General features: G+C 45.8%; 1 protein-coding gene across 1 annotated transcript; it reads right to left on the bottom strand.

Moving 5' to 3' along the window:
- Positions 1-23,461: 23,461 nt before the first annotated feature.
- Bambi (BMP and activin membrane bound inhibitor) lies at positions 23,462-28,739 on the bottom strand. Its single transcript, XM_048367811.1, has 3 exons — positions 28,605-28,739; positions 25,404-25,685; positions 23,462-24,263 (listed from the first exon to the last, which is right to left on the bottom strand). Exons 1-3 carry the CDS (start codon positions 28,678-28,680, stop codon positions 23,845-23,847), a joined length of 777 nt encoding a protein of 258 aa, XP_048223768.1. The 5' UTR covers positions 28,681-28,739; the 3' UTR covers positions 23,462-23,844.
- Positions 28,740-71,711: the final 42,972 nt, after the last annotated feature.

Here is a 71,711-nt window from a genome sequence, read left to right as displayed (position 1 = left end):
CAGCAAGAAAGGAGGGAGGGAGGGAGGGAGGGAGGGAGGGAGGGAGGGAGGGAGGAAGGAAGGAAGGAAGGAAGGAAGGAAGGAAGGAAGGAAGGAAGGAAGGAAGGAAGGAAGGAAGGGAAGGAAGGAAGAAAATGTGTTGTTGGAAAAACTCAGCTCCTTCGTAGGGAGTGGTAGACTTTCTGGCCGAGGATGAGCCCTGAGGTCCTTCCAGTACTGTATGTTAGAGACAGAGCGAGGGAAAGATGCCAATATTTAGGGCAGGGCCAGCCAGGGCAGCTCCTTTGAAAGTGGAGGAGCTTTAGAGCACAGGAAAAATTGGGGCACCCCATTAAGAAAAGCTTTGCAAGCCAGTAAGACTTAAAGAGGAAGGATTTGAATATCCATCTGTTTGCCTTAGGGGACTTCACAGAGCAAGCGCAAAGCTTCAAGCTCATAGTCTCAAGACAATAAAACATATTCACGCAACAACAAAGGGTGAAACACATCATTCCATGTTTGGAAGTTGCTCTGACCTCTTATTTATACAGCTCTTAGGAAACTCACTGGATGTAAACCCCCAGCAGGACTTGCTTCTCCCAAGCCATGCTTCAACTTCAATCATTGTTCATTATACAGAGTTCACTAGGCAGCCATGAATCTCTATGCAGATTTGTGGGGAAATAGCCCTACTCTTTCATTACACTGAAAATGTGCTCGCCCAATAGTAAAACACAAAGAGCAGTTGCATTTTAAAGGTGAATTGTGGAGCTAAATTGAGAGTTGACTTAATCCCATTTTTATGGGCTGATTAATGTCCCAAGTAACCAGACTGGTTGGAAAGTTAATGCTTTTTTTTTTTTTCTTTCCTTTGGTCGGGATACACCAGACTTTCTGCCTTCTATGAGAGGAGCGCATCTCGGTCACAGCAGAGCTCAGACCCACTGTCAGGGTTTTCCTCATGCTGCCAATATACTAACTAAAGCCAGGTATACACAGGGGAGAGTTCCAACGGTGTGACTCCGTTGAACAACTAACTTAGGGGTGGAGATGTGGCTCAAGTGGTAGAGTGTCAGTCAGTGAGTGAAAGCATTCAATCAAGAGTTCAAATCCCAGTCTCCGACCAAACGAAGAAAGAACGAAATGAACAAGTAACTTATAGTTTAACACAATGAATACCAGGAACCTGGAACTTGTGTGGTGGGAAAGAAGGAGGTCAAAGGGGAGGGGAGCAGAAGAATGGCGAAAGCTGGGGTGGGCGAAGGCAGGCATCATATTCAATGTACCTGTGTGGCAATGGAAGCAAGTAATGGAAGGAATGTGAAAGAGAAGGGAGAACAACGGAAGGGGGGCATTGATAAAGATGCGTTTACTCATAAATGACGTGTCAACAAAATAAAGAAAGGACCTGTCAAACAAAAACCCTTTGTACAACTACTTCAATATAATGAAGATTAAGAATAAGAGAACTTTTCCTGTGCTAAATGAACTCAAAGTTATTCACTCCTTCAAATTCGTTGTTGTTGGTGGTGGTGGTGGTTGTGGGACTTGAACTCAGGGCCTGGGCACTCTCCCTGGGCTCGTTTTGCTCGAGGCTAGCTCTACCTCTTTAAGCTGCATCTCCAATTCTGGGGTTTTTTTGAGTGGTTACTTGGAAATAAGAGAGTTACCGGGACTTTTCTGCCTGGGCTAGCTTTGAACCATGATCCTCAGATCTCAGTCTCTTGAGCCACCAGTGCCTAGTCCACTCCCTCAATTCTTTCTTTTTTTTGCCAGTGCTGAGGCTTGAACTCAGGGCCTGAGCACTGTCCCTGGCTTCTTTTTGCTCAAGGCTAGCACTCCACTACTTGAGCTACAGCGCCACTTCCACCTTTTTCTGTGTATGTAGTACTAAGGAATTGAACCAAGGGCCTCATGCATGCTAGGTGAGCACTCTACCACTAAGCCACATTCCCAGCCCTACTCCCTCAGTTTCCATCAGAGTTTGCATCCTGAAAAGGAGAGGAGTAAAAGAATCAACGAAAGATGGGTATTCCTTCACAAGAGGAACTATCCTCATAGAAATGTTACATTGACCACAATGTTGATTTGTGGTAGCTTGAAATCTGAGCTGTGTTGAGCTGAGGTATAGAGACAGTCTCAATAGTAATAGAAAGAATAATCACTTCTCTTTGAATAGCTACTTTGTGCAAGGAATTATGCCAGGCACTCTGTCTATTTTTCCTTATATGATCCTTGAGATACTGATGTGAGCCTCTAAGACACTAAACAACCAACGAAGTAGACTTGGGTCATCCAAACCAGTGACTTCTAGATGGTTCTATGTATTCTCCTGTCTACCTTGGTCAGACTAGCCTGCCTTCCCACATGCAGCCAATAAAAGATGTCCTTTCATTCATTCACGACATCATCAGTGAAGAAATTAAATTCGCTTGCTCTAGTGGCTCATACCCATCATCCTAGCTACCCAGGAGGCTGAGATCTGAGAATCAAGGTTCAAAGCCATCAGAGAAGGAAAGTCCATGAGACTCCAATTAACCAGCAAAAAAGCGGCAAGTGAAGCTGTGGTTCAGGTGCAAGAATGCTAGCCTTGAGTGAAAAAAAGCTAAGGAAAAGTAGCCAGGCCCTGAGTTCAACCGCTGGCATAGCATAAAAAGGAATGGCAATAAAAATAAATAATTGAAAAAACTTGCTCTCTGGAAAATTATCATCAAGTTTAAAATAAGGTAAGTGTAAGAAGACTAGAAGGTACCAGCTCTATGGTTGAGGTGGAGAGCTTTCTTAACAGCCATGGCCCTGCCCTGTGAGGTTTAGGCAGTGAGTGCTAACAGTGGAATCAGCATTCTTCTATTTGTCAGCTAATTTGTCCCTTGAGTTTTCATAGAAATAGAGATGCCTTGGGCAGGGTAGGGACCTTTGCCCTTTGCAATTCAAAATTATTAAAATATATCCTTAGGGGCTCAGTGTTAGAGCATCTGCTCAGCATCAATGGAGAGGCCCTGGGTTCCATCCCGAGCACCATAAAACTTAAATAAATAAAATCAATGTTGGACTGGCTCGTGAACACCAAGTCGGAATTACACAGAGTACAGGATAATGTTTCCCGAGGGAGAATTCTTCCTAAAGGTACAAAGAGATGAAACACATAGGCCAATTTCTCTTTTGTGAAGAGCGAAGGAGCAATGATAACAGACCACCACTTTGGTTCAATAGTTAAATCTGTTCTCACTAGGCCACCCTAGTGACCAGACCTAGAGAGGAGGCCTTGTAAGAGAATAGAAAAACGAATAAAGCCTTCTGCTATGCATAAAGTACATCCAAAACAGCATTCAGAGGGAAATGCATAGCCCTAAAATACCTAACAGAATTGAAATAAACACAGTATCTGAATAAGGAATAAGCAGACATAGAAACTATAATATAGACAAAAGAGAAATTAATGGGATAGAAAGAAAATGGTGGAACTAATAAATTTATCAAAGAGCTAGGTATAGGAAAAAAATAATGCTGCTAAGCCAGGTGCCTGTGGCTCACACCTATGATCCTAGCTACTCAGGAAGCTGAACTCTGAAGATCACGGTTCAAAGCCATCCTGGGCAGAAAAGTTCATGAGACTCTTATTTCCAATTAACATCTAGAACTTTTCCTTCCTCTTCAAATGGAAACTCCATGCCCATTAAACACACCCTATCTCCCAATCTCCCTTCCTCCAGTGTCTGGAAAGCACCATTCTACTTCCTGTTTCTATGGATTTGTTTATTCCATGAACTTGTGTCTGACTTATTTTACTAAGGTTCATCTGTGTTGTCGTATATATTAAAATTCTATTTCTTATTATGGTAATATCCAATCACATAGTCCATTTTGTCTATCCATTCATTATTGAGTGGACATGTGGGTTGTTTCCATCTTTTGACTACTACGAACATGATGTCCACATATCCAGCTGAGTCTGATTACAGCTGATTACTAGGTACTGGTTATCTGGTAATGCTAACAGGCATCAAGCCAGCTGTTTAGAAGAATTCACCTGAAATGTTTAATGAATGGCTGAAAGCTCTTGGTTAATATCCATTAGTGTGAGGATCCGAACTTTTGGAACAACACAAAGATCCAGGTACCCACAAGAAAAACTCACACCAGATCAAAAGTCCTGAGAAAAGTCCTTAGTGACACAGGCCTGGTGAAAAGACATAAAGGCTTGGTGCTTCTGTCTTCCCAGTGAGGTAGAAGCCAAAATCAAAGCAAAGAACGACATAAGACTATATTCTTAGGCATTCGTAAAGACCCACTAAAACGAAGACCCAGTGAAAAGTCTCTCCAGCCTTGGGAGAAGTAATAATTTGGATCAAGACTATTAGAGATCTTCTACCATTTTGAGCATGGTCGTGGGAAGAAATCACAGAGAAGGATTTCCCCCGCCACCCACAAGGACTTGAACTCAGAGCCTGGACGTAAGTGTCTCACGGACTTTTCTGCATGGGCTGGCTTTGAACCATGAGCCTCAGATCTCAGTCTCCTGGGTAGCGAGGATAACAGGCATGAGCCACTGGCACCAGGCTTGTAAGACTCTTATCTCCAATATCTCCACCAGAAAAAGCCAAAAATAATGCAGTGGCTCAAGTGGTACAGCGCTAGCCTTGACCACAAGAAGCTTAGGGACTGCACCAAGGCCTTGAGTTCAAGCCTGAGGACCAGCAAAATAACAATAATAATAATATAAAATGAAAAATAGATTAGTAGCAGAAATAAGTTTGAAGCAATGATACACAAAACAAAGCCTCGGATTTGTTGTTGTTGTTGTTGTTTATTTGTTCACTTGATTGTTTTAGCTGCTGGGGTTTGAACCAATGGCTTCATGCTTACTGAGCCCTTGATCTACCAGTGAGCTACATTCCAGCGTCCATTTTGGCTTTTACTATACAGTCAATAGACAATAAATACAGTTGCTCCATCAACCTGTTATGAAAGTGTTTTAGAGGAATCCAAAGGTGCATGTCTCTGGTCCTATAAGATCTCTCCAAATTTCAGACAAGTATTTCAGTGATTACTCCCTCAAGTTTTGGGCTACGTCATCAAGGGCTGATACCAGCTTGCAGACCAGCTCCGATCCCTGGAGCACTCTTCCAGTCACTCATCCTAGAGTTTGGCTGGTAGGGCCAAGGAGAGTGGACAGAGCCATAGTCAGGTGCCAGAGGCCTCCTCCTCACGTTAGTACAGACGCCAAGCAAGCCTCGGCTGGGGACCCGGCTTTTAAAGGTGACCTGAGCTCTCAAGGTTCAAGGAGCAGATTTAACTGCCGTTCGGCCCTCGTGTGACCCTGGAGGCCGATTCCATTACATGTTAACTTGTTCTGTTTGCTTCCCGTTTCTATCATTTCATTCCTCCAACTCTTATAATATTCCTTTATGCTTTCTTTCAGACCCTTCACTCTGTTGTTTTCTCTTCTTCTTCTCCTCTTCCCCCTCCTTTTCTCACTTTCCTTCTCAGTTTCCCTTTTCTTGCTCCCTTTTCCCCACCCCCCCACCTGTCCTTCACTCTTTCACACATTAATTTAAGCAAAACTTACACGGGTTAAACATTGACCCTCTCTTTACATGCTGGTCACTCCAGTGGCCTTTCTCTGCTAGCCTGAAGCAAAGCATTCCACTTGCTGACCTGTTGCTTTTCTGATTCTAGAATTCAAGGACAGACAATTTCCACAGCATTTCTTCGTTGCCTTCCGCAATGTCCAATATCCACTGTTCATTGAGGAGCTGGGGGTCTCTGGTCTGACTGATTATTCTGGAAATAGAAGGCCACTCTTCCATGAATTCCATCATGGAGAAAATTCCCCTGTGCTTGGCTCACTGACTGTTTTCTGAAAGGAAAGTCCTTTGGGATAGAGTTATGAATAATGTGAATGAGTTGTCAAAGCACACAGTGAAAAAAATCTCTGAGTCTTTTTTCTTTTCATAGACACTGGTGGGATAGAATTGCACTTTCTGGGAGCTACTGAAAATTTGGAAATACAATTTACATGAAGGTTAACGTTTTATGGCTTTGCAAACTATATCCTGGTAGGAGGCACTGAAATTGTATCTGGATCTCTTGTATTTGGCTAAGAATTAAATATCAAGCTTATCTGGGCTGAGGATATGGTTTAGTGGTACAGTGCTTGCCTACCAAGGAAGTACAAGGCCTTGGGTTTAATCCTCAGCATTCCAAGTGTGTGTGTGTGTGTGTGTGTGTGTGTGTGTGTGTGTGTGTGTGTGTGTGTGTGCGTGTGTGTGTATGTGTGATGGTGGTGGTGGTATACCAAGGTTATTGGAAGAGTCTACTCAATATATATTACTTTTTCCCTAGAGAGAATTTTAGATGCGTCCAAGAGGAAATTTACATGAGAAAGGAAGGAAGGAAGGAAGGGAGGGAGGGAGGGAGGGAGGGAGGGAGGGAGGGAAGGAGGGAGGGAGGGAGAAGGAAGGAAGGAAGGAAGGAAGGAAGGAAGGAAGGAAGGAAGGAAGGAAGGAAGGAAGGACATCAGTGGCTCAACCTGCAATCCTAGCTACTCAAGAGGCAACTTGAGAATTACAGCTCAAAGCCACCCTAGTCAGGAGTGTCTATGAGACGCTTACCTCCAATTAAGCACTGAAAAAGCTAAAAGTGGAGTTATAGCTCAAGTGTTAGAGACTAGCTTTGAGCAAAAACTGCTCAGGGACAGTACCCCACGCCCTGAATTCAAGCCCAAGGATGGGCACTAAAGAAAAAAAACATCAGAAAAGTTCACTGATATATATATACCACAAAGGTCACAGAATCAACTGACTTCTGTTTCCTTCTATTGGGAAAGTGATTGGGAAGGAAATAAAAGGAAAAAAAATAAAAGAGAGAACATGATTACATCTGCTCTCCTTCCACCCCACCAAGAACCAGGAAAAAAGAATAAATATGAGCTCTCCTTATAGCATAGTACTTGGATCATTGGAAAGTGCCCAATTCTTTCCCCCATAGTTTCCAGAACAGCATAGAAATTTGGTCCCACTGGTAGGATGGGGTGTGACTTTCAGAAGCAATATGGTTTGGGGGTAACCTTTGTGAAAAGTAGAGCCTCTATTTTAAAGAACTTTTATGAAGTTTACATTCAGAAATAAACATTTGTGGAGTCCACGGTCATTTCCCCACCAATTCTCAGAATCCATTCCCAATGAGAAGATAACCCAGCTATAAAGTCACAGCTCACTCTTGGGTAAGTCAATTGGCTAACTATAAGATGGGCAGAACACCCAAATTTGCAATACTGAAGTACCAATTAGAAGGTAAATATTTAGTGAGGCAGAGGATAGATGTAGCTAATGGTAGAGCACATGTTATGTATGAGACCTTGGGTTTAATCCCCCAAACAAACAAATTAATGCACATTTAGGGGTAAGCCATTAGGAAACATAAACCTTTAAAATACTTTCCCTAGGGCTGGGGATATAGCCTAGTGGCAAGAGTGCTTGCCTCATATACATGAAGCCCTGGGTTCAATTCCCCAGCACCACATACATAGAAAATGGCCAGAAGTGGCGCTGTGGCTCAAGTGGCAGAGTGCTAGCCTTGAGCAAAAAGAAGCCAGGGACAGTGCTCAGGCCCTGAGTCCAAGGCCCAGGACTGGCCAAAAAAAATAAAAATACTTTCCCTAACTCGTATATGATCCAGTATTTAGTCATTTAATTAATTTCCCAGTTCTGGGGTTCAAACCCAAAGGCCCCTTATTGCCCCATTGGTCCTCTATCAATTGAGCCTTTTCTCTAAACATAAACTACAAAACATAATATTCCAGCTAATTGTAAAAAACAAAAAGAAGTTCAAAAACAAGAAAACCTTATTATCATATAGTTTATCTTAAATAGTAAAGAAAGTACAAAAGAAAGTTAAAGCTGTTTTTAAGTTGAATTGTTCTAAGCTTTATTTGTTATTTGCTTTTGAGGGTGTTTTTTGTGTGTATGTGTGTGTGTGTCTTTATGTTTTGTTTTCTTCCATTTTTATGCAGCAGAGTCTAAGAAAAATCAGCCTTGCCCTCAACAATGCTGCCACCGCTTTTGTTAATTATAGGGTTTGGCCTTTCTTGTCTTCTCTCTCTCCACACTGGAGTCCAAATGCTGACTCTGAGGTTTATTGTAAATGTAAATTCAATTACCAGCCCTGCTCCAGTGGTTGGTGCTGGGTTGGATGAAAGCGAAGATGGCCTCCAGGTCCAACGGTTGGATTCACCATTTTCCATCTTCTTGAAGCTGGCTTTCTTGGTTCAGTTATAAATATTCGAGAAAGAAGACGTGACTCAAAATCTATACTGAAACACCAGTGAGAACCGGACGTGTACGGAGAACTGCAAATGTGAAAACACAGGAGAGAAAGCTTTTCTTTCTAGTAAAGTGGAAGTGTAATAATACCAATTCCTCTTTGTGATGCCTTTCCCAAGGGTATCCAAGGGCTGCTGGGCAGTAGAACATTCTCATAACACAAACTTGGGGGGGGGGGGACCACTGACTGTGGTCCCATCATTCCCTGCGACTGTAACACATGCCTGAAATACTAGACTTAAAAGGAGGAAAAGTTTCTTTTCGCTGGCAGTTGTGCAGCCGTTTTAGTCTAGGAGGAACCCACTGGCCCTATGGCTTTAGGCCTGTGGAAAGGAAGCAGGGGAGGGAGGGAGGGAGGGAGGGAGGGAGGGAGGGAGGGAAGGAAGGAAGGGAAGGAAGGAAGGGAAGCAGTACTCGGGGAGCAACTTGCCTATCCTTCGGCATCCAGGAAGCAAATCTCTTCGGAAGGAAGGAGAAGTAACCAGGGTCTCCTGATTCCCTTTCAGGTCATGGCCTCTCAGGCTGGGTGCAGTATCTCGTAGCTGCAGTCTCCGTATAAGAAAGATTACAAAGAGTGAGGTAGGAGTGAGATTCCATCTTCAGCAGCAAGTTCAGCATGGGCGAAGACACCCAGCGGCTTGGGAAGCACACTCTAAGGAAGATGGTAGCCTAGGCCACCATGGCGGGGGCAGGGGGTGGGGGGGGGGAGTTAAATGCAAGACCTTACCTGGAAATAATTAAAAACACAAAAAGAGGACATGGCTTAAGTGGTAGAACACCTGTGTCGCGATCACAAGGCCTTGAGAGTTCAAACACCAGTAATGCCATAAACAGAGAAGGGCAGGGACATGATCCCGGTCACCTAAATCCGTCACCTCCTCTTTTTCCTTTTCCTGGTCCTGGGGGTCAAACTCTGGGCACTGTCCCTGAACTCTTTTTGGCTCAAGGCTAGTGCTCTGCTCTTTGAGCCACGACACCCCTTCTGACTTTTTCCTGTGATAAGAGTCTCATAGGCTTTCCTGAGTGGACTGGCTTCAAACCACAGTCCTCAGATCTCAGCCTCTTGTGTAGCTGGGACTGCAGGTGTGAGCCCCTGGCACCTGGCAAGTTACCACCTCTTAAAGGTTCCAGCAACCTCCAATAGTGGCAAGCCTCTAACACACAGATCTTAGTCATTTCAGATCAATCAACTGATGTGATGATAGTCCCATCGATCTATCAATAAATAGATCCATGTATACATCTGAAATACATATAGAGAGATCTGAAATATATGTGTGTGTATGTGTGTGTACACGCACGTGTGTATATAGATACATATATCTCAGGCTGGAAGGTAGCAGGATTTACTAAAGCTCAGTACTCATGTAGAATGCTTAAATAAATTATTTTCCTGAACCGGAACTCTGACTTCATCCTCGCTAGATGGTGGTGGCCATGAGTCACAGAAGGGCTGAGCTAAGATATGTCAAGCACCACAGATGACACAGAATTATCTAGAACATTCAGGAACACTCTGCAGCTTGTCTCCCATGACTGTGGAAACCACACAGACTGCTGCCCCAACCTCAACTTATACTGACACTGCTTAAGCTTTCCCCTGGAACATGACGAGAGAGTTCAGAACGCTTTCCTACCTGTGCAACTTGTGTAACCAGGGGTGAAGTGCTCAGATGGCCCCTACCTGACCTCCATCTGCCCATCACAGGCCACCACTCCAGCCACAAGGCCCATGGCACCTCTTCAAGCTCAGATCTTGATGCCTCTGTATCAAATGAGAGCTTGTGGTTACAGGAGCAGCTCCGATAAGCTCCCTGGTGGTGACAGAAGCCTCTGGAAGGCTACTGGTCTACCTTATGTTGCCATCCTCCCAGGAACCTCACCTTGGTTTCTTAGAGGAACCCCCCCTAGTGAGTATGGGAATGGCCACTCTCGTCTCTTAGTGAAACAACAGACTGCAGTAGACTGGACGTAGCATGTTCTGCTTCCTTAGAGAACCAAAGAGTTGGTGGTCATGAGTTGTTCTGCCCAAAGCAAGAATTCTGGCATGGATGTCAGAAGTCAGTAGTGCATGGTCGAGTTTATACCTAAATGGGCAAGAGGCTGATCTTCCAGGACCAGCAGCTACGATTACTCACCCTGGACCAAGACCTGCCTGTGAACCTGACATCAAAGCACCAAGGTCGGCCTGGGAGCGTCTCAGTGAAGGCCGAATTCAAAAGGCTGTGTCTGGGTAGTCACTGGAAGATAAAATACGACAGGAGGAGAGAACAGACATTGAGTCAGAGCTAAGTCGGGACAGAGGAGCACCTGAGGAGCACACTCTAAGAGATGGCCTGAGTCGCAGACACAGGTGTAAGGAACGCAACGTCAAGGCGGCCGCTTGAGGGAGTCACAACACCATCGACACCTGCCCTCGGCGACAAAACGCAGGTCCACAGGGTCGGAAGAAACGGCATCAAGAGCAAGACCAGGACAAATGGGAAGATTCACAAAGTGGTCAGCTCATTTAAAGAAAGAAAAAGCTTATAATTCTAGCTACTTAGGAAGCTGAGATCCTAGGATCAATGTGCAAATCCAACCTGGGCAGACAAAATCTGAAAGACTGTTCTCTTCGATTAATCAGTAAAAAGCCAAACATGGAGCTCTGACTCAAGTGGTAGAGTTCCAGCCTTGAGCGAAAAAAATGAAGAAAGGCCCCAAGTTCAAGCCCAGTACTAGCATAAACAAATGACCACATAAAGTAATTAAATGGATGTGCTAAAACACCTTTGTGGGTCTCATGCAGCAATGCCTCCAGAAGTTCCCAGCGCCCACACAAGGCTGTTGGATAAGCCCAGCGCCTGTGGCTCAGGCCTGTAATCCTAGCTACCAGGAGGCTGAGATCTGAGGATTGTGGTTTGAAGCCAGGCTGGGCAGGTAAGTCCATGAAACTTTTATCTTCAGTTAATTACCTAGAACGCTGGAAGGAGAGCTGTGGCTCAGTTGGTAGAGCACTAGTCTTGAGCACAAAAGCTCAGAGACAACACCTAGGTCCTGTGTTCAAGTCCCAGGACTGGCACACACACACACACACACAAAAGAATAAAAGGCACTGGACAACTGAGGGACTTGCAGATTCGTTCCTGGGCTTAGAGGAAGTCCTACTTTCTTGCCTAACACAGTTAAGGAAAACCGAAGTCATTGAAACCTGTATGTCACAGCTTTGTGGTTAGGGACAGTGACTGTGTGGTAAGTTTGTGTTTCGTTCTGTTGTGAAAGTTCTGTTGGGTTTTTTAGAGCAACAGATTTCCCAGGAGCAGAGAGGCATTTGAGGACATTCCCTACCCGCTTCGCAAGTGATGGTTGTGAACTGGAATAACTGGGCGTCTAGACAGCATCCAGTACCGGGGCGCAGGCCTTGGTGGTCAATGCAGTTTCCTTGGGCTCAGCCCACTGTCAACTAAGTGAGCCAAGCAATAGGGCAGGACCCTATTAGGGCGTGGCCATGGATGGGACGTGCACAATCAGCTTTGGCTGTAGCAAGAGGCAGGTAGGATCCTCCTGGTTGTGAAGTGTGTTAAAGCATCTTATACTGGTGTGGTTCTCTGTGATTGTTCCTAGTAAGGAATGTTTTGTTGTTGTTGTCTATTTTTTCCTGAAAGGATGATTGGAAGTTCCGTGTGTGTGTGTGTGTGTGTGTGTGTGTGTGTGTGTACGTGTGTGTGTGTGTGTGTGCCAGTCCTGGAGCTTGAATTAAGGGCTGAGTTCTTTTGCTCGTGGCTAGTGCCCTACCACTTGTGCAACAGCTCCACTGTGGGCTTTTTGTGAGTAGTTTATTGGAGTTGGGCTAGCTTTGAACTGCTATCCTCAGATCTCAGTCTCCCCAGTGGCTAGGTTATAGGTATGAGCCACTTGGTGCCTGGCTGAAAATTCAGCCAACATTTTTATATTACGAGGAAGTATTCTTCTGCTATTTTGAGCAACATATAAACATGAAAATTTAAATTGAGCCAATTAAAGGCGATCACAATTTGAAAGAAGATTGTAAGTATCACTTGATCTTTTTTCTGTATATGCACTGATGGCTAGACTTGTCTTGTACTAGTCTGATACTCTCATTTGGCTTTTCTGCTCACAAAGGTGCTCTACCATTTGAGCCACAGCTCCAGTTCTGGTTTTTATTTTTGCTGGTTAATTGCAGTTAATTGGTTAAGAGTCTGCACAGCTAATTTTAAACCAATATTCTCAGATCTCAGCATCCTGAGTAGCTGGCACTATAGACATACAGCACTGGTGTGTAGCTATCATTTGACTGTCTGAAGTCTAGCTTTCCTATCTATAAAGTGGAGGTGGTGACCCTTGCGCCTTGCTGTTTTCCCTAAGGATGGGGAAGGTTTCCAGAGGAACAGGACTTAGCAGTGATGGGAGGTGACATTTACAACTTGGTTAGGAATTGTGCTTTAGTGTCCCTGCTGTATTGAGGATGGAACACTGTGCTTGCTAGGCAAGCAAGTGCTGTTCCACTGAGCTGCATCATCAGCCCTGTTTTTCTTTCTCTTGGAGATAGCATTTTGCTGATTTGCTCAGCTTGCCCTTGAATTTACAATCCTCCAGCCTCAGCCTTCTGAGCAGCCGGGATTACAGACATCCGTCACTAAGCTCAGTCTGTGCCAAATTGTTATTTGCATCATCATATTTAATCTTCTCAGTAGCCCAAAGAGCAGCTAAGGTTATTTGTTTCTATTATGTAGGGGAGGAGAGAGACATTAAGTAGTCCAAACTAAGGTTCCTAGGAGTAACAAAGTGACCACTAATTTTAAGCTCAAGTCCCTCAGACACTAAAATCACAGGTATTAATAGGAATACTCAAGATACACAAACATAGCTAGAACACATGAAATTTCTTTTTGTTATTATAAAGGTGATGTACGGAGGTGTTTTAGTTATATAAGCCAAGAACATTTCTTTTTGGACAATATCATCCCTTCTGAAGGTCATTGTTTTTTAAATTTTATTTTTTAATTAAATTTTATTGACAAAGTGATGTACAGAGGGGGTACATTTCTTGTCATATTTGTTATACCCTCCCTCATTTTTCTTTTCCTTCCCTAGTCAGATAAGCATATGTACAGTATCCAGTGTACCAAAATCATATACAGTAACCACATGGGGTATGCCAAAGGAAACTCACCTAGTACATTAAACCTAATAACAATAATAAAATCCTCCTGTTTCCATCTCTTGGAGTTCATTTTGCTTAGCCTCCTCTTATATAATCACATGTACGTAGCTGTTGAGCTCTTGTGACCCTCTGCTAGGTCTATCCTAGACCTTTTTATGTTTATTTAGTAATTGTTTGGTTTTAGAGACATAATATAAAGTCGCTGACCAAAACATGTGGAAATACCATTTGAAAAGAAGTTTGTTATTTTATAGACTCGATCTCTACTGTTCTCCCCCCATGCCCCAAAAACCATATATCTGGGAGACCATGAGCCTTTGTTCTCTGTGTTCTAGGCTTGTCTCGCTCAACACTATTTGTTCAAGAGCAGGCCATTTCCCTGTGAATGCCATTATTTTATCATTTCTAATCGCTGTGTAGTATTCCATTGTGTATAGGTACCACATTTTTTGGATCCATTCATCTGTGGAGGGGCATCTGGGTTGTTTCCCTATTTTGGCTATTGTGAATTGTGCAGCGATAAACATGGAAGTGCAGATGTCTTTTTGATGTCCTGAGACCTGTTGTTCAGGATAGATGCCTAGGAGTGGTATGGCTGGGTCATAGCGTAGGTCTATGCTGAGTTTTTTGGGGAACCTCCTTACTGTTCGCCAGAGTGATTGTACTAGTTTACACTCCAACAGTGGAGAAGGGTTCCTCTTTCTCCGCATCCCCTCCAGCATTTGTTGTTGTTGAAGGGCACTTAAAAAAAACGTTTTTGACTATGCATGGGTGGCAAACCTATAATCCTAGCTCAGGAGATTGAGATCTGAGGATCTCAGTTGGAAGCTAATCTGGGCAGAAAAGCCCATAAAACTCCCATCTCCAAACCAGAGCTGGTGGCTCATGCCTGTAATCCTAGCTACTCATAAGTCTGAGGTCTGAGGATCGAGGTTTGAAGCCAGCCGGGGCAGAAAAGTCCCCTCATCTCCAATCAGCCACTCAAACACTGGAAGCTGCGGCTCTAAGTGGTACAGTGCTAGCCTTGAGCAAAAAAGAGCCCAAAAGGACAGAGCCCAAGTCTTGAGTTCAAGCCCAAGGAAGAAGAAGAACAACAACAACAAACCTCCATCTCCAAAATAGCAAAAAGCCAGGCTGGAGGCATGGTTCAAGTGGGAGCACACTAACCATGCAAGCTAGCTAGCCAAGCAAGGAGGAGACCCGAGTTCAAGATCCCTTACCAGGAAAAACAAAAAACACCAAACAAAATGCGGACCGTTCATGCAGATCCACACTGGGGGTTTAATGGGATGGGGTTTGTTTTCTGGCTTTGGTGGCTCCACTCCAGGCCAGAAGCCCTTCGAGGAGGAGTAGACCCCCGGCCAAGCAGGTGGCCAGGCTCTGCCCTGGCCTGGGAACCAGCCAGGCGCTAGGGCTACTCACCGAAGCTCCCTGGCTTTCATCAAAGCCCGGCGGCATAGCAGAGAGCCCAAAAGAGCAGCGCCATAAATCTCCGGCCCAGGAAGAAAGGCTGGGGCTGGCTCAGGCTGGGATAAACAAATTGGGCATTTCAAAGCAACCTGGAAGGTAACTCACCCCCAATTTGCATACAAATGCCAACCCACCGCCCCCCTTTGTTGGTGGAGGCGGGGAAGGATGTTGGGTTTTATTGTCCCCCCCCCCCCCCCCCGGTGGGTGTCGCTTTCTAGCCTGGGAGAGGGTGAGATTTACCTCCTGGCCATCTACTTCACAGTCAAGTGTCAGCTCGGGGGAAATGACCCTGGGCTGTGGAGTCGACAGCCCTTTCACCCGCCTCCCACCCCCCCAAACTCCAGCCTCCAGCTTCCCTGCCCACCCCCACCCCATGAAATTGGTTAACCTCAAGGGGAGAATCCCAGAGGAGATCAAGCTCCTAATTAAGCCTGATAAATGGCACAGCAGGTTTGACCAGGAGCACGTTTGCCTATATCCAGCCAGGATGTTTGCGTTTTATTTATTTACTTATATTCATTTAGTTTTGGTACTGGAGATGCAAACGCGGGGCCTTATGCCTGCTAGGTAAGCACTGACCGAGTCAGGCATGGGAAGGGCACACCTGAAACCTCAGCTTTCACAGGTTGAGGCTAGTAGATTGGGAGTTCAAGGCCAGCCTAGGCTAGATAGTAACAGCCTCCTGACAGCCTGCATCCCCACTTGAAAAGAAAGAAAAGAGAAGAAAACTTACCCTCGGCTGAAAGTTATCCACTGAAAAAGGACTTTAAAGAGGACTTGATGTGGTCGTGTAAAGCCACATACGAAGTCTAAATTACAGAAGAACCATTAGGATCGCGAAGGTGATCTTTTAGTAGAGATGCTAACAGTTTGTGGGGGGAAAAGAAACTGTAATGTATTTGCTTATATATTTAATTTATTTTTGAGATTAGGTCTCTCTGTGTAGCAAGTCTCAAACTCATCGTCCTGTCTCATCTTCCCGAGTACTAGCAGGATGTCTAATTTTTTTTCCAGAGTTCTAGATTGTCCTGTAGTTGCTGGGGCACAGATTTCTCTGCAGGAGAGGAACGGAGACCTTTGCACTGTTCACTGGGTAGAGTGTGGAGGCCTTAAGCTCTGGACGATGAAGGATGAAATAGAAAAATCCAGTTGTCTGCTCCAGGATCTCTTACCGTTTGACTAACAAAATGTTTCCCTCTCTCTCTGGGGTTTGAGGCTCAAGCGGTAGAACACTAGCCTTGAGCAAAAGAAGCTTGGGGGACAGCTTCCAGGCCCTGAGTTTTAAGCCCCAGGAACAGCAACAAATAAAATAAAAAACACTAGCAGGTACTGGTGATTCACATGTAAGCAGAACTACTCAGGAGGCTGAGATCTGAGGATCTTGGTTCGAAGCCAGGCTGGGTCAAAAAGTCCCTGAGACACTAAACTCCAATAAAAACCAAAATAAGGCAGAAGTGGAGCCGTGGAGTACTAGTCTTGAGCAAAAGAAGCTCAGGAACAGCACTCAGGCGCTGAGTTCAAGCCACAGGACACACACACACACACACACACCACCACCACCACCACCACCACCAAAACAACAATAACAATAACAACAACAAGCAAAACTCAATGGAAAATGCAATTCTTAGATTAAAGGAAGCTATCTATCTCTGGGTAAGGATGAGTATCCTTCTCTGAACTCATTAAACTACCCCACACTGAAAAGTGAGAGTGAGCTTAGCAGTGCTTTTCATCTTTACACTCATTTCAGTTGCTTTTCCTCTTGACTTCCTTCCCTACAGTTGGACTTCCTCCCGGCTTCCCACACAACAACTTGTTTTTGTGCTGCGGAAGACCAAACCTGGATCCCAGTAGGCAAGAACAGCTCTACCACCCTCGTTTACCGTACGACATTGTGATTTGTAAGACAATAGGTTAGGCTAGAGAAACAAAAGAAAGACGGCTTCTTTACTATGACAAAGGTTACACTGGAAATCATCCCTCCCTCCCTCCCTCCCTCCCGCCCCAGAATTCAGCCTGAGCCCTAAAGCCAGGTGAGAAATACCTGACTTATCAATGTAACTATGAATTAGAAAACCACATCCACTCACTTTAGTCACAACCGCTCCCCCCTAACCCCCCCCCCCTTCTGAATGAACATCCACCACTTAGAAAGTCAGGGAGTGGTTTTAGAGGTGTTCCAGGTTCTCTAGGGAAATTCCAAGGGGAAGCAACCAGGGATAGCTTAACTGCTAAAGCAATTTGGGTTCCATTAGGTGTGTAAGGCGAGAGTCAATTCTACACAACAGCCTCTGAGTTTATTAATTCGTCACAACTCACGTTGCCTTCTGAGGTCTGAAAACAAAAGGCTTTACAACGGCCCAAAAACTTCAGTGAGCTAGGCTCAGACCTGTAATCCCAGCAGCTCAGGAGGCTGACATCTGAGGATCACAGACTCAAAGCCAACCCACAAAGGAAGGGCCGGAGACTCTTCGCCTCCAATTAGCCAGCAAAATGCCAGAAGAGGAGCTGTGGCTCAAGTGGTAGAGCACAGCCTAGAGCGGAAAAAGCTCAGGGACAGTGCCCAAGTCCTAAAGTTCAAGACCCAGTACCAGCACAAAAAGACAAAAGGGAGGGAGGGAGGGAGGGAGGGAGGGGGGGAGGGAGGGAGGGAGGGAAGAAGAAAACTATTTCGTAAAAAGTTATTCTGGCATGATAAAACCTATTAGATGAAGCTGACTCACACACACAGCTTGCAATACCTAGTTCTTGGCTGGGCTTCTGAGGGAAGGGGAGGGGAGGGGAGGGGAGGGACAGAGAGGAGAGGAGGCCTCCATACTGAGACTGGCACTCCCAGCTTTAGCTCAGGCTTTTCATACAAGCTGTACCACTTGAGCCACGTCTTCACCTCCAGCTTTTTGCTGATAATTAGAAATAAGAGGATCGTGGGCTTTTCTGCTCCGATGGCTTTGAACCACAGTCCTCAGATCTCAGCCTCCTGACTGACTTGGATAATAAGAGTGAGCCACCAGCCCCTGGCTAAGGAGTTGGGTAGGAAAATGGGGTGAGTTGGTTTCCAGAGTGGGGATTTCAGGACGCACAGGGCAAGTGTGATGTACGAATGAACAGACTAGACTAACTGCATCCAGAAAGACGGGAGGATCCTTCCTCCACCCCCTCCACCGCCAAGACAAAACAAAACAGAATCAGTTCACAAAGTCCCCAAAGCTAGCAGTAGACATCTTTGCATTGTGTGGGGAGCGGCCACGGGGAGCCTCCTCTCTGATGGGGACGTTGGTCCCAGAACATGCCCAGCAGACAGCCATCTACAGCTGACATGGCCACCGACGGTAAATGGCAGAAGATGGAAATAGTCTTCTCAGCAGCCATCCAAGAAAAGCAGGTGTGGCTCACACCTGTAATCCTGGCTACTCAGGAGACCCGAGCGCTGAGGATCATGGTTCAAAGACAGCCCGGACAAAGTCATGGGCAAAGTCTCCAATTAACTGTGCCCCCCCCCCCAACAAAACAAAACAAAGAGAAAAACAACCTGAAAGTGGGGCTGTGGCTCTCATGGTGGAGGGCTTGAGCAAAAAATACTCAGGGACAGCACCCAGGCCCTGAGTTCAAGCCCCAGGTGGATTGACAGCAAAGAAAAAAGTAAAAAATAAGTGATAATATGAGCATATACAGATATGCTAAAAGGAAAATGGACATTGGAAAAAATGTGCCAAGTCCAGCCTAAAAATCTCAACTATGCAGATGTGAAGTATTTAAAAGTTCACGTACAAACAATCTGAAGTGCAAAGAATGGACGCGCGAGTTTTCAAATGCTAAGAACACTGTTCAGAACCATCCAATTCATCCATGACAGTTGTTGTTTTGCGCTTGTTTTTTTGTTTTATTTTGTTTTTGTGCCAGTACTCGGGCTTGAGCTCAGGGTTAGGGCACTATCCTTTAGTCTTTTACATTCAAGGCTGGTTTGTGCTCTACCACTTGAGCCGTACCTCCTCTTCTGGCTTTGCGCTGGTTAAGTGCAGATAAGTTTCTCAGACTTCTCTGCCCTGGCTGCCTTAGAATTGCATTAACTCAACCTCTTGATTAGCTAAGATTACTGGTGTTAGTCGCCATCAGCACCCAGCTCTTTTAGTTAAAGAAACGCACGTGTGTGTGTGTGTGTGTGCGCGCGCGCACGTGTGTGTATTTTACAGGGATGGAGTGCAGGGCCGCACATTTGCCAGGCAAATACTCTACCACAGCGTTCCATCCCCAGTCTGAACTTCTTTTCTATTAACAGAAATAGTTAGGGCTTTTTTGTCTATTTATTTTCTTAGTGTGCGAATGGAGCCCAGGGCCTTCTGCTATATTTTTCCATAACAATTCTATAAAGTTTTGTTATGGACCCCATTTTACAGGCAACCAAACTGAGCTTTCAAAGTGCTTCCATCGCTCGCCTGAGGTCTAAAGTCATTTAGGCTAAGAGGCAAAGAGGACAATTAGGGCTTGTAAGGAATAAAAGCTGTCCTGGCCCCGAAAGGCCGTTGAGTCCTGATACTCTATGCCACTGCTTTCAAGCTTTTAGCCTATAATCAGACTATATTGAAACCAGATTTCCCAGTGCTTGAGGAAAGCTTTGTGATTTTCTAAAGCAGACATGTTTGGCATTTTAGAAGGGCAAACCCCCTAAGGTGTAGTGTTTTTAATAAAAAAAAAATCCGTTCAACAGAAATTAGAGACTTACCAGTCAATTTCTAGGAAGCCTCTGAGCCATTCAAACGAATGGCAGAGCTACATGTGAAAATAAATAAATAAAATAGAAGACCTAACTAGATAGAGATCAGTTTCATTTTTCAAAAGGGGTGAACTGATAGAGATACTTCTTGGAAAGTGTAGTCCTGTATCTCTGGTTTGAGCAAATGTCCACTTGGAAAAGTCACTGTTTTTGAGGGAATTTCTACGGCAGTATCAAACTACGGCTGCAACTGGTTAACTAGACCTTGCAAAGACACCTTAAAAAATAATAATAATGGGACACCTCTCCCAAAGAGCAAAGCAAACGGCTACCACGCAATCTGGCGGGGCACCCTGTCTCCTGCCACTCCGCTTCTATGTCCTCCTGGATAAGCAAAAGTCAAGTCGTAGTCAAAAGGCCAGTTGGCTGGATCCGGGAGCTCCCGCCTGTAATCTTAGCTACTCAGGAGGCTGAGATCTGAGGACCACAGTTCAAAGCCAGCCTCGGGAAAGAAAAACACAAGACTCTTCAGTGAACCCCAAAATGCCAAAGTGGAGCTGTGACTCAAGTGGGTAGAGGGATAGCTTTGAGCACCAATGCTTAGGGACAGTGCCCAGCCCCCAGTAGCAGGACACACAAAAAGGGTCAAGTTGTATATCAATCTGGCTGGGGGTAAAGACAAACGTGACTATTAAAGAAATGATATGCATCCATAGGAAGAGTATTTGTTTTTAGGAAAGGAGTGGCTGGTCTTTAAGGCCTCCGGAGAGCTACAGGCAGAGCCTGGGACTGCAGTTGAGCCAACAAGAGCCACACCAAAGCAGAGTCCCACGGGGACATGGCTACCCATTTGCCTGGACCAAAGGCTTCTTCCCTCGGCTGGGTGTCCGATTTTCAAGTGTTGTCACTGAGCCTACTGCTTTCAGTCCTTCATTGTTTTATTTTCTAAGGAACTGCCAATTTCCCAGTTAACTAGTACTTGTAAGAAATGAGGTGAACAGGGGAAAAGCAGAGGAGGAAAAGAGATGACCACGCACAGCTCATAGGAAGGAGGTCTACTTGAAGACTGGTTGGCCTCACTGGAGTGTACTAGTGCAAGCCTTTAAATCCAGCCTTCCAGAAGGTAGGAGCATCTTCGGAATGAGCCTGGGTGGTACATGCCTAGATTGTCTCAACCATCTTCTTCACAGCTTTTTGGGGTGCTTCGTTGGAGTTCAGTCTCACAGACCTTCCTGCCTAGGTTGGCTCTGAACCATCATTGCCAGATGTCAACTCTCCGAGTAGCTAAGGATTTCAGGTGTGAGCCACCGGGCGCCTGGCTACCAACTGCCAACTTTAATCAGTTATTTTCTCTAGCCAGGTTTCAATGACCATTGACACAAGTCTTTGACTCCTTCAAAAATCCAGCACCCTTTGTAGGCTGGGGAGGCAGCTGCGTGGCATAGTACAGTAAAGGCTTAGCGTGGTGGGTCAAGGCCCTGAGTTTGATTCCCAGAACAAAGCACATTGATGTACAGAATGTTTATAAAAAATAAGGTAAGCATGGAAAGAGCTGTCAATCTCAGAAGTGCAACACATACACACGCTGTCATTTAGCTGTGTATTCCACAGCATGCTACTCATTAAAAAAAAAAGATGAAATTCTCGATCCAAAGCCTGTTTTTTTAGCACTAATACAGACGTAGAAGCTATAGGTTTTCAAGCAAAACTTTCAAACATGCATGAGAAGTGAGAAAAACGAGGCTATCCGGGGGCTAGAGATCCAGCTCAGTGGAGGAACACTTGCCTGGCAAGTACAAAGCCCCAGTTTCATCCTCAACTCTACAAAGACCAACAAAAAAAACACCTGTCCACAGTAAATTATTGCTAAATTTAAAACTAATTTACCCTCACATTTCAAGTGTTACTTGCACAGCAAAAGCCCACATTCTTCTGGTGGTATTAGAAAAGGATGATGTTAGCTGGGAATGGCGGCTCAAGCCTGTAATCCTAGCCACTTAGCAGGTGGAGAGGGAAGAACACAGGCCAAAGCCAGAAGGTGTAAACTCCATCGCAACAAACGGCTGGGTGTAGGGGTGTGAGTACCTGATCCCCAGTAACACTACAAAGCACAACTATGAGAAGCAGAGCCCTACGCCTGCTCAAGCATAAAGTAAGATCCTACCTTGAAAATAACCACAACATCAGCAGCTCAACAGGTAAGAGAACTGGCCTTGCAAACAGTAAGCCCTAAGCTCAATTTCCAGTACAAATAAATAAATTGGACCACTTGGGGAAAAGAATCTAGTAGCGCCGATTATTAAAAAGGCTACTGCTGATTGTTGCACAACGTTCACTACTGAAAATCTTTTAAGGGTTGAGAAAAAATTATTTAAAAGAGTTGTACATTTGAAAACTAGCTGTGATGTACTATATAGTTTGGCTAATTTGGGACACAAATTATTTCATTTGGCTCAAAACAGAAAAAACAGTAGAGACAGACTAACAATAACCATTGATTTGTGTAGTTAATAGGTACTACAGAGCAACTGAGTTAAGCTGATAAATAATACTGAAACTACTGTATAAACATTATCTGTGCTACAACCACTTCAGATATTCAATCATATATAACCTGGCACAAATAAATTCAATAAATTCTTCCAGGGCCGGGGACATAGTCCACTGGCAATTGCCTAACATGTATAAAGCTCTGGGCTCAATAATCAGCACAAAATCAAGAAAAGAGAGCTACATATTCACATGACATCCATATCTCCAATTAACATTTTCATAAAAGCCAGAAATGGTGCTATGGCTCAAAGTGGTAGAACACTAGTCGTGAGCACAAAAACGCAGGAAGAGTGGCAAGACCCTGAGTTCAAGCCCCAGAACTGGCACAAGAAAAAAAGAGTTCTTAGATGAAATCAGAATTGCTGCCCCAAATGCCATTCCATAATGGCTGTCCCACACTTTGAAATGCCCTAAGAAAGTTACACATACATGCTGGGTGTTGGTGGCTCATAGCTATAACGGTAACGACTCAGGAGGTTGAGATCTGAGGATCACATTGCAAAGCCAGGATCAAGCAAGAAAGTCTGGGAGGCTCTTAATTTCTCCAATAAACTACTCAGAAAAAGCTGTAAGAGATGTTGTGGCTTAAATGGTAAAACACTAGCCTTGAACAAAACGCTGCTCAGAGACAGTGCCTAAACTCTGAGTTCAAGCTTTAAGACTAGCACCCAAAACAAAAAAAGTTACACGTTCGTGAGAAAATAAACAAGATCTTTCTCTCTCTCTCATTAGAAAACAAAAATCTGGGCAGTATGACACAAGTTGAGATTAGGAAGATCTCAAGATGTGAGGCCAGCATAGGTTAAAAAAAAAAGTCCATGCAATCCTTTATCAACCAATGGCAAGCTGGGCTTGGTGGCAAGCACCTCCCACCCCAGCTCTGGGTAACAAGGGCTGAGGACAGGACTCAAGAGGTAGAGTGCTTGCCTGATTACCAAGTGGGAAGCCCTGAGTTCGAATCCAAATTACATCCAAATCAAACAAATAAGCAACCAAACACCAATCAAGGCCAAACTCTATAGCCAAGATCTGAGCAACAACCGATCTTGAATTTCACTTACATTAGTAACGTGTGCTCTTGTACATTTTCACTTACTTTCTTGTTTTGGTTATCATTTTTCCTACAATACTTGGCTACTAAACTTGGACCTTCCCTTGTGGGAGACAAATGCCGTACGGTACATACCCCCTCATTCTCCCACTGAAGCTTCTTTTTTTTTCCATTTCAGTTTTTAATTTATGAAAGACACCACCAAATTTCAGGCAAAAGAAAAAAATATATATATATTTAAATCTTTACAATAGTAAATCAAGATGTAGGAGCTTCCACAGAGCACACTGAGTTTATTTAGGTACACTATTCCAGCTCCTTTGGATGTAAATAACCCTGGCAAGTGTACATAGTCTTCTCTTTGCCTTTTTTAAAAAATAATGTTAAAGCAAATAATACACCTGACTGTATTCAAGTCTGTGCAAATAATCCTTCAGAAGAAATATCCAAGATGCTGTTCGCAGAGGTCATTTTGTCTCTCCCAAGATGATTCACTCCATGAGTTAGTTTGACTCCAGATAAAGTGCTCCTGTCCAGCAGAACTCAAAAGACCCTCAAGGAAGCAGTTCCGTACCGGTTAAGACTCCTGTCATACGAATTCCAGCTTGCCGTGACCACTGTACATGCCCCAGTGAACCAAGGAAAGGAGCTTATCCTGACCCAGCTCTGTCTGTCTCATTTTATCACAGGTCAGACAGCAATTCTCCTGTCCGTTGACTGGCACCATGCACTCCAAGTCTAACTTCGCAACCTGTCCCTTCTTGGAATGGTGTCCGTGGAAGCTGTAGTGCAAACGAGAGAGCATCTGCTGCCGTTGGTCCTGTAGCCTCTTGTTCTCGCTTCGGAGCATTCTCAGGGCCAGCATGATGAGCAACACTAGAATCAGCCCGCCGGCAATAGGAACGGCTATCACGGCTGCCCGGAACCAGAGTTCTTTAGAGGAAGTCAGTTCCTGCACTTTCGTGATCAGGTTTCTGCTACGATCATGCTGATATCTGTTTCCTTGTCCTAAAGGAACACAAAGAAAATGATCAAAACTCTGGGTGGCTTTTTTTTTTTTTTCCTTCCCCACTGGTCCTGGAGCTTAAACCCTGGGCCTGGGCATTATCCCTAAACTTGTTTTGCTCAAGGTGAGCGCTCTACCACTTGAGCTCCACTTCTGGCTTTTTCTTGAGTAGTTTATTGGAGATAACAGTCTTAAGGAATTTCCTGCCTGGGCTGCTTCGAGTGGCAATCCTCAGATCTCACCCTCCCGAGTCACTGGCCATGTGGGTCAATTGTTAAAGAAGTAGTTTTTTTTGGTCCCTTGTGGGGCCTGAATTCAGGGCCTGGGTGCCGTCCCTGGGCCTCTCTCTTTGTGGTCAAGGCTGGTGCTCTATCACTTGAGCCGCAGCCGCTTCCGGTTTGTGAGCAGTTAATTGGAGATAAGAGTCTCATGGGGACTTTTCCGCCCGGGCTGGTTTCCGATCCCCATCCTCAGATCTCAGCCTCCTGAGCAGCTAGGGTTACAGGCGTGAGCCACCAGCGCCCGGCTGAAGAAGAAATTTCTTTAAGCTGAGCACCAGTGGCTTCCGCTTTTAACTTTAGCTACTCAGCAGGCCGAGCTCTGAGGAGCCTAGTTCAAAGCAAGTGAAGAGATAAACCTGGGCGACTCTATTTTGCAGTCTAACCAGCTAGAAACCAGATGTAGAGCTGTGGCTCAAGTGGTAACAGAGAACAGGTTCTGAGTTCAAGCCCCAATGCCGGCACAAAATAAGGAGAAGAAAAATCCTGCTTTAAGAAAAAGCTCCTTGCAATTCAATCACACTATTGGGAAAATAAAGATAGCTGTAAAACTATCCAAAGAAGCTCACAAACAACATGCTTATTTAGAAGCTGTCATTACTAAGGCTTAATGGTTATTTTAATGTATTCAAAATGTTGAAAAAACAGGCAAAACCTATTATGCAGACAGACATCGAATGCTCAGGCAGACATAAAAGCCACTCAATAGAGATGCATCTTTGCAGCCAGCATGCTTCGCTGGCTGCTGTCTCTAATTACATTAACAACAAAATCAATAGCAGACACACAAAGTCGTGGCTGTCACAGGTCTATTAGGCAGGCCGGGCAGGGAGGGGGTGGCGTTTAGGACCGGCGTCCACCTACCTGAGGCTTCACCCTTGGGAGGAGCGAGCACAAGGCCTCTGTAATTGCACATGTCTTCGTGACAGCATTCCAAGGTGGGCATGGCGCTGCCCGAGTGGTTGTGGGCCAGTCTGGCTTGGCAGATGTCTGCGGTGCTGGCGAGGGAATCCAAGCAGCCGTGGGTGAGGGGGGAGTGGGTGTTCTGGGGATCCAGGAGTCGGGAGAAGCAGGCGCTGAGCTCGGATTTACACATGTAGCCAGTGGCCACGCAGTGGGCAGCATCGCAATAGCATCGGATTTCTCCTGAGAAGGAAGAGGAACCCTGTCAGCCCAGCAGAAGGAAATCACTAAACTCCCCTGGTTCAAAGACACTTAACTGAGGATGAGTCCGGCAGGAGGCTTCGAGTAGCTACTCAACAGAAGCCGGGAAATGCTCTGACAACAATCAGCGCTTCAATTGCGATGATTTTAAATGCAATCCTAGGACTGTACGACTCCCCAAAATGGCACACTGCTGAGGAGTGAGGAGCAATTAAAAAACACTTCGGATTTTGGAAGGAAAAAGAGCCATCACTGTCATTTCTCGTCCCAGAAGGTAAAGCATGCATTTATTCATTTTAATCATTTAATCCCACATCACCATACAACATAAAACTGCGGGGCTTTTGGGTTTTGTCAGTATAAATATTTGATCGGAACTACTGAATTGTTTACTATCCCTAAGGAGTGAGCCAAGATTTAAGAGCTTGAACTAACACCTTATAAAGTTATTAACTAGAAACACAACAATCTAGAAATTGCTCAGGTCAGGGGTTTTAAAACTATGAAACTGGGCAGCTATTTGCAACCTCTCGAGAAAAGGCAAACTTTGCCTATAAAGATCTTTTCATGCGGAGGAGCTTTTAGTCAGTATATTGTAAAACAGGAACTAGGCAGTTTACAATTAGTGGTTGGCTTGCCAAAGTCAATTTCTTTCAGCCCAAATGGAAAGTCATAAAAAAGGGGGGAGGGGGGAGGAGAATGCAGAACTGCCCGGCTGACGCCTCCTCCCCAGTTTTACATGTAATTTAACATGCGATCTAAAACGGGGTGGGGGGGGAACCCGCTGAAACTGAAAATCCTCTGGTTGCATGAAAAATCCTAAAGGAAACCTCAAATTTTTCTACAGGAAGCAATTAAAAAGTTTCCTTTAGAAACCCGGCATGCTGAGTTACAAAGGCTCTGTGAGCATCATCACAATTGGAGATTTCAGGCTGGAAGCGTTGAATCAACGGTTCTGGATTTGGAAGCCATGTCCGTCCCCGGCAAGGGGACGCTCCGGGTGGGGGGTGGGGTGGGGACCTCCGGTCACTGTCACCCAGCTTCAGCTCCGGCTCACCTTACCTCTCCCAGATCCCCCCCACACACCCAAAGACCTTCCAAGCCAGTGACACCTTCCCTGTGCAATTCAACTAACTCTGCAGAGAGGAGCCCCGACGCTCGCTCTTCCTCCTCCCTCCTCGGGGTGCATGCCCCAGTGAGGTGTCTCATTTAATTATCTATCCAAATTCCAGGCTACCGCACAGGGGGCTCAGTTTTCACCCAGGCTGCCAAGGGTTCAGCTCAAAGAAAATCCAGCCGACTCAACCGAGATCTCAGGCAACCTCCGAACCGTCCAAAGGTGGAGGCTTCGGCCGCAGCACAGTGGCTTGGGTTTCCAGAACCCTAGCCTGGAGGGGGGGTGATCCTGTTCACCCTGCCTCCTTCCAAGCTCCATTTATTCTCTGCGTGAATCGGAGGCGATGATGACTCTACATCCCTAACCTGACCAATCCCGTATGCACACTTAAAAGTGGAAATAACAGACTACAAGTCCATCTTCAGAGCACTCACCTCGGACAGTACAGAATAGGAAAAGGGAAAACGCTAGAAAAACGTTGATTCCATGTTTATGAGAGCCCATGTAAATAAAATACCACATTTTTCAATGACCTAAAACAGTCCGGTAAAATGCTGACAGGTAACTGGGAAAGTTCTAAGCCTTAAAGAAAAGAAAGAAAGAAAAAAAAAAAAGCTAGAGCCGCAAATTCTCAGCAAGGAGAACGGACTTTTGTGTGGCTGTATTAAAACTATATTTCTGTCATTTCATAAAGTTTCTTCCTGTGGCATGCAAAAGGCCAGGAGGGGACTGGTATTTTGAAACAGGGAACAATGCTCCTCTGTGTGCTCCCTTTCTAGTTACTGTACATAGTGATTAAACAAAAATGCCCGCTGCAGTCAAGGTGGCTGCAGAAGAGACTGGCTGGCTTCCCCAGCTTTTTGAAGTCTGCAGCAGGCAGGCATCCCTGATCCCTAATTATACCATTATCAGGCACATAGTTTCGGTATCTGTGACTTCACGTCAGCCCCTGTCCCTCCCCGAGCTGCCCGCCCGCCCTTTGATAGGGCCAGGGTGGTGGTGTGGGGGGGGGGCTCCCCCTCTTCCAGGCTGCAAGGGCTGTTATTTAGGGTTAATTACACCCTTCCTTCCAAAATAAACAAATACCGTAGCACCTCACCCTTGCTGGGTTCAGCTTCCCCCGTAACCTCACGCCCGCTGCACACGCGGCCACCGGAGGAAAAGTACGGGGTGCAAAGGCTAAATCATGCTTCCTACTTGAAAAGAAGAGAAGCCGTGCCCTCGCCGGAGGCGGGGGGTGGTGGTGGGTGGGGGGCGAGGGGCAGGGGCGAGGGGCAGGCGCGAGGGGCAGGCGCGAGGGGCAGGGGCATCTCCAAGACCAGCCAGCCTCGGGGGCTCCCACCGGCCCCCCTTTCCTTTTTAAGTATACTTTATAGAATAAGGGTGGGAAATGGGGCCCGCTGACAGCACCCACCTCTGCAACCCACGGAACACACGCCTGTCACACTCACGCACACGCGCGCGCACCACCGACGGGATCGCGTTCAGACGGACAGACGGACGGACCGACGGACGGAGACACCGAAGATGCGCCCGGGGCTCCGGGACCGACGGCGCCCGGCCCGGCCCGGCCCTGCCCCGCCCGCGCCCCGGACCCCGAGGTCTGCCCCGGGGGGAGGTCGCGGGGGGCCCGGCGCGCTCCGGGGGACGAGCCCCTCGGCCACCGCCACGAGCCGCGGGAGGGAAGCCCGCCGCCCGTCCGCCGCCGCCGCCAGGCCTCGGCCCCGGGGGTCCCCCCGCGCCCCGCACCCCGGAGGGGGTCCCCGCACGACCCCGGGCCCCACCTCTGGTGAGCAGCACGGCCATGGCGCAGAGCTCCAGCTGCAGCCAGATGAAGATGTAGCTGGAGTGGCGATCCATGGACGTCCCCGCCGGCGCCGCGGCGCCGCGGCCGCCCTCGAGCCCCGGAGCGCGCCGCGCGGGGGTCCCGTCCCGCCGCCCGGGGAGGGGGGGGGGGCCCGGCGCCCTCAGCGGCGGGGCGAGGACAGGGGCCGACCCGCGCGGCCGCGATCGCGCCCGGACCCGTCCCGCTCCGCGCCGCGCCGCGCCGCGCCGCCGCCGCCACGCACGCGGCCAGCCCCGCAGCCTGCGCCCACCGCGGCCGCCGCCGCCCCGCGCGCGCTGTAAATAGCGCCGGCCGCGGGGAGCCGGCGGGGCGCCGGGCCGCCCCGGGACACGCCCCCTCCGGCCTCCGCGCCGCCTGATTGGCCGAGCGGCTCGTGTCCCTCCCCCGCCCCACGTGAGGGCGGGCCCAGACGCCGGCTCCGGCGCGGCGGCGGGGGCGGGGCGGCGGCGGGGCGGGGCCTGCGCGGCGGCGGGGCGGGGCCGAGGGCGGGGCCTGCGCGGCGGCGGGGCGGGGCCGGCCCCGCGGCGGCGCGCCGAGCGGCCGCCGGCTCCCGTGCGCCCCCTGCCGAGGGCCGGCGTGGGTGACCCTCGGGGGCTCCGCTCTCGCCCTCCCGCCGCCCTCCCTCCCCTCCCCCGGGCACGGCCGCCTCCAGCCGGCCGCCCGGATCAATAAAGCCCAGACAGACAGACTGGGGATCGGGGGAGCCGCCGCTCGGTTCTCCCGGGCGGACCGGGGACCCCCGGGGGCCGACGCCGGCCCGCCCCGCCCCGCGGCGAGCGCCCGCCCTCCCCGCAGACGCCCTCGGGGATGCGGGCGGGCGGCCGGGCCGGGGGGCTGGGGGGGTGGGGGGACCAATGCCCATTTCCCCCATCCTCTCCCCGAGGAGGAGGGGAAGAGGAGCCCCGAGTCAGCCCTTTCTTTGTAAAATCCTCTTTTGGGGGGGGCCTGGGGGGCGGGGGGGTGGCAGCCCCCACTCCCCTGCTTGTTTTGCAGGAAGGGAGGGAAAACCAGATTCCTCCCAGCCAGGGTGGGAAAAATAAAAGAAAGTCCCCTCCTGGAGGAGGACTGGAATTCGGAAGTTAATTTGACTAAGAATGAGGACTGGGATGGGGGGGGGTGGAGAGGCCTGTTTAGCAAGTACCTGTGTGGGGGTGTGGGGGGGATCCATCCCACCATGGAGAACACCCCACCACCACCACCTAAAGAGAGTTAAACCTGCCCTTCAACAACCCCCAGCCACTCTGCAAACTAGAGGCCTGGGTAATAACAACTGTTTTAACTTTAAATAGTCAGTTATTAGCTAACCAGAAAATGGAGAGATAACCAAGGTTAGAATATGGTAAATCATCATCATCATCATCATCTTCCCCAGTGAAAGATCATTCAACTACGTTGGAGTTCCCAGCAGTTGCCCGGCATCATGGCGGAACCCAGAAGTCAGGAGACCTTACAGGACTCTGCTCACGGGAGTCATGATCCATACAGAACACAGGCCCATCGAAGTCGTGGGGCAGGCGGAGGACGGTCAATCCAGACGTGTCCACCAGAAGCAGTGACAGAGGTGCCTTTCTACAGAGGAGAAGGGAGGAAATAGGCATGAAATTAGGGGTGGTAAATAGGGGTTGGTTTTACAGGTGATTAATTCTTTGAGGTTGGAGCATTAAAACAGGGAGTAAGAAGAGACCAACAGGTCCCAGGAAATAACCATAGTTGCCTTTGAAACAGATAAATACTTGGCTTATGTTAAAGAGTCAAGAGGGTGAAAGTTGATTCAAGTTGTATTATAGTAGAATTAGAAAAATCCAGTTAAAGTTTCCTAGCACTGGAGTAAGCATTAACAGCCAGACTAGGAGACTCTGCCCTTTGACCTGGCTAGTCAGATGACTTCGGGGAGCTGATTAGATTCTGTTGGACAGAGAGAAACCATTTTTACAGAGAGAAGTACAAATGGAGAGAGCCGGGCTTGGACAGCCACACGACATCTGTCCACTAGGAAAGAAAAGGAGGATGTGCAGAGAGCAAAGGTTGAAATCCAAATGATCTGTAGTCAATTGGCTCCACTTCTTGACCTTAAGGTTAACTCAGAGCAATCTCAGTAAGTTCCTTTTATTAGGGTTCTTTAAAAGGGCCCAAACTGAGACACTTGTGTTTCCGTGAACTAATATTTGCTTTTGTCATCCCATATATATTGGTTTGAAAACAATTCAGAATAAGATATTGCTGTCCGTTCACCAGGCAGTGATTTTTTAACCCCTTTGATTTTTAAAAATCATTATTACTGCCAGAAGCTTAGTGTCGGGGCCTGTTTTGAAAATAAAGTGTCTTGGAATAATGAAAAAACATAGTATTATTATTATTAATGGACAACTTTTTAAATGACTGGAAATTAGGTTTCGGTGGAACAAGTTTGTACTTTAATGGTTTCAGAGCGGACATGGACTTTTGAACTAAGTGAATGAGGGTTTGAGTCAATGTAGAAAATCAAAATTGGTTTCAGGATAATATGTCAGTAAGAAGGCCATATCAATAGTCGGGAGAATAGGCAGCAATTTTAATTCAGTTTTAAGACTCCTAAAGAAAATTGTGTCCTGCACATAATTCAATGACTACTTTTCTATGTGTAGGTTGAAAATTAGAGGGAAGAAAGTATAGTAAAAATCGAATTTCCTTCTATACTTTAAATCAAGTAATAAAACCAATCACTAAGTGGACAATTCTTTATTTTCTTAAGAAAGGAATTGCGGGGGTGGGGGGGGAGCTGGGCTCTGTTCCTGACTTTTTATGCTGAAAGCTAGCACTCTACCACTTGAGCCACAACTCCATTTCTGGTTTTTTGGTGGTTAATTGGAAATGGTAGAGTGCTTGCCTTGAGCAAAAAAGTTCAAGGACAGTGCCCTTGAGTTCAAGCCTGAGGACCAGCACACAAAAATAAATAAAAAGTAAAATAATACACAAGTAAGTAAGTGAATGGAAGAGAGGTCTTCTAAAGATTAGCCACTTTGGAAAGGATCTGTTGTGTGGATTCAGTAGTTTCATTGGAAAGATGTCACACTGGGAATTTACAAGCATTGCGATGGAATTGTCTCCGGAAGCCAGCCTTTCTTACTGGAAACCAGAAGACTCGAGTTCTCTGCTTTTCGGGGTTCCCTGCTTCTGCCTCCCTACCATGGAGCCCCATTCACTTTGTTTTAATGTCTAGTCTTGGCTCTCTTATAATTGTCATTTGCCATTATACACCCACAAGCCCCTCTCCACTGAAAGAGAAGATGTTCAAGAGAAGATTTTGTCTTCTGTTGCTGCCATATACTACTCTAGTCTTTTAGTTTTCCAGTTCCTAGTTCCTAAGAGGAATCAAGATCTGTGGATTGATGTTCAGCTAGGGGAGAGACCGTCCTAAAAAAATCATTCATTTTATGTTCTGTTCAGTGAGGATAGGGTCCTAACTGATATGAAACACGGCTGCTGCTGAGCCAAAAAGATCGATCATACAAGGAGATGTGGGCGGGTCCTCTCTAGACAAAGTAAGCTGCCCTATGCGGAAAAAGAGTCACTACTACAAATTGATAAGCAAGAGTTTTTATTAGGTGAGTATTTGCTATTTATTTCAAGATAAACTCCGTATAGCCAATTAAAGACAAAAGCATCATCTTCTAGCATGAAGACATTCCAGACTCCAGGGCCATTTTGACCTTGTGCACTATCTTTAACGGATTACAGTCTTGTGTGTTCTGTCTGTTTAGGTGACAAGAGAAAGATGAGTTGTAGTATTTTGGGGGTGAGAATAAGCACCCTGGCTTTTTCCGCAAATGCAGTTTGCCTTTATGGGGATGACTATGAGGAAATGGCATTGCGTGTCAATGAATAGTTAATACATAAGTGAAATGCATCAGCTTTGGCCAAGAGGCCAACGCAGGTCCTTCTACTCAGCCCTACCCACCCCACTGGCTGTTCCTCCTAAAATCACTGGGAAATCCATGTTTTTTCTGAAGCAGCAGCCCGGGGTGCGCAGTTCATAACTTTTCCTTTCCTATTGACTCTCCAGAGATGACAAACTCCTTAATGCAAGAACACATCTCTAGTGTCACATGACAGGACGCTCCTGTTCTCACTCCACACCTGTTCTTTCATTCATTGGTCAGTTTCCATTCACAAAGCATTGGCTATAGGAAAAGGAATACAAAAAGAAAGAGGTGCTTAGGGCTCACGCCTGGAATCCTAGCTACTCAGGAGGCTGAAATCTGAGGACTGCATTCAGAGCCACTTTCATCTCCAATTAGCCAACAAAAAGTCAGAAGCAGAATGGAGGCTCCAATGGTAGAATGCTAGCCTTGAGCACAAAAGCTCAGGGACAGTGCCCAAACACAGAATTCAAACCCCAGTACCAGCAAAGAGAAGAGAGGGAGAGGAAGGGAGGGGGAGAGAGGAAACAGCTCTGTGATTCTGTTCCTTCCAATGCTTTTTACATTGTGTCCTAGTCCCAGATCAATTCTACTTTGAATGGATTAATGTCAACAAGTGGTTTTTGCATGGACATGATGTACCTCCCTAGATGAAGAATTAAAACTAGCTGGGCTCCAGTGGCTCACACTTGTAATCCTAGCTACTCAGGAGGCTAAGATGTGAGGATTAAGGTTCAAGCTACCCCAGAGAGGAAAAATCTGTGAGGCTCTCATGTCCAATTAACCAGGAAAAAACCACAAGTAGACCTGTGGCAAAAAAAGCAAGTTGATAGCACCCAGATCAATGCCTTGAATTCTGACTGACACCCCTACTCACCCACAACCCCCCCAACACACACACATACAACAGGAAACTGAGGCAGAAGGAGAACCAATCATTTTGCCTATAAAAACACATTGAGTAATAGAGCATGCATATAAATTCAGTTTGTATGCATGCTCTGTTTACTACTTTAATTAATTTATTTATTTATTGCCAGTTCTGATGCTTGGATTTAGGGCCTGAGTACTGGCCTTACCTTTCTCACTCAAGGATGCTGTTGGATCACTTGAACCACAGATCCACTTTTGGTACATTGGTTAATTGGATATAAGAGTCTTGTGGACTTTCTTTCTATGGGCTGGCTTCAAGTCTTTTTTTTGTCTTCTTGTTGTTGTTGTTGTTGTTTTTGCCAATCCTGGGGCTTGAACTCGGGGCCTGAGCACTGGCCCTGGGTTCTTTATGCTCAAGGCTAGCACTCTACCACTTGAACCATGACTTCACTTTGGGATTTTTAGTGGTTGATTGGACATAAAAGTCTCATGGAATTTCTTGGGTGGCTTCAAACTGTAATCTTCAGATATCAGCCTCCTGAGTAGCTAGGATTACAGATATGAACAGTCCATGCCCAGCTGTGAGTTTTCCTACAAACAGTTTATTCAAAGCTACATTTAATTATCTGACTACATCTATAATGGCTTTAAGACTTCCCAGGTGGTTTTCAGATTCTTCTCCCTGGAGCGGAAGACCTGAAGTGCAAACATCACTACCTCCCCAATCCAGCCCCCAGCCCCGGCTCGCTGAGGGCTGATAGTATCTCTCAAAAGGCAGCCTTGAGTCTTGCCAGCTAAGCTTTGCTCCCAGGACTGCTGATAATCCAAGAATCAGCCAAGACAAATTGGTATCGATTCCCAGCTGGAATCTGGGGAACAAGAAAGTTCTGTCGCCCTTCAACGGGGCTCTTCAGCATCCTCTGCCTTCATTCAGTGGTATCAGTGGATCTGGGGTGGCTCAGGCTTTTCCTCTTGACTGCCGGTTAGCTCCTTGCCATGGAATGTTATCTGCACAAGATCCGCTCTATGGACTCAAGGCCTCCAAATTCCTAGAATCCAGCAGCCTTCTTCTAGGGGGAATGCCTACTTGATTACTAAAGTGTGTGTGTGTGTGTGTGTGTGTGTGTGTGTGTGTGTGTGTGTGTGTGTGTGTGTGAGAAACTTAGGGCCTCTTGCATGCTAGGCAAAGGCTCAACTACTGAGCTTTACCTCTAATACCAGGCTTCCTAATTTGAAGGTTAGGTGTGTTGTGGGGTGGGGTGGGGGGTTGGGAGGGGATAACTGACATTCCTTTGGTTATTTTTCCCCCCTCCAATTCTTTACATTATTCCCGAAGATTGGTTTTCCTAGAAACAGGTGACTTTCAGCTCCTCTAAATGCCAACGATTCCGAGTAAAGAGTTGATGTTGTTGTACTTTGTTAATGATGTCTTTTCAGATCTGAAATTCCGAGCTGGGTGCTGGTGTCTGGAATCCTAACTGCTCAGGAGGATGAGGTCTGAGGATTCCCGGTTGAAGCCACCGCGGACAGAAAAGTCTAAGCCTTGTTTCCAAGTAGCTGCCAAAAAGCTGGAAGTGGAGCTGTGGCTCAAGTGGTAGAACACCAGACTTAAGGGGAAAAAGCTAAGCAAAAGCCCTGTGTTCAAGTCTGAGAGAGAGAGAGTCCAACGTTGATCAGAAGATAAAATAAGAAGTGACTGAAGGCTTGGTGGAAATAAAGTTTTGGTGGTAGCCCAGAGAGGAATCTTGCACATGGACAAATCCGGGGAAGTTTCTGGAGAATTGACTTCTGGTTCTTTGCCCTCCCCTGCCCCCATCCCCACCCTCACCCCTGTTTATTGGAATGCCAAGGAGGTAAGTATTTGCAGATCCTAATTATAAAACAAGTCCCACTGATCATAGAGAAAGGAGCTGCGGTGCCACTTCGCTTCGCTGACACTGGGGTACTAAGATCCTGGTGAGGGAACCCCATCCCAAACCCCTCCCTACCCGGAGACCCAGCCGGAGACAGGGGATGGAGAGGGGGAGGGAGGGAGGAGGGTGGGGGGAGAGAGAGAGAGAGATCCCTCCGGGGAAATGCGCACGCTGGAGAGAGGCACCAATTATGATAATTGAAGGTAATGGCGCCCAGGCGCCACGGCTCCGCTCTGCTTTACATCACTCAGCCCGGCCCCAGACGCCCGGCCCGGCTCCGCCCGCCCAGTCCACGCCCTTGGGGGCTCTGCTGCGCTGCGCCCCGGTGCCGGGGCAGGGGCGCGGGGCCCAGCCTTGCACCAATGAGGTTCCGGGCACACCGGCTCTGCTTTACCACACCCCCGTTCATCCTCAGATCGGAGTGAGCCTGTGTTCTGTCCGTCCATCCATCAAAATTATCTAGTTATCCATCCATCCATCCCTCCATCCATCTATTCATCTATCCATCTATCCATCTATCCATCCATCCATTCATCCATCCATCCATCCATTCATCCATCCATCCATCAAAATTAATTATCCATCCATCCAACCATTTATACATCTATCCATCCATCAAAATTAATTATCCATCCACCCATTTGTCCATCTATCCATCCTTCCATCTATCCCTCCATCCATCCATCTATCCATCCATCCACCCATCCATTTATCCATCTATCCATCCATCAAAATTAATTATCCATCCATCCACCCATTTATCCATCCATCCATCCATCTATCCATCCATCCATCCATTTATTTTTTTTTGGAGCAAGGTTACTTAATTCTCATTCTCTAGCGAATAATCACATTCTGAGCTTTCTAAAAGGTGGGGGAATGCCAACAAGCAACATCCCCTCCTTCCAACAAGCAATCCACCAAGGAACAGTCATACATTCCTGCAGTCCTAGCAACCCCGGCAGCTGAGGCCCAAGAACCATTTCAGCTCATGCTGGGTGACACAACAACAACTCCAACCCTACCAGGGTAGCCGTCTTTCTTAAGCTATCATGGACACTTTGGCACCTGTGAGCACCTTTGTTTTCCAGAGGATAAGATGTGCTGATACTCCAGAGCCGTCCCCTCCTTCAGGAGGGAGGGACAGATGCCGTGGCGTGCTTCTCACGCGCTCTTGTGGTCAAATCCCAGTAGTGCATGCCCAGGAATCGGCAGCTGCTGCTGCTGTTGCTACAGAAACAAGGTCATTCGAAGGAATAGTTTACACTCCGAGTTTTAATGAGTGTTTTAGTGGCTTGCAACAATCTCAGTAAAAGAGGACCGTGATCCATGTTCCCAGACTTTCTTCAGAGCTTTGGGTTATGAACAAGGAGCAGGATTTCTTCTGTGTATAAGATGCAGACAAGGGAGGGATGGATGGATGGATGGACGGATGGACGGATGTCCTAAATAAAACAGCCTTCTAAACTTCTACCAGAATGGAGTTGCTCATATTCCGGCAACAATAGTTCTTCATTAAATAAAACACTTTTAATGGAAACAAGCTAATCTCTAAGACCACAATGTGTAGGCTGTTTCTGCAGATCCACAAGCCATTTTGATTGATTTCAGCTTTCCAAGGCAAACAAGAGGCTGGGCACTGCTGTAATCCTACCTACTGGGGGAAGCTGGGACCTGGAGAGGATCGAGGTTTGAAACTGTCACATATTGGCTTTCTCCTCGAAAACATATTCTATGGGTCATGTTCAGCCCTCGTGAGGGGAGAACCAAGAGGAGCCAGCAGGAAGCACTGCTTTCCTACCAACTGGGATTTCTTCCAGCAGTTGGGGAAGTGATAGCCATGCGACGTCTCCATCTTGGACTACTGGAGTCCAGCCGTGGTTGCATTTCAGAGACTGTAGATGGGAATCCTACCAGTCATGAAGAAGCTACAGATGACGTGATCTCAGGGATCAGGAGCGAGGAAAGCAGCCAGGGTTTCCCCGGGGCATGTCCCTCCCCCCTTCCCCCTCCCCCCCACCCCCCTCTCCCCCCCCCCCCCCCCCCCCGCTTCTCCACAGGATCTTGCTTCTCTCAACAAGGAGCTTTGCTTTGATTAGCAACTGCAGGGGCTTCTTGCTCTAGATAACAGGAACACAAATGACCCGGAAGGAAGAGCACTGGATCGAGAGTCATTTGTTGGTAAGTGCCAGCACTGGGTCTCAAACTCAGGGCCTTGTCCTCTCTTTTTATCTTCTAACCACTGGCAGTAGATGCCATGAACTCACCCCCGGCTCCTGGCGTCTTGCTAGTTAATTGGAGATGAGAGTCTCTTGGCTCTGTCTGTCCAGTCTGGCTTTGAACCACGATCCTCAGATCTCAGCCGTCTGAGTAGCTAGGATGATGGGTGTGAGCCACTGCCGCACCCCCCTCCCCCCCCCCCCCCCCCCCCGGCTTGACTGGAGTCTCCTTCGCTCCGGCTCTTTGGCCTGGCTTCGGATCTGGCTCAGCTGGGCTGAGAAATGGCTTCTCGGGGCCACCCTGGGAATGGGCGAATGCTGAGCCGGCGTTGCAGTGACCCCCCCCGCCCCCCCACCCCGGGGGACGAGGAGCTGGCTCTGAAGCGAGCGAGGCCTTTGCTGTGGGCTCTGTGGCGACGCCAGGGCCTCGTTACAAAGCTTCTCACACAGCACGGATCAACTCCTGCGGGATTGAAAACCCGCTCTGTGGGCGTCCCCCCCCCCCCCAGTGGCTGTGTCAGTGGGTCACACACAGGTCCTGAGAACTGGCATTTCTAAGGAGTTGGGGGGCGGGCGTTGTTCTCTGACAGCCTTTGCTTAGAGCTCCGCAGGGGGCACCGGGCTCCCCTCAGTTTCCCAAGATAGGCGGAGAGATTGTGGATTTGACTTTGTTGGAGCTGTTTGACTTGTGATATTAAAGTCTTTAAATCTTCCTAAGCAACCATTTCCTCATTTCAAAAGTAAGGTGATGAACGTGCAAGGTCACGAGGAAGCGGTAGAGACATTATAAATAAAGGACAGGGTGCAATGCGAATCACAGAGTAAGTCAGACTTCACGAACTGACAGGTTGTTGTTGTTGTTTTTTTAATGCCAGTCCCGGGGCTTGAACTCAGGGCCTAGATGCTGTCCCTGAGCTTTTGTATTCGAGGCCAGTGCTCTAAGCACTTTGAGCCACAGCTCCACTTCGGACTTTTTGGTAATTAGAGATAAGAACCCCATAAACTTTTCTGCCTGGGCTGGCTTTGAACCACGATCCTCAGATCTCAGCCTCGTGAGTGGCTAGGCTCACCACGCGTGAGCCAGGGCGGCCTAGGCAGTAAGTCTTTTTGCATACAGTTGTCATTTTGGTCACTTGCTAAAGAAAAACTAGAATTTTTGACTCTGGACCAAGAGAGACTTTTAGCCCAGGTTGTATGAGTTGAGAAGTCATGCCCAAGTAGGCTCACATCTGCTCTGCACTCTGGATTCCTGCCTCAGTTTCTCATCTGTCAACGGAGGATGATGGTGATACGTCATAGATCCCAGGAACTCTGTAAGGCTTAAACCATCTCACGAGACACCACCGGCTTCTCCGTAAGCCCGTGAAGGCATGGTGAGGGATGGGTTTCTTTTTATTTTTCTTTGCCAGTCCTGAGGCTCGAACTCAGGGCCTGAGCACTGTCCCTGGCTTCTTTTTGCTCAAGGCTAGCACTCTGCCACTTGAGCCACAGCGCCGCTTCTGGTCATTTTCTGTATATGTGGTGCTGGGGAATCGAACCCAGGGCTTCATGTATACGAGGCAAGCACTCTACCACTAGGCCACATTCCCAGCCCAGGCAGGGCCATGGATAGAAGAAAGAAGAAGAGAAAGAAGGGCTGGGAAGGGGCTGAGTTCAGCATCTGAGCTCTTTAATTGTGCCCAGAGGCTGACTTGAAAAGCCCAGCTGCCAGCTGGCACCGTTGCTTACCTCTATAATCCTAGCTACCCAAAAGGCTGAGACCTAAGGATCATGGTTCAAAGCCAGCCAAAGTCCACGAGACTCTTATTTCCAATATACTACCAAGAAACAAACATTAAAAAAAAAAGTCTGAAGTGGAGCTGTAGCTCAAATGGTAGAGCACTAGCCTTGAACAAGAAAGGAGCTAAGAGACAGCTCTCAGCTGGATTCACTCCCTGGAACCAGCTCAGAAAAAGAAAGGGGTGGGGGGAGACTAGGCGCTGGTGGCTCACACTTGTAATCCTAGCTACTCTGAGATCTGACGATTTTGGTTCAAAGCTGTCCTGGGCTTATTGCCAATTAACCACCAAAGTGGTAGAGCACTAGCCTTGAGCAGAAGACCCTGGCCACAGTGTCTAGGCCCTGAGTTCAAGCTACACACACACACACACACACACATCGAACTCCCCAAACACAATTGTATGCTGATGTTGGTTTATCCCACAGGCAATATTTTAATATCATTACATAACTCTTTATATTGGGGCAGTCTAGCTTCCTTGCTCAAGTCCTCTGGGTGACTGGAAACAACATCAACAGCCGTCAGATAATGCCAGGAAAGGCTGCTAGGCTCCAGGCCCCTCCATGCCTGGGGGGACCACCCATCCCTTCCCCCCAAGCCCATCAGCACTGGGGAGGAAAAGCAGCCATTACTTCTCAGGCCGGTCTAGTCCACCAAGAAGAGGCTCCACCGAGGGTCCACTGAGAAGATGAACCCTTACTCCAATTCACCACCAAAACACGGGCTGTGGAGCTGTGGCTCAAGTGTCCCGGCATTAGGCTTGAGTGACATCGCTAAGAGGCGGGGGTCGGAGGTGTGGCTCAGCTCGCAGATGCAGCCAATGGGTGAAAGCAAGCCTCGGAGGTCTCAGGTAGGGACTGTGAGTCCCAGTTTGGGACCAAAAACAACAACAAAATGCAACAAAGCCCCCCCCCCCAAAAAAAAACCCTAGGTTGTCACAAGTTCCTGTGCTTTTAGAGTCTGCAAGTTCTGACACGTGTGCTGCAGCCAGGCATTCTCTCTATCCCTCCCTCTTGCTATGGGCTGACAGTATCGCCGGCTCCGTCTGGAATGTCAACTTGAACTTTTAGCATTCGAGTACCACCAGCTCGAACTCCATAGAAGTGTGCTTTTTTTTTTTTCATTTGATTGAGTGTTCCAATTTACTCTATACTTCCTGAGGCCCTTAGGTTAAAACAACATGATCTAATGCAATAAAAACCAGCAGAGGAAAAAAAAATAACATTTTTTTGCTTCCAATAGCACAAGGGCAATTGAATCTACTGGAAGCATGCTTAAACTGTGTTAATCAGCTCAAGGAATGAGTTATTTTCTTTCGTGGTGCTCAGACATCCAATTTGGAGGCCTGTCGGTCTTCCAACACTACATGGATGGGCAGAAATTCTAGAATAATCAGCTGTGTCTGAGACCTAAAGGAGCATGAGCAGTACCTCCTGAAGGACCTTCCCGAATCATCAGGCAGATTAATCCAAGGACTAACGAAGCTTAGTCCTCGATAATTAATTCTAATTCCACAACACCTGCCATGGACATAAGAACTTTACAGTGTTCTTGAGGACACAAAACCAGGAAAGGGGCCAGAGGGAAGTTAATTCTTGATGTAGGCCTGAAAGCACACATAGGACTTAGTAGCTATAAGAGGAGGAATGCACCAGGCACTGGTGCTCACATCTATAATCCTAGGTACTTAGGAAGCTGAGATCTGAGGATCTCAGTTTGAAGCCAGCCTGGGTAAGAAAGTCAGTGAGACTCTTCTCTCCAATTAAACCACACACACACACACACACACACACACACACACAGCCAGAAGTGGAGGTGTGGCTCAAGTGGTAGAACACCAGCCTTGAATGAAAAAGTTAAGAGCTCAAGGCTATGAGTTTAAGTCCCAGTACACACACACACACACACACACACACACACACACACACACGCATACTCTGGCAAATGGAGCCACAAGGTAGGTAAATGCCAGTCAGTGTGGCAAGCTCACCCTCCCAGGTATTGATATAGCAGCTACTATGTTGCAGGAAATGAATGCAGCAGAAGCCAAGATTATCAGTGAATATAAGTGTTTCCTGGAACTTGCGTTGTCCCAGAGGGACATCGAGCAAACTGCAGGTGACAAGTGCTGTGGAACTGAGAGAAAATGAAAACATAGCTCTCCATTTTCTTTTTTGTCAGTCATGGTGCTTGAACTCAGGACCTGAGTGCTATCCCTGAGATTTGTTTGCTCAGGGCTAGTGCTCTAACACTATGAGCCAGAGCTCCATTTTCAGTTTTCTGGTGGTTAATGGGAGGTAAGAGTCTCACGGGCTTGATTTCCTAGGCCAGCTTGGAGCCAAGATCTGCAGATCTCAGCCTGTTGAGTAGCTAGGATTACAGGGGTGAGGAGCTGGGATTACAGGGGTGAGTAGCTGGGATTACAGGCACCCATCTAGAGCACTCTAAAAGAGTGAGCGGGAAGGAGGTGGAGAGAGCAATGGAAGAGGTAACATTGACCAAGTTGCATTACACTTACAAACTGACATGTTGAATTGAAATCCCTGTGTACAACTACGTAAAGACTATTAAACAAAGTTGAAAACAGACAAGCAAATAAAAACAGTGGGGATTGGAGACGTGCTAGCCAGTGAGCAAAAGCATCAGGTAGGGAGTTGAGTCTTGGTCTTAGATTTTAAAAAAAGGTAGTGACCACCTCTGGTGTGTGACTTCTTTTTAAATCAGGACTTATGGAAGGGGAGTGAGCAGGCAGGGACCCTCTGGGTGTCAAGTCCCCGAGGTGAGCGCTGACCACGGAGGCCACGCTTTCTCCACAGGGAAACAGCATCGCAAGGAAGTGAAATTCAACCTGGGAGATGAAAACAGAAAGAACGCCTACCTGTACAGTCGAAGTACGTGGCCCAGATGGCGACGAAGTGGCGGCATCGGTGGAATCGGTGTTCTTGTTCCTGGCAGAGGCGATGATAAAGATTGTGTGAGAGGACCCGCGAGGAGGCTGAGAGGTTAGGAAGAGGGCGTCGTATATGTGACAGGCGGGATAAGGCTTCAATACCTTTGAAAGTGTGGAATTCCTAAAGAGCATATTAGCTTATGTCAGGGGGATTAAAGGAGAAACGAGTAACAGCCAGAGAAGAAGGGAACCCTAAATATTTGAAAATTAAACACAGTTCAGAATAATCTATGGGCCCAGAGAAGAAATCACAAGGGAAATAAGAGTGCAAATGGAAGAATATAAGCATAGAATGGAATCAAAGTAATGCTTACAGGGAAATATGCAGATAACCATATTCTAACTTAGAAACGCGAGAGCCAGAGGTGGGGTGTAATTCGGTAGCAGAGTGCTTGCTTGTACACTCGAGGCCCTGGGATTGATCTCCCGCACAGCAAAAATAAATAAGAAAAATCTAGACACCTAGCATAGCTCATTCTTAGCCTACATTTCAAGTCCCGTTGACTTTTCGTTCTCCCTCGTTGAGCCGCTTGCGCTCTGTCAGTGTATGGCAAAGTCTAATACTAATAATCCAGGAGGGGCCTCCGTGTCGAAGGGCAGAACACAACTCATCTGCCCCCAAAGCGACAGGCCTGTTTTGACACAAGATTTCTGCAAAGCTTGGTGAGTATAGCTCGTGACTTGCCCTCGGGTTCTGCCAAGTCCCCGCATCTGAAGTATCACCACCCTAAACCAACTCCCAGTGGGAGGTCGCCGCCCATCGTCAGCCTCTGAAAACTAGAAAGATTTTGTCTTCCCAACCCATCTCCCACAGCTAGGCCCTAGCCCTTCAGTTTTTGGTCCAACTCGGACTTTGTTTTCTAGACAAATAAGCTTCTCCCCTCCCCCCCGCCCCCAAGATGGGACCCTGTGAGACCAACCTGAATGGCCCTTATTCGGTATGAGTTGGAGGGTCTGCAGGTTAAGGCCTTCACCGTGGAGACTAAGTGTGTGTGGTGCTGGGGCAGAGCCATCCAGCCTCGCTGACCAGCTCATTTCCTAAAGGATGGGATGGATTCTAACGACAAGGCCACGGAGGATGCGAGCGGAGTCCTTCTCCATCCTCTCCTGAAGGACGGAAGGGATGGGCAGGGAAGTTCATTCTGCCACTGTGCAGAGCAGAATGTTCACTTCTCATGGCCGCAGGTTCTTCTCTCCCCTGGACCCGTCCCTTCTTTCACGCAAGCCCTCGCCCTGACCACCCGCAATCCACAACCACCTTGAGGCTGTTCGCGGGGGTCCCACTTCTTCCGTGCCCCTCTGGGGTTTGGTGACCTTCATTCACCATGTGGGAAATCTTGTGTCCAACTCATACATGTTTTGGTCCAACTCACGAGTAACAGAATTGAAACAAATACTCCTGCTGAGACATGCAGCTCAAGTGTTAGATCATCTGACAAGCAAGCAAGACGAGCAAGTTCGAAGCCTCCCGTTGAAACTCCATTATCAGCAACAAAGAAAACTAAACAACAAACAGACACAGATCTCCATGAAAACCGAACAAAAGCAAAAGTACCAGAGATATTGCTACAGGTAAGAGTAGTACTATTTTAGCTGGGTGCCCATGGCTCAGGCCAATAATACAAGGTACTCAAGAAGCTGAGATCCAGAGGAAAGAGGTTCGGGGTCGGCCCCCGCAGAAAAGCCTGCAAATTCCCATCTCCAGAGTAACCTGTGAAAAGCCAAGGTAGCGCCGTGTCTCAAGGCGTAGAGCCTCAGCCGAGCAAGTCAGCCAGATGACTGCGTCTCATTTCTGCACCCTGTTGGAAAGCAGCTGCCAACCCTCCTGTGGTTTCTCCTCCAGGCTGGATGTTGCTTTCCCCTTGCAGAGCGCAGCACCGGAACTGTAAAATATGGCAAGGGGCTGAGGAGGACAGGAACTGACCGAGATCCAGGAGAATACGTGCGGTTAAACATCATAAGGAGAAAGACGGTACAGGATATGAATAAGAAATTCAGAGCTGGGCGCTTGTGGCTCCTGCCTATAATCCTAGCTACTCAGGAGGCAGAGCTCTGAGGAGCGAGGCTCGAAGCCAGCCTGCGCGGGAAAGCCTGAGAGACTCTTACCTCCAATGAACTGCTCGAAAAAGTCAGAGGTCACATTGTGGCTCAAGTGGTAGAGCGTGGGCCTTGAGAAAAGAAGCTCAGGGACAGTGCCCAGGCCCGGAATTCAAAGAGAGGGAGGGAGGGAGGGAGGGCGGGAGGGAGGGAGGGAGGAAGGAAGGAAGGAAGGAAGGAAGGAAGGAAGGAAGGAAGGAAGGAAGGAAGGAAGGAAGGGGAAGGAAGGAAGGAAGGAAGGAAGGAAGGAAGGAAGGAAGGAAGGAAGGAAGGAAGGAAGGAAGGAAGGAAGGAAGGAAAGGAGGGAGGGAGGGAAGGAGGATAATAGAGTTTGAAGACAGGCATTTTGAAATATCAAATATCATATTCAGAAAGAAATAGAAGAATAAAAGGGAAAGAATAAGGAGCACTTAGAAGACACGTGGAGGAGCACTGCAAGTTTAAACGTTAGTATGGCTGGCACACAGCTGCGCGTCCCTGGCCTGGGCCTCTGGCTTCCTTTTGGATGGCAACCTGGTGAGGTAGAGATGGGAACCGGGCAGAACGTGAGTCAGACTCGCTCAGCTGAGCTTCTCCTGGGTGCCTCCCAGGCTCCGACAGATAAAAATCAACGGTTATTGTCTTAAGCTGCTGTGTTTCGGAGCTAATCGGGTTACACAGCCATGGATAACAGCGGAAGTCGCTAAGTCTCTCCCAACCTCCACTCTCTTCTCTTAGAAATTGTTCAGGCCAGCTGGGAATGTGGCTTAGTGGTAGAGCGCTTGCCTCGCATACATGAAGCCCTGGGCTTGATTCCTCAGCACCACATATATTCAAAAAAAGCCGGATGTGGTACTGTGGCTCAAGTGGCAGAGTGCTAGCCTTGAGCAAAAAGAAGCCAGGGACAGTGCTCAGGCCCTGAGTCCAAGCCCAGGACTGACAACAAAAACAAAACCAAAAGAAATTATTCAGGCCAGTGCTCAATGTTTCATCCCATTAATTTGCCACAGCATTTAGATTGAGATCTGAGAAATGGTAAAAAAAAAAAAAAGATACCTATGTGATTTGGTATATTAATTAGTAGGAGCATAGAATGTGATTAAGGTAGATGTGGTGTTTCAGCTCTCCTGGGATTGGCAGTAAGGTAGGTCATATACAGTCAGCGGGTGGGCAAATAGCAGGAGAATTCTCCCAGAAAGCATAGTGATGTGTCAGGGGAAACATAGGGGAACTCATTTCTTTTTATTTTTTTTATTGGAGACAGACTCAGGAGTCATTGAGCTCAAGGTCAGCTTAAACAACACAACCAAAATCCCATCTCAAAACAAAGCATGCAAAACAAAATGCCCTACTGTAGTTTTCTTAAATTATATTTTTTATTATCTCTAAGTAGTTATCTAAAGGGGTGACTGTCCAGTAAGTCAGTTTATAAGCACACTGCCCCTATGTTATTCTGCACCAGAGAGCTTTATATGTGGGCAAAGTGTCTACGCGGGAAAGCAGTATAATAACCTGGTGTTCATACATGAGAGAGAAGCAATATCCACACTGAGGATTTTTTTTTTTAGTGTTAGGTATGGTACAAAGGGGATTTCGTTCAACATGTGGGTTTGTAAATACAATGCATCTCGGTCACTGTCAGCCCTTCCTTCCTCTCCCTTTTCTGTCCCAACCTCAGTCACCTCAACAGTTACCTGGTTTCATTTTCCTATGTGCACATTCGACTATGATGACTGGATTCACTCACTTTTATTCTCTCCATTTGAGGCTGAGGCTTTTCACGGGCCACGTCATGAAGTGCCGCACGTGTCAGTGTGGTCTACACTGTTCCGTGGGCCTGGGGGTGGGAGCGGTTTTTCCATTACTCATCTATTCTTCGGACCCCCGGCAAACGGCTGTAGGCCTGCACATTGTGCACTTGGTTGCTAGTCAGTCGCTGCCGTTAGTGGACACTGTAGTCCACAGGTGAGCGGTCATGTCCACGTACCCAGTGCTAGCCACGCACTGGTCTCCAGTGCATGATGGACGGGTCACGGTGTCCAGTGGACGTGGCCTCTGTAGGTGTGGATCGCTACACGTTTCGGTAACGTTTGCCTTCATCGAGCCTGCTAGGCTCTCAGCAGCTGATCAGTGACAAGGGAGGCTGAGACAAGGACCCGCTGGTAAAGACAGGAGCCTCTTAGTGGCGAGGGACTAGCTCAATTACTTGCTGGTTTCACAATCTGGTTTTTCAACCAGGTCTGCAGATGCACTGGAAATTTAGGGCAACCAACTTCTCTGTAGGACCTGAAGAAGTAGTGTGTAGATCCACTTCAATTTTGCATGTGTAAATTGGTCGTTGCTATTTATGCTGTTTTGAGCTGAACTGCGAGCCAAAGAAGCCTAAAAACCCAGACTTGGTGAGCTTGGTCTCAAGAAGTCACACTTGCTCAAGAAGTTGAAGCGGAAATACACACGTGAGCCTTGCTATAAGGTTGCTCTTAGTCTCGTGCTAAGTGCACTTTATAGCATTGCTGTTAGTTGCTAAGAGCAACTGATTAGCTAATTGCTAAGTGCACGAGACTAATAACTGTAAAGGAATTCAGGATGACAAAGCTTTTAATGTTCTTATTCTTATTCTGCCTCCCCATACATGACCTGCTGTGTGTCTTTACTCTACACTTAGGTAAAGCTCGCTGCCCACCTGTTTTTCACTCTCATTTTTCACCTTCTTTCACTCATCTTTTTCTTTCTCCCTTTCCCGTGGCAAATTCTACAGTCACCCTCCAAGTCTTGTACCGTTTTATTCCCATTTTCCCATATCCAAACTTCCCCAAGCAACTCGTACATCTTTGTATAATTGTGTTTTATTCTTCTGAAATAAGACTGCTTTATTAAATAGTGAGGTTTGTTATTAAGGTTAAATGCAACTTATTAAAATCATTCTATCTGGGGCTGGGGCTATGGCCTAGTGGCAAGAGTGCTTGCCTCGTATACATGAGGCCCTGGGTTCAATTCCCCCAGCACCACATATACAGAAAATGGCCAGAAGTGGCACTGTGGCTCAAGTGGCAGAGTGCTAGCCTTGAGCAAAAAGAAGCCAGGGACAGTGCTCAGGCCCTGAGTCCAAGCCCAGGACTGGCCAAAAAAAAAAAAAAAAAATCATTCTATCAGTTTGAATCCATAGGTGCTATCTGCTGATGTCGATGCATGCAGACCTCCCGGACATTATTACATGTGAAGAATTCCTTCATGAACCCATCAGCCATGGATTTGCCACTTTGTACCCGAGGCAGCGAGGAAGGCCGCTTTTGAACTTCCATGGACCTGTTTGCAGTCGGAGTAAGGACGCATCTAGTCAGCTGTAGGCATTTTCCTTCGCTCTGATTTGCATTTTGTTTAGGAGACATTCTGCAAACCAAGAGGACTGTGAATGCCATCTTGGCTCATGTTCATCTTGACTTATTTCTTTGATCAGTCCAAGAAATGCCCAGTGAAATGGTCACTGATACCTCTCCTTTCAAAAGCAGTACATTTCAGGGGAGCCAGTCTGCTTGCTGATTCTAATGTCTTCAACTCTCTCTCAAAGACATTTGCTGATTACCCTGTTACCACCTAAAATATTTCCATCTTGGTTTTTTTTTTTGACATGAATTCATCACTGCAGTGTTATGATTCATCTCTTACCCAAAAATTCAAAGCATTGTGGTTTTTTTTTTTCTCCAGGAAGTTGAAATTTCCTGACCAAAATAATTCTGAGTCTGATTGTCATAGTAAATGCCTGCACTTCATAGTATTTTAAAGAAGGAAACAAGAGGCTTTACTTGGGTGTTTGAAAACACCAAGGAAGGAAGTGATTCTTAAAAAAAATTTAAATTAATATACATCAGTTGTACAGGTTTCATTGTGTCATATCCACACCTGGATAAAAATGTACCCTGATTAAATTAGATAAAGTATATATTGATTAAATTTGTCACTCCTATCTTGTCACAGTCCTACTTTCCCTTCTTAGAGCAATTTCAACAGGTTTCACTGTTCTACTTTTATGCATGCAAAAAGAAAGAAAGAGGAAAGAAGGCAGGAAGGCAGGAAGGAAGGCAGGAAGGCAGGAAGGAAGGAAGGAAGGAAGGAAGGAATGGAGAAAAGAAAGAAAGAGAGAGAGAAAGAGAGGAAAAGAGGGAAAGAAAGAAAGAAAGAAAGAAAGAAAGAAAGAAAAAGAAAGAAAGAAAGAAAGAAAGAAAGAAAGAAAGAAAGAAAGAAAGAAAGAAAGAAAGATTTCCAACCAAGGAAATGCTTCTCAACGTGGTTCTGATTTTGGCAATGACTAATGTATTATTTAAAAAAAAAAAAAAAAAAGTGAGATGAAAAGTCTTTAATTCTTCCTAACCACAAGATGGCGCCACGTTCCCATTTAAATTTTTTGGGGCCCCTGTTTCTCATTTCTTTATATTCCTCCCACCTCTCTCCCCTGTGGCCTCCAAGATTACAAACAGTTAGGCAAAGTTTAGTCACAGAGTTTCCTGGAATATTGGCTCGCAAAGCCTAAAGGTAGGTTTACAGTGCTAAACAAGAATCCACAGGAGGAATAAGATTGGCAATTCACCTGGCTTTTTTTTTAATCAGGTATCACTATGGAAGAAACAATGGGCACCTACAGTGGAATGCTTGGAGATTTTGTTCACAAGTAAGATAGAGAGTAAGTTTCCAACTCAATGCCATCTTTAGGCAGTTTCATAAGAATGCACTGGTGCACACCATTCAGATATATTTTATTTATTTATTTTTGGGAAAAAATCCCTATGATTATTCATGAGTCAACCAGAAAAAAAAAAAAAACCCACACTAGCTTTCTACTGGCATGCGTCAGGATCTACTTATCTTGTCTTTATTGCATGATTTGGAATGCATTTGAGAGTAGTGATGGCTAAGACCAATAAAGGCGGTTTGCAATCAAAGTCCTCAAAGTAGATCGCATCTAATTACTTCCCCGCTGGCTTTTCTTGATTATCCTATAAATGGAATTTGAATTTCTCCAAATGTCTATCAAATTGAATTTGGCTGAACCTCTCTACGAGCACATGTTCGGTGACGTTGAAGCGCCTTGAGGTCGTGCAACCCTTCTGCGTCGGTTCTACAGCTCTGACACTGTAACCCCTGGTGAGTTTGAGACAGGGCCTGGAAACCGTGACCTGGCACCGTAGGAAGCATGTCTGCTACCATATTTTCCTTTCCTGTATTAGTTCACAAGTTTCAGAACGTCTTCCCCTTGGACTTGAGGGGATGATGGGATTTACTTTCTCACTCAGCTAATGCCTGCAGGTAACGGGGCCTCCAGTCTGGTTGGATGCTGGGTGTGGCTGGCAGGCCTTCCTGCTTTCCCACCGGATTGGCTTCATGGGGCGAGCTCCTCCCCTATGGGTCTCCTGAGCTTGGAGGCGTTCTAGCATCAGAGGAGCCCATTTCCTGCCCACTGGGAAGGGCTCCCTTCCCTCTGCCCTAGGAGTCCCTCCCACCCCTAATGCAAGAGCCAAGCTCCATGCCAGGACAGGGTGAGCTGAGTTTTGACTTGTCGACCTTGGGGCAGATGGAGAGCACACCAAGAGTGCAGGGACTAGAGTGAACAAGTAATCTCCGAGGGTGTTGATAGGAGAATGTGTGGCAGATGGCTCTTGCTCCAGAAAACTTGAATATAGCCTTAAACCGATGAAGAAGGGCTCCCTGAAATTATCTCTTTTGAAAATGATCTGTGTGTGTGTGTGTGTGTGTGTGTGTGTGTGTGTGTGTGTGTGCTGGGGCTTGAATTCAGGGCCTGAGTTCTGTCTCTTGCCTTTTTGCTCAAGGCGAGAGCTCTACCACCTGAGCCACAGCTCCTCTTCCAGCTTTTGGGTTGTTAATTGGAGGATCAGAGTCTCACAGACTGGCTACCTAAGCTGGTTCCTAACCCAAATTCTTAGAGCTCAGCCTCCTGAATAGCAAGGATTATAGGTGAGAAGCCACCAATGCCCAGCTAACATGCAGTTTGGGGAATGAGTATTAGCTTTGAAAAATGGCAAAGCTAATAAATAGGTACATAATTGTGTCACCTGCCTGTGCCTTTGCTTAGGGCAAACGCTGCTAGAACTCTAGAGACAGAATTTCCTACCATTGGTCCCTCATCTGCTCTCACTGTTGAGATGCTGGAGCTCCAGCTTTCTCATATCCCATAAGCCCCAGTGCTTTCTCCCACCCTCAGAACTCATATCTCTTATATAAGCCCTGGAGCTTTCTCCTATAATCAGAACTCTCCCTTCCTGAATACCATTTTATGTTCTAGATGAGGTGCTAGTTGTTGCCTACTGAACTTCCAGTGCTTTAATTTAAGCTATGGCCCATAATACTGAATCATTCTATGTACGCCCCTGCAACTCACTAGGCAGCAAATGCATTGCGTGTGTGCAGGGTGCCGTATTCATCTCTACGACAGACACCCAGTTTTCAGTCGTTAGGTGTAAAATGGATGAATGGATAGTAGAGATCTGAGGCTTATCACGGGTTGTGATAAATTCGCAGTGCTTGTAAGCATTTGTCTATTTGTACAGCTTCCGAACCTACTGCCCAATCACAGCTCATGAAATGTTACAACAGGCAATGTTTAGGCCAATGCTGTAGTACGGATCCTGAAGGGATGGCTTTATTGCTAAGGAAGCCATATCTGCTTATCTAATTCATGATAAGTGCCTTAACGCCTTATATTCATTTTTTTAGGGGTTTGCTGGGACAAAATCTCAGCTGCTCACAAGAATAATCTACCACGGAGAAGTATGTCATCATTCCTGAGATTGCTTTGCTCAGAATTAGAGCACAAACCAATAGCTTATACCAGGTAAAGAGAAGGTCCTTCAGGGGTGAACTGTAATTGACTGGGATTTTTTTTTTTTCTTTTTGGTCACTCATGGGGTTTGAACTCAGGGCCTGAGCGGTGTTCCTAAACTTTTATGCCCAAGGCTTTGAGTCGCTTCTCCACTTCTGGTTTCCAGCTGGTTAATGGGAGACAAGAATCTCATGACCTTTCCTGCCCAATCAGATCTCAGCCTCCTGAGTAGGTAGGATTCTAGCCTTGAGCTACCAGAACCCAGCTTGACTGGAATTATTAGTCAAAATTGTTATTCAATTTCTATCTGAAAAACAACGAAATAAAAAAGGGGTTGGGAACATGGCTCCACTGTACTGCCAACATAAATAAATTAATTAACTAAATTAAAACAAAGGTTTAGGGTTTGAATGACTTCAAACAACTGCGCATAGCTGTTCCGCTGTGGGCTTTGTTTCCTCATGTGGTCTGCACGTCTATTTGGTGAGAAAGATCACCCCAGGAGTGCCAGTTTTCACGTTATTTTTATAGCCATTACTGTCAAAAGCCATTAGTCTTTGTTCTCCGGCATTTCTGCAGTGGGCCCTTGCTGACTGTTCTGGGTAACTTGACGGGCAGCCCCATAGGAGTGACACGAACCACAGAAGGCTGTGGTTTCCACACTGAAAGGAGCAGAGGAAGACTGAAGCTATAATGCAGTCTCCTATCCCATCCCCCCCCCGTCCCCTCTGCCCCCCAGATGTTTTCTAGGAAAACATCTGAACTGCCACATGGTCTCACTTCAAAATTCCCAAGGCCATCAGAGCTCGTTTGCACAAAGCCATACAAGTGCAAGCATAGACATGAGAGATCTTTAATTTAGGAGGAACATCTCATGGACACCTCCAGTAGTTCACTTCTTTTAGCTATTGCCTCCAAGTCGAATGAAGGGATGCCCCATGAGAAACACAAAGACCCTGACGGTCTTCAGGTGGAGAGCCCAGTTTCTTCATCTGTAATTGGATGCTAGCAAGACGTGCCAGTTGGTGGATGTGTTCCCTGCTACTACCAGAGCCGAGGGAGCAGACTGTGGAGAGAGGGGAGATCCATGAATCACTGTTCTTTTAAGGATTCTGGAGGCAGGACTTTGTGGAGTGGTCTACTCTTAAGGCCAGGAGGAAGGGCAGCACCAGGAAGCAAGCCCGTTGAGAGGCAGGGCTACATGATCACGTGGGTTAAGTTAATAATTTATATTAGTAGTAGTAAACAATAACATCATTAAATACAAATGTCATCCACTGTTGATTGTTGTTTATTATTTATTAATGATATTAGGTAGTACTTCAGAGAACATCTCATTTCGAATGAGCTGGACAGGCTCCTCTCTTGGGGTGGAGGTGGGGCTGGGAAAGAAGAAGTTGTATGGAGCGGATCATAACAAACTTTTAAAACTTGTCCGTTGGGCTGCAGTGATGCTCGCAGCGTCACAGGGTTGAATCTTCTACTTTGACCTCCACCCGGAAGCAGTCATGGAACATCTTCAGGACCTTCAGGAGAGTTCCAGAACCTAAGGAAGGAGTAGAGCACCTAAGCTGGAGAGAAGTACGTTAAGAAGAATCGGAAGAAGAATGTCATGGAGTCTGCATCTGCCATGCCAACAAGAAGACCCCCAGTCCATGACTTCTCCAATGAGATACACAGAAAGCAAGGCGCATAGCCAACATTACCCAAAACTGGGGGTGGGGAGGGGGTGGGCAGAAAGCCCTGTTCATCTCCCATGGAACACAAAAAGACTCCACAAGCTAGACTGCGGAGGACACAGGTGAGGTGCGGCTTTGAGGGGCTGGTGGGCGTGGGCCTTGCCTGACCACAGAGCCTGCACACCAAGGCTGTCCAGGCCCCCGGCAGCCCTGCCTGCCCCGGAGCCGCACCCTGGGCCCCGCCTCACCACAGGGCACAAGAAGCAGCCAGGCCCATCTGACCCCAGTCCTGTCCCAGCGAATCCTCCCACAACCCACCAGGCTGCTGCTGAAGAGGGGTCGGGGTTGGCTTTGTCTCTTGTACTGAACCGGCCTGGAAGACTAGAAGAGACAGCCCCTTCCAGGGTACAGGTCTCCATCTCGTTTGTGCCCAGGTTTTTCCCTCTCTCCTGACCCCCCCCTTTCCCCACAAGTTGTATAGTTCATTGCTAACACAGTGTCTAGTGAGTATCACTACTGAATTAGTTCACCTTGGCTTCCACCATTTCTGTGCTTCCACTCACCCTCCCCCAAACATACGTAGAAGACAAAAAGTTCAGAAGCCAAAAACAGTGACAAAGGGGAAACAGAAAAACAACCCCCCAAAGGTAAAATAACAAAAAAAATCTCACTTACATTTCTTAGAACTCATTTCAATAATTTTTTTTTGCCAGTCCTGGAACTTGAACTCAGGACCTGGGCGTTGTCCCTGGCTTCTTTTTGCTCAAGGCCAGCACTCTACCACTCGAGCCACAGAGCCACTTCCGGCTTTTTCTGTGTATGTAGTACTGTGGAATTGAACCCAGGGCTTCATGAATGCTAGGCAAGCACTCTACATGAAGCCACATTCCCAGCCCCGATAAATATCATTTTATTTGATCATATGCACATAGCTATTGAGACTTTGTGCTCCTCTCTTAAGCATATCATCCTTTGGTTTCACTGTGTGAACATTTAGAATCCTGTTTAATTTATCAAGGGTAATTTCTTGTCTTTTGCCATCCATTGTGTTTACTTGTAGATTTATAGGCACATTCTAATTACTAAAAATGAGAGAAACCATGCAAACTATGTTTCTTTGGGCTTGACTTACTTTGCTTAATAGAGTTACCTTTTCTCTCATGTCTAGCACTCTTATCCCTTGAACCATCCCTCAAGATTGGCTTTTTGCAAGCTAATTGGAGAGAGAGTCTCATTGACTTTGCCCAGGCTGGCTTCAAACTACAATCCTCAGATCTCAGTCTCACCAGTAGTAGGATTAGAGGTGTGAGCCACCAGTGTCCAGCTATATTGTAAAGCAAATAAGTACAGCAGTAGTTACCACCACAAAAATAGATGTGTCTACCAAAGGATAAAGAATCCGGAAATGAACTCACACAAGAGTCAGCTAATCTTTGACAAAACTACCAGGAATACACAATCTCTTCAGCAAGGGGTGTTGGAAAAGGTAGATATCTACATATAAAAGAATAAAATTTGAGCCTTAACTGATATTATAAGTGAAAAGGAACCAGACATAAAGATTGAAACAGAGCCCGATGTCAATGGCTTACACCTGGAATCATAGCGACGCGAGGGGCCTATATCGGGAGGATCGCAGATCAAGGCTGCCCAGGCATACAAGCGAAGCCCCTCCTCAGGGGCACACACCTGCCAGCCAAAGCTGTCTGGGAGACTGAGATTGGAAGAATTGCGTTTCCAGTCTACCCAGGTGGAAAAGTCTTCAAGACTGTACCTTCTTGGAGGGAAGCTGGATGAGCTGGTTCCTGTTTGTGACCCAAGCAACCATAGGAAACTGAATATCGGTGGAACAAAATCTAGGCCTAGGCCTGGGGAGGAGGCAAAGCCCTATGCTAAACATAACCAGCACAAAGCATGGCTGGAGGCATGGCTCAGCAGTAGAGTTCCAGCCTAGCGATCACGGGCCCTGAGTCCAAACCCCTGTACGACTCCCCAAAAGACTTAATCTAGGATGGGAATCTATAAAATTCCTTTAGGAAATCTTCTTGATGTCATTCTCAGCGATTGTCTCTTGAATATGATATCAAAGTCACAGGCAGTAAAACTACATGAAAAAAATCGTCTTGACAGCAAAGGCCAACGGTCAGTCGAGTAAAAAGGCAATCCATGGGATGAAAGAAAATATTTGCAGGGCTGGGATATGGCCTAGTGGCTAGAGTGCCTGCCTCATATACATGAGGCCCTGGGTTCGATTCCCCAGCATCACATATACAGAAAATGGCCAGAAGTGGCGCTGTGGCTCAAGTGGCAGAGTGCTAGCCTTGAGCAAAAAAGAAGCCAGGGACAGTGCTCAGGCCCTGAGTCCAAGCCCCAGGACTGGCCAAAAAAAAAAAAAAAAAAGAAAGAAAGAAAGAAAGAAAATATTTGCAGTCAACCATGAATCTGTTGAGGCATGAATCTGTTGAGGCTTTTAATTTTCACAACTATATTATAAATCAGTAGCATGTATGTACAAAACATGTGCATACATATATGTATGTACATACATGTTTATATGTGTGAATGTGTATATATACACACGTATGTGGATATAAAGGACATTAATATATTTTTCTGCAAAGAAAGCACAGAGATGGTCAACATATCCCATATGAAAAGATGCTCAGTATTAAACTAGGATGGAAATTCAAACTGCAATGACAGGAAGATGTCATTTCACACCTATTAGGATATAAATGTGAGCTGGGAATGTGGCTTAGTGGTAGAGTGCTTGCCTAGCATGCATGAAGCCCTGGGTTCGATTCCTCAGCACCACATACACAAAAAAAGCCAGAAGCAGCTGGGGATATGGCCTAGTGGCAAGAGTGCCTGCCTCATATACATGAGGCCCTGGGCTCGATTCCCCAGCACCACATATACAGAAAATGGCCAGAAGTGGTGCTGTGGCTCAAGTGGCAGAGTGCTAGCCTTGAGCAAAAAGAAGCCAGGGACAGTGCTCAGGCCCTGAGTCCAAGCTCCAGGACTGGCCAAAAAAAAAACAAAAAAACAAAAAAAAAAGCCAGAAGTGGCGCTGTGGCTCAAGTGGCAGAGTGCTAGCCTTGAGCAAAAAGAAGCCAGGGACAGTGCTCAGGCCCTGAGTCCGAGCCCCAGGACTGGCAAAACCCCCCAAAACCTTCATAATCCTCACAGGAACCCCTCTAAGAGACAAGTAGCAAGAGCAGTTATCTACACATGAAAACAAAAGATATAGATTGCATCAAAGACAAGCAAATGAACTATAACAAGTGCTGGTGAGGCTGTGGAGAACTATAGTAACTCTGGTTTGGGGACAGGAATAAGTAGCACACTAACAGCATGTCATGGTTGTGAATGAGTACAGTGTGGTCACTCAGTTTGGATCTTGGGAATTTTGCCTTTGAGATTTGTTGTACTATCCCAAAGGCGAATTGGTCTCAAGTCTTCGGGACATAAAATAGGGCCACTAGAATAAAGTGGAGTCTTCTTCTCTTTTCTGCAGCCCCTTGTCTCTGTATAAAACGCAGCTGAAAATAGCCAAAAGACGAGGTGTTTAAAAGGTTCTCTCTGTATGTGTCACCTCTCCACTGCTGTGACAAAATGCCCGACAAAGCACTTAAAGGAGGAAAACCTGACCTTGGCTTACTGTTTCGGAGGCTTCCCTCCGAAGACACTTGGCTTTATTTTTTTCTGGTTTTGTGATAAAGCAGAGCATCATGGTGGGAGCGTGTGGTGATGGAACACCATTCCCTTCATGGTGGCCAGGAAGCAAATGAGAAGCGGCAGGAGCCCAGCAGCAGATACATCCTGCCAGGGATGCCCATCGCCAGCGTCCCCCAGTGAGTCCCGACTTCTGAACATTTCTACCACCTCCCACTAACCCACTGAATTCCTGAATGCATTCACCCGTGGGTGAGGTCAGAGCCCACGGGATCCAGGTACTCGGAACTCTCTGAATGCTGTAATATTGAGGACCACGCCCCCAGCATGACCTTCAGGGGGAGATTTCAAACTCAAGCCGTAACTGTCTAATAGGAATATAACTGTCTCTATTCTCAAATGGAATACACAAGATTATCATCTCTAATCTTCTGAACACATAGACATACACCTAGTCAAACCTCACCTGTAAAATTAGGTATGGAATGCTCATAGCATAGTAAAAACCAGAATAAACATGCTCTAGCAATATGCAGTTCTACGTTGATCTTGGATCTCTCTCTCTCTCTCTCTCTCACACACACACACACACACACACACACACACAGAGTCCTGGACACTAGTGATTAGAAGATTCCTTCCTTTGAAAGGGAAAGATGAATTAGCAAAACTAACGCAATGGTCCATGTCACTTAACTTTCAGAATTCAACCTGTTCATAACCAGTGGCAACCTGTTCATAACCAGTAGGAGAAAGTGAGAAAAACACGTGTGTTAAATAAAGCTTTACACTAGAAAACAATCTTCTGGAAACTTTATGGTCTCAGAATGCTATTCCAAGAGTGAGTTAATTAGGAGCAGAATTCATCTGAAGGAAATAATGGGGGGGGGGGTTTCTTAGAGAACAAACAAAGGGGATTTCTTAGCATTCTTGAAGGTAACCTGAAACTACGTGCATGTCATCACATTTCAGAAAGAAAATAAGGAAGTGCTGTCTGTCTGTAGCTTGTCTTGACCATATTAATGTGAGGATGAAATAAGCCAGCACCAAGGTGGAAAAAATCTGGAAATAGTATTGAAAAGGTATTGAAATTATAGATTATACTTATTCATTACTTACTGGCAAAGGGATTATGTAATGCACTAGCTTTTATTCATTTAACCACTTAACTCATTTTTGGCAAAAGGCCTTCCTAATGTACTACCCCTTAAATAATTCTCTGCAGTTATGAAGTAACTTACTGTTTATTTTCTAACTAGCTTCTAAATAAGCCATTGTTTCTTTCCAGAAGTACTACGATTACCATTACAAGTTATATGATAATGGGGGGAAAATGAATTCTATTTCTTGGTCAGCAATCTGAAAACTTCATCACGCCCTGTCCCCTCCTTGACCCTTGGAGCCCCCAGCAGAAGATTGCTCACACATCATTTCCATGAGGGCTGATGAAAGATGCAGGTGCACCTGCAGAGGGTGGGCGGGGTAGCCTGCTATGGGAATAACAGTATAGACAGAGATGCACAATCAGTATTGGTAAAAGGCAAAAGCAGAGAAAGGAAAGAGTTAGGACTCTTCGTGTGAGTGTACGTTTGTGTGATCTCATTAGCTGCCTAGTTCTAAGAAACAAAACATTCATGTAGATCTTATGGACAAAGCAGTTCAGCAAAAGACAAAAAGTTCAAAGTCAAATCTAGCATGAATAAATTTGGGGATCTAGTTTTGAGTTTTGTACTGCAGTGTGTGTGTGTGTGTATGTGTGTGTGTGTGTGTGTGTGTCTGAGAGAGGGGAAGGAGGGAGAAAGGTAGCTCTTATTTCTGTTGGGAATATCTATTTAAAAATTACTAGGGGGGTATGAGGGACAAGGTAACAAACAGTACAAGAAATGTATCCAATGCCTAACGTATGAAACTGTAACCTCGCTGTACATCAGTTTTATAATAAAAATTTTTTAAAAAATTATGCATACCTATGAACAGCCTCTGAAGCTAAACTACTTTATTCCAAATGTCTGTTTCTTTAATAAATGACTTTTAAAAATCCCAATCCTCAATAGCTTCATCATGGTCCACAATTGAGTTTTGGCTCAACATTTAGTTGGCTTTAGGTTTTTATTGACTAACTGTGTGTTTTTCCTATTAGCGTTTCTTTTATGATTTCCATAGCAGTTTAACACCTGGAATACAATTCTTATTTTGAAGGAAGAAGATAATTATTTCACTTCATTCCATTTATTTCAAGATTTTTTTTTAAAAAAAGCATGATCCTTATGATTTTCTTCATCATGTTATTGATGATAGATTTTACTTGAGTGATTCGATGATCCCGTGAGCTTACTCAACCTGTAGATTAAGTTGATTTCATTTTATTGGTCTAACAGAGAAAGAAATAAACTGTACCATTCTGAATTTGTTAAAGAATCTCTTGGACATCTGGTATACCTGCACAAAATGTAATCACTTATTTTTCCCCTCCAAGTACTTTTTACTACATTTGTCTGTTGCAAGATATTTGACTGTATGCATCCCAAAAGCCAGGCTACTTGCATGTTATTTGTAATGTCTGCTTCAGTGATTTTTCACAGATGTTTCGAGGACACATATTATATTCTAATTGGGAAAAGGGTCCTTTTGGTTGGATCTTAGCATCACAGTGGAATTCCTTTCTTTTTTCCTTCTGTCTTCTCAAAAAAAAATAAAAAAAGAAAGAAAAGAAAAGAAAGACCCAAGTAGTTTTCTGCAGAACAATTTTAATGATTGCTGCACATACAAGAATATCTTCCAATTCACCAGAGTGCCTAAGATCTGCAGGACTGGGCTGTAGTATCGGCTGAGGGTAGACTTGTCGCTGGAAAATAATGAGGTCTGGGCTTCTTGTGAGGAAAGCCGCCTGGAATTTCAGCTCTCCTGATTATTTTCTACTTACTAAAAACTAAAATCCTTCCTCCGAACCCCTTTCATTTATATACTCTGTTAATACAATTAAGTATATACTTTATTATTCAAATGTTTTTGTTAATACACAGAAAGTTGATGCTTACCCCCAGCCCTTTTAGAAAAAGAATAAAACAATAATCAAGCTTGATAATATTTTCCCTAACTTTCTTTCCAGGTTAATATACTGGTGTGGTTCTAACATTTTTTTTTTCTGTGTGTGTATGTTTTTTGTTTTTTGGTGTTTTTTTTGTTTGTTTGTTTTTTGTTTTGTTGTCAATCATGGGGCTTAAATCCAGTGCCTGGGCACTATCCCTGAGTTTGGCGGGGTTTTTTGTTTGTTTTGCTCAAGGCTAGTGCTCTACCAGTTTGACCCATAACTTCTGGTTTTTAGGTGGTTAAATGGAGATAAGAGTCACATGGACTTTGCTGCCCTAACAGGGTTCTCAGATCTCAGCCTCCTGTGTAGTTAGGATTACAGGCGTGAGTCACGAACACCTGGCTTTCACAGGTTCTTTAGAATATAGGCAGAAAATATTCCCATATCATTATACAAGGTCACCTTGCTACCCGAAAGACACATGACAAGAAAAGCAAGCTGCAGACCAATAGCTTTCAAGCTCCTGCACACCATCATCAGGTGAATAGCAAAGAGAAACTATATCCTAACTAGATGGCTTCTTTTCCTAGGATGTTTGGCTCCGTGTTCAAATATCAGCCAGTGCAATTCATTCACACAAAGAACAACCATCTGATACAGAAAAAGACTTTGGTCACATTCAATATCTGATCAAGATAGTAATTGGAGCAATTTGGAATAGAATGAACTGTTTTCATTTAACAAACCTCATCTATACAAAGCCTATGATGACATCATGCTTAATGGTGAATAACTGAAAGTTCTCTTCTCTCAAGATAGGAAATAAGATGTTCTTTCTGCAATGTTGTATTAGAAGTTTCATCCAGTGTGATTAAAAAGGAAAACATGACACGTGGAAAAAGTGGGAGAAACAAGGCTGTTTACGTAGAAAAATCTAAATGAATCTACAAAAAAGCTACTAGAATGAATTGGTAAAGTTAGCAATATTACAGTCTACATGTTAAGCATATAAAAATCAATGATAGAGTTGTATACCTTAGCAACGATCAACTGGAAGTTTACATAAAAGAGCATCATTGACAACAACAGTAGCACACCATCATCAAATATGAAATACGTAGGTATAAATCTAACAAAACCGTGTGTAGGATCTGTGTGCTTTGAACTACGAAGTTTCCGTGAAAGCAATGGAAGAAAACCAAGTAACTGGAGTCGTTTGATGTCTGTGGATTGCAGGACGCAGTCGTACCAGCTATTTGATAAGTTCAATACATTTCCCACAACTTTTCTCCCAGAAGTCTTTCTGTGGGGGAGCAGCCATGGCTCTCTCATTCTGCTTGGCACTTTGGCTGGAAGCCGGAGCTCTACCCCTTGAGCCACTTCTCTACTTCAGGCTTTTTGCTAAGTAGTTGGAGATAAGACCCTTGCAGATCTGTCTGATCAGATTCATCCATCAGATTTCAGCCCTCAGAGGTAGTAGGTTACAGGCATGAGCCATTGGAGCTCAGCACCTCTAGGATTTCTTCTTAAAGGTAAACGCAACATTGTCTTGGAAAGGAAAAAGAAGTCAAGGAAATAATTACAGGGCTGGGAATATGGCCTAGTGGTAGAGTGCTTGCCTCCCATACATGAAGCCCTGGGTTCGATTCCCCAGCACCACATATATAGAAAACGGCCAGAGGGGGCGCTGTGGTTCAAGTGGCAGAGTGCTAGCCTTGAGCAAAAAAAGAAGCCAGGAACAGTGCTTAGGCGCTGAGTGCAAGGCCCAGGACACACACACACACACACACACACACACACACACACACACACACACACACAAAGGAAATAATTACAACAAAGAAAAAAAGATAGATTCACCCCCAAACAATGTCAAAATTTGCTATAAAACTATTAAGCCTGTATGATCTTGGAAAAGATATACTTTATCAATAAAACAGAACTGAGTGTCTAGAAGTAGACACTTCAGCTGTGGACACTTAATTCTGAACAAAAATGCTAAGACAACACAATTGCTCTTTTTCCAAACACAGAAAGAATTGGGTATCCATACTTTCAAACTAATACTTCCCTCCATCCACATCTCATACTATATGTAAAATCTTTGTGTGTGTGTGTGTCAGTCATGGAGCTTAAACTCAGGGCCTGGGTGCTGTCCTGAGCTTTTTTGCTTAAGATTAGTACTCTGCCACTGTGAGCCACAGCTCCACTTTTGGTTTTCTGGCAGGTAATTGGAGATAAGAGTCTCAGGGACCTTCTTGCCCTGGCTGTCTTTGAACTTTGATCCTCAGATTTCAGCCTCCTGAAGATCTAGGATTACAAGCATAAGTTACTGGAGCCTGGCTATATGCAAAATATTTTCTCTTAAAATAAACCATTGATCCTAAGGCAAAATCTTAAACAATGACATTTTTCATAGAAGTGTAAGAGAATATCCTCAAGAACATGACTGTGGATACGCAGGTGTTTTATTTAAAGAACAAATACATAGTCTGTAAAAACTAAGAATTCATATGTAGAACATAAAAAAATCCCCCACGGTTGGAGACATGAGACTCTGATTGGAGACTCTGTTAGTAGAGTCCCCGCCAATCAGTGAAAGCATCGGGTACCAAGTTCAAGTCCTGTCTGGGACAAACAAACAAACAAAAAAGAAATATCTGCTATCCTAAGGACATTGTTGCTAAAATAAAAAGACAATGCTGAGAGCAGATAAGACATTTAAGTGATCAGTGGTTTGCACTAGACTATGTGAAGTATTCAGTAGGCAAGGGGAAAAATGAATTCGCTTCACAGATGTAATTTCTACCCTTTAGTCTGCATTTATGTTAGTGTGACAGTGTTTTGTTTACCACTAAAATGCAGATACTTTAGAAAACGGGAAGGAGCCTCCCACGAGTGTTGAATCTTGGGTCCAAAGGTAGATGACAAGAAGTACGACACAAGTGCTAGAGCGCGCTGAGAGAAAACGCCCAGCAGCTGTGCAAGACGCCAAGCTCCAGAACCTGCATTGAAAACCCCCCAGGACCACAAACAAAGGGGAATGACAAAGGCCAAGGGAACTTGGAATCTTCAGGTGATGGTGTCTTTGAATTGACCTTCAGCGCAACCTTGCTCCAAGGCCTCTGTTGGACGAGCTCGCAGACACCAGGCCGCCAACTGAAGAGCCAGATGCCTGGACGGCGGAAAGAGGCCCGGGAGGGAGGAATTCTTGTCTGAGGACCCGGAGGGAGAGAATCTGTTTTCCTGACTTTTCTTGTGTTTGGAAGCTGCTTTCATTCCTTGGCTCCTGGTCACTGCAAAGCTAGCAGCCATCAGTGTGACTAGTTATTAATCTACCATGGTATTTTTACTCTGCTTGTAACCAGGAAAGGGTTTAAGGAAGCTTGTAATTTGATCAGGCCCATGGGAATTAAGGAAACATATAAGCATCCTTATCTGAATCACATCTTCACATAAGATATTATATCCATACACAGGGCTTGGATAAAAATATTATTATTATTAGTGTGTGTGTGTGTGTGTGTGTGTGTGTGTGTGTGTGCTGGTCTTGGGGCTTGAACTCAGGGCCTGGGAGATGTCTTTGAGCTTCTTTAGCTTGAAACTAGCACTCTACTACTTGAGCCAGAGTTCCACTTCTGGCTTTGAAGGGGTAGGGGGTGGAGGGTAGCTTATTGGAGAATGGCTTTGAACTGCAATCCTCAAATCTTAGCTTCCTGACTAACTAGGATTATATATATGAGCCACTAGTGCTGAGCAAAGTGAAATGTTTTAGGATATGTGAACCTCCACAATACCTGAACATGTGCGGAAATCTTACTATCACAAAAAGAAAGAGCTAGTCATTAAGAACGCACACCTAACGAAAAAAATCTTTGTGCAATATTATAATATCATTGGTTATTGCAATATATAATAGTGTGCATTGCTTACCCTTTAACTTACAGCAATTTGGTTGGCCATGATTTTAGCCCCTTGAACTTATTTTGCTTCTGATAAGAGTCTAGTCTGGATGGGAGTTTATACTAAGTTATTGTGTAACCAGCCTCGCCTTTTCTCAACTGTAAAGATAAGATTCATAAGTAAGCACTATGAAAGCAGGATTTAATATAGGAGTATCCAGCTCTCTGATGTGGATTTACACATGTGTCAACTGTAGAAATCCTACCATAACAGTTGGCAGATAGCAAGAAGAGCAGGTATGGGAAGAGAAATGACTATTTTACAATTAGCTACAAAGAGCAACTGGGGTTGCTCTTCATTACCGTAGAGGTGGTGTTGGGGATGCTATGCGGGTGTGAAAACTGAAGAGGCTTTGTCTAGTGTAGCTTAGGCTTTCACTAATTGATCTCGGGCAGGAAGAGTAACCGAAGGCGGGTGGGTCCCGAAGGAGGTTGGAGTGAGCAAGTCTTTGTGCACGTCCTGTTGTGTTACTAACCCAAGGGTAGACCTTAGTGTCTTATGAACACTGGAAAAGATAAGCTTTCGATGCTCTCGGTGATACAGGCAAGGTGGTTAGGTGCTATCCAGAGATCACTGGAGGCCACGGAAAAACAGATTCCGTGTTCCATAGCAGGGACCCCAGCTGTTGATCTGGCCACACCAAATGTGAAAAATCTCCAATCACAATTACTTTCTCTCCACCCCATCCACAGCTACCAAATACATTGTGTGGACATGTTTCTTTTCTCATTTCGGAGGGATACTATTCTTTAATGGCTTTCCTCGCCTGACCTTAATGTGTTTTGTATTCATTTATGTATGTAAGTCACCCTTTATCACACTGCTGTTTAGTTGAGAGATCATATTGAGAGGGTGAATCACAAATTCTTTAAATGATGCTAGGAATCTATGATTACAGCCAATGCATGTACCCAATCACTGTTGGAGAACTTGCCGGCACTATTGTTCCCAGCAATTATGTATGAACAATCCATGGGACCATTTTTTAACAAATATTATTTCCAGTCGGGTAATGGTGGCTTGTGCCTATAATCCCAGCTACTCAGGAGGCCAAGATTTCAGAACTGCATTTTGAAGGAAAATCAGTGAGACTCTTCTCTCCAATTAACCACCTTAAAAACCAGAAATAGAGCTGTGGCTCAAAGTGGTAGAGTACTAGCCTTGAGCAAAAGAGCTCAGAGCTAGCATCTGGGCCCTGAGTTCAAACCTCACAGCCAGCAAAAAAAAATGTTTTCTCTGTACTATGTCTGAAAAAAAGGTTTCCAAAAGATTCCTGTGTCTATGTTGCCACATTGCCTTCTGTTACACACTGAACTGGGTTTCACAAAGGCTAGTTGACTGCAGTATCTAGAACTACAGAAACTGCTTGGCAGTTGGTATGTATGTATGTATGTACCTATGTACATACGAATGTAAACATATGTAATTAGCAATCATTCGCTATCAATATTTTAATAACAACTGCATCTTCATTTGGGTAAATGTGGCATTTCCAGAAAAAAAAACCCACAAGATCATAAGATCAGTGAATCTAAACAAGTGGGAAAAATATCTTTAGAGATATTTTAAAGGAACAAAGAGAGGAGATTTCCTGTGTTGGCATCCCAGAATCGGAGTCACAGGCAGTGACTTATCAAAATAACCACAAGGTGGCACTACCCTTCCATTTAAAAAGCTGTCCTCATTCCTGTGATCCTAACTTCTTGAGGGTGGAGTTGGGAAGGATTAAGGTTCAAGGTCATCTTCTGCAAAAAGTTCAGAAGACCTCATCTCAAACAACGGAAACTGGGTCCAGTAGCACACATCTATCATCCCAGCTAGACAGGAAACGTAAATAAGAAAGTCAAAGTCCAATCTGGCCTGGGCACAAATATGAAAGCCAATTCAAAATATAATAATAATAAAAAAAAAAGCAGGTTAGGAACATGTCTCAAGTGTGAAGAGTGCCTGCCTAGCAAGCACAAGGCCCTGACTTCAAGTTCCCATAGTATTCCTTCTCTCTCCTTCTTTGTCAGCTTCTCCTTGAACTCATCAACCATGAGTGTGTAGAAGCAGTCGGTCCGACTATTCCACTTGCGGAGCCCTAGTCACTAGGGGAAAACGGCTCAGGTACTCTTCTAAGCCTTGAAGACAGCATGTCTAAAGCACGATGCACCGGAAGTGATCAAGACCCAGAGCCACTCACCCCATGAATGTGCCAGTTCTATAGCCTAATACCAGCAGATTTTCTGTTTCTGCCCCAGAACAACCACTAAGCATCTAAAATTGCTCACAAGCCGGTCACCGCAAAGCCACTCAGCTCCCCAGAATGGCATGCATGTGTCTGGGCACTTGGTTTTTTCTAATCTTGTAATTGTAGACAATATATTCTTGATCATTTTATTTTATTCACCCAGATAACTAATGTTTGTGTAGGTTTAGAATGAAAATCAGGGAAGACTCTCCGGTCAATTACTAACCTGTCCATTTTTCTTTCTTTCTTTCTTTCTTTAAAAGAGGGCAATGGATTTCTTAAAATTGGTAGGAGGGGCTGGGCGTGTGGTTTAGTGGGATGTACATATGAGGCGATTTAACCACATTCACCCCGCATCGCCTTCTCTGCTTTACCTTCCTCAAGCCTTCCGGTTACAGGTTACCCAAATAGCCTCTCTTTTACATTCATGCCTTTTCTGAAGTCTGCATCGGAAAGAAAACATGCAATACTTGTCTTTCTGAGCCCGTTCACTTTCCTGGCGAATGACACTTCATTCTTCTTTATGGCTGAATTATACACCATCATGGAAGGTTCCAGTTCTTAGCTTCAGCCAATCCTCGGGCCTCTAATCTGGGGAAGGTGCCCGTGTTCAGGATGGGACCTGTTATTTTACACTTGGCCATGATCTTCTCAGACAGAGGCAAGGACTGACTCATTCCAGTGCTAATACCTACCAGGTATTCTAAAATGGGAAGAGAATAGTGTTGGTGGCCAAGACCCCAATCCTTCCTGCCTGTCTCTAGCTCCTGATAGTATATAATTAAAATATGGCCACCACAATGGCTGGATTGGATTCTGTGGATAAACAGCTTCTTTGGGAAGCTGTAGAGGTACAGGTTATCTTTGCGACTCTACCTGTCCCAGGTCTAGCCTTCCTTCCTTTCCTTTTCTCTTTCTTGGGACTTGAAATATAGGGTAGTCTTTAATCCTCCTAGTAGTCTACCACAGAACGTTATAAAGTCACTCAGTTATCTTCTTGCTGGTTAAATAAAACATCTAGATTTAGTTAAGGACAGCAGATCTGGGAGCTGGTGGCTCACATCTGTAGTCCAGCCCTAGCTACTCAGAAGGCTGGGATCTGAGGACCACGATTTGAAGCCAGCCCAGGCACAAAGCTCCACACAGACTCCAATCAGCTCCAATTTACCAGCACAAAGCTGCCAGGGAAGGTGCGGCTCAAGTGCCAGAGCTCCAGGCTTCGTGGGAAAAGTCCAGGGAGAGCACCAGGCCCTGAATTCAAGCCCCACCGCCAGCACACAAACAAATCGCTATATCGCATCCAACGTGGAGAGGAAGCTCTGTCCAAGTGACTCTGAGTAAGTACGGTAGACACTGAGGGTGAGACTCAAGTCAACAGCAGCAGAACTGGCAAGGAAGACGGGCTACGAGCATGGGAAGAAACATTGCTAACACGCGTGGAAACACCACCGTGGTTGGTGGCTGCACCTCAGGGCCCACTCTCACTGAATCACGGCTCCTGGTACCCAGGAGTACTTGTTTGTATTCCCTCCCTCCGAGGCCCGGCTTGACCACCGACCCAATACTAGTTTAGCACAAGCATTTGGGGATCGGTGCTTGGGAGTGAGAAAACACGGGTTCTTACTGACGAGGGCTCAAGTTCACAAGGCTGGTGGTCAAAGTTCTCAGGAGCAAGTACTTTGTTCTTAACTTTGATTAAATTCCTTTTGTACCATAAAGTGAATTTCTCATTTCCTGTAGGGAAGGGGTGCTGGGGGAGGGGGAGGGTGGTGTCAGGAAACTGCAGAAGATGACCAGGGGGTGGGGGGGGGGCTGCTTAAGAGGCAAGGCGAGAGACAAAGGATGGAAAGACAAACCAAGGCAGCAGCAATACTTACAAAACTCTATGGTGTGAACCAACTGACCAACTTGTGGGGAGGGGGGAGGGAATTGGGGAGGGGGGAAAGGAGGGAGGAGGTCACAACAAGTTGGATAAGAAATGTACTCACTGCCTTATGTATGAAACTGTAACCCCCTCGGTACATCACTTTGACAATAAAAAAATACATTTTTAGAAAAGAAAAAAACTAAAAAAGCAAAAAGGCAAGGTGGGAACTGGAGCTGATGCTCAGGCCTGTCAACCTCGCTGCTCAGGAGGCTGATTTGTGAGGCTTGATCGCAGTTCGAAGACACCTCCAGCAGAAAAGTCCATGACATTCCTACGTCTCGTGAACCACCAGAAAACTGAGCTGTGGATCAAAGTGGTAGAGTGTTAACCCTGAGCAGAAAAACTCAGCGACCTTGCCCAGGCCGTGACTTCCAGCCCAAAAGTTACCGGGGAAAGAAGAAGAAGGAGAAGGAGAAGGAGAAGGAGAAGGAGAAGGAGAAGAGCAAACAGGTTTCTTTGATAGCTGGTAGAGTTTTGGAGTTCACACCAGACAATAAAGGAGTAAAAATGAGTTTGTGAAGCTATATTCAATATGCAAAAAGTAAAAGAAACTCAGAGATCGGGCCATTAAAAGGAGGAATAATTTACTAATGCATGAGATCACAGCGTGACTGGACCAGACAGAAGTCTCACAGAGGAGACCCCTGGGGAGTTCCCGGCAGACGACCTGGGTCAGATGATAACTGAATCAGAAACAGGGAATGGCAACGGCAACGGGAAAGTAAAGGATGTGCTCCGCAGTATTCGCTTTACCACCTTGGCTTAAAGGTGGAGACTTGAAAACCAAGATGTTTGGGTTCAAATCCCAGCTCTGCCCCTTCCTGTCTGTGTGGCTTGGAATACATTCAGGAGCCTCTCTCTGTCACCCATCTTCTGTCTCTCAAATGGAGAAGATAATATCTAGCTCATAGGATTCTTTTCTTTCTTTTTTTTCCCCTTTTTTTTTTTTTTTTTGCCAGTCCTGGACCTTGGACTCAGGGCCTGAGCACTGTCCCTGGCTTCTTTTTTTTGCTCAAGGCTAGCACTCTGCCACTTGAGCCACAGCGCCACTTCTGGCCATTTTCTACATATATGGTGCTGGGGAATTGAACTCAGGGCTTCATGTATGTGAGGCAAGCACTCTACCACAAGGCCATATTCCCAGCCCCTCGTGGGATTCTTACAAATTTAAGTGTCTGTTTCTTCAATAAGAAGAAAAACAATTCTTAGGTTGCTTTGTCAAGTCTTAGATTGTTGGCCTAAGATTTAATCGACTCTAGGTTCCACCCGGCGGTCTGACACTTCCATGTGTAGATCCCATCTCTCTGTCCTTCTCTGTCTCTGTCTGTGTGTGTGGATGTCTTTGTGTCTATGTGTGTATGTCTTCATACATTTTGCTCTTGGTTTTAAGTAAGATTGATGTTTTTTCCTGTACAAGTTCACTGTGATCCTAACTTAGCAGATGTTTTAGTCACATGGCTTTCCCCTGCTTGAAGCTGGGCAGTCTGTGCGAGGGGGTTAACAGTGCAAAAGTGGAAAACAAAGATTGTAGGTTGTTCACAAACTTTATTTCCAGTCCCGAGACTGTCTCCGGACCTCTGCAATGCATCCAGAGCAAGGTCACCCGAGTGATGGCCCCTGCAAACTGTAAGTAGGCACACTTGTTTTTATGTCATGGCTCAATAAATACTAAATTTATATTGGGCCCAAATATAGAGTCTACTTTGGACAAGTCATTTATTGTGTTGGACTGCCATAGAATTCCTTTTGAAGAAAAATTGCTATTTCCTAAGACTAAAGACACAAAAGCACGCTCAACACTGACGAGATACCATCTGACAATACACTAGGGTGTACCAACAGTCCTAGATTCAAACATTTGTTCATTGATAATACAAGAAGAACACACATTCTAGATGGACACTGGAGGTTCACCCTGTAATCCTAGCTACTCAGAATGAGAAGATCACGGTTTGAAGCTCACATAGGCAGAAAAGTCTGTGACACTCTTACTCTAAAAAGCCAGAGGTGGACGTGTGGCCCAAATGGTAGAATGCCAGCCTTGAGTGAAAAAGCCAAGGGACACAGTGAGGATCTGAGTTCAAATCCCAGTACCAGCACAAATATAGACAAACAAAAATGCATTCTCTATCCAGGTGCTGGTGGCTCATGCCTGCAATCCCAGCTACTCAGGAGGCTGAGATCTGAGGATCATGGTTCAAAGTCAGCCCAGACAGGAAAGCTCGTGAGACTTGTATCTCCAATTAGCCATCAAAAAAGCCAGAAGTGGAGCTTGGCTCAGGTGATAGAGGGCCAGCTTGGAACAAAATAACTCCGAGACATCACCCAGGCTCTGAGTTCAAGCCCTAGGACCAGCACCAAAAAATAAAAATATCAATAATATATATTTATACATAAGTATATATTCTGTTTTGTTTCCTGTATCATTCTCATATTTATTAATTGATAAAATTCCGAACTGCCTTTTGAAAATAAAAAGTGTATATTTTGTGTGGTTCAAAAGCAATTTTCCTGTTACACCACAGATGACGTAGGTATATTTTCTATGGAAAAGAGAGAGGAGCTGTGGTTGGTACAGCGAAGCTTAACAAGTTTCTTCTCTGTGACGCCTTTATGTGAGTGAGGGGGAATGTATGAATGTAGTTATGTAGAAACCTTTCATTTTCCTCGGACTGATCACACCCTCCGGCCACAATTTCTTGCTCTTTCTGCTCCACTCTATGGTGGGGTTTTGAGAATTCAAATTATTTGCACTGGGGCCTGAGAATATTTGCTATTTTTCAGTAACAGCACAAACACTCAGAGTTTTTGTTTTGCTTTTTTGCCAGTCCTGGGGCTTGGACTCAGGGCCTGAGCACTGTCCCTGGCTTCTTTTTGCTCAAGGCTAGCACTCTGCCACTTGAGCCACAGCGCCACTTCTGGCTGTTTTCTATATATGTGGGGCTGAGGAATCGAACCCAGGGCTTCATGTATACGAGGCGAGCACTCTACCACTAGGCCACATTCCCAGCCCCTATTATTATTTTTTGTTATTTTCTTGATAGTACTCAGGCCCTTGCACGTGTTCAACTTGCTTGCTCGCTGGGCTGGCGCTCCACCATTTACACCATGCCTCTAGCCCTACTTTTTGCTGAGTATTTAGGAGTGGGAGTCTCTCGGGCTTTTCTGCATAGGCTGACCTCAAACTGCCAGCTTCCCGATTTCAGCCCCCCAAGTAGCTAGAATTTCAGGAATGAGCCACCTGTGCTGTAATTTTTTCTTAAGACAGTGATTTTTTTTTCATGGTTTAAGATACAAATATCTGACAAGAGCCTGTGGTTGCTTCTCAGGCAAAGTGTCTTTGTGTGCACATACTCAACATTTTATCTATTTTCTGGAGGGTATGGACCTCCAGCCTCCCATCCTTGACATAAGGGTTTGGAGAAGGGAGAGAAAAGCATTCTTTGATGCCTATCCTGTCTGTTCTACTCAGGGGAAAACGGTTGAAGCTCTGTTTATGTCATTAAATTTTCGTGGTGTGCAGTTACCATGCCCAGTAATGAGTGGAGTAAGCAAGGATCTGTAAGAATACAGGAATTTGAAGACTACATTGATCGTCTGCAAGTAGCCTGGGCATTATGGAGGGATGGAGAGCAGATGGTGAGGCGTCTTCAATTCTGCACGGGCAGAATCAAAGTATATCCACTTGGACAAGTTCACTGGGGAAAACCAAGTGTCTGTTCTGCTTGAGATTGTACCGGTCCATTGTGGAAACTCCATGCACGCCAGTGACTGTGTTCTAAATAGCACAATAATGTTGTTTCTTAGAATATTTCGAATAGTGACTGTAGGTGTGGGAAGTCTTTTTGATCTTGGCTAGGTGCCAGGCTGGTGAATGGAATCATCTGGAAAGATGACGCTGAGCTGATGCTCAGCACTTGGGCTTTTGTTCTGCAGTTTGTAGTCTGGGGTCATTAGACACATTGCTTGGTTTTGACTCTTTAGAGAATTTGTGT

The sequence above is a fragment of the Perognathus longimembris genome, chromosome 18 (assembly GCF_023159225.1).
Source record: "Perognathus longimembris pacificus isolate PPM17 chromosome 18, ASM2315922v1, whole genome shotgun sequence".
Lineage (NCBI taxonomy): Eukaryota > Metazoa > Chordata > Mammalia > Rodentia > Heteromyidae > Perognathus > Perognathus longimembris.
Note: the sequence above shows the minus strand (reverse complement) of the source record. Positions and strands in the feature narration are given on the sequence as shown.

What these genes read in the sequence shown, in the direction of transcription:
- Bambi (XM_048367811.1), bottom strand. Translation starts at nt 28,680, where the DNA reads ATGGATCGCCACTCCAGCTACATCTTCATCTGGCTGCAGCTGGAGCTC. An exon ending in GGCCGTGCTGCTCACCAGAG is followed by an intron (nt 25,686 to 28,604) that starts GTGGGGCCCGGG and finishes CTTCCTTCTCAG; the next exon opens with GAGAAATCCGATGCTATTGC. An exon ending in TCCCAAGGGTGAAGCCTCAG is followed by an intron (nt 24,264 to 25,403) that starts GTAGGTGGACGC and finishes GTGTTCCTTTAG; the next exon opens with GACAAGGAAACAGATATCAG.